This window comes from Benincasa hispida, chromosome 9 (assembly GCF_009727055.1).
Source record: "Benincasa hispida cultivar B227 chromosome 9, ASM972705v1, whole genome shotgun sequence".
Taxonomy (NCBI): domain Eukaryota; kingdom Viridiplantae; phylum Streptophyta; class Magnoliopsida; order Cucurbitales; family Cucurbitaceae; genus Benincasa; species Benincasa hispida.
Genome location: NC_052357.1, coordinates 6,738,569 through 6,810,657, shown reverse-complemented (window position 1 = coordinate 6,810,657; position 72,089 = coordinate 6,738,569). Strand labels below are relative to the sequence as shown.

The 72,089-nt window shown below is 31.7% G+C and overlaps 3 protein-coding genes across 4 annotated transcripts; 2 read left to right on the top strand and 1 right to left on the bottom strand.

Moving 5' to 3' along the window:
• The first annotated feature begins 26,819 nt into the window (after positions 1-26,819).
• LOC120086157 (exportin-T) lies at positions 26,820-34,145 on the top strand. 2 transcript variants are annotated; one of them, XM_039042634.1, is made up of 16 exons: positions 27,244-28,971; positions 29,075-29,164; positions 29,316-29,405; positions 29,508-29,612; positions 29,810-29,869; positions 30,139-30,201; positions 30,292-30,387; positions 30,562-30,726; positions 31,294-31,467; positions 31,593-31,658; positions 31,769-31,867; positions 31,981-32,127; positions 33,015-33,201; positions 33,286-33,330; positions 33,459-33,547; positions 33,819-34,145. In XM_039042634.1, exons 1-13 carry the CDS (start codon positions 27,244-27,246, stop codon positions 33,102-33,104), a joined length of 2,973 nt encoding a protein of 990 aa, XP_038898562.1. In that variant the 3' UTR covers positions 33,105-33,201; positions 33,286-33,330; positions 33,459-33,547; positions 33,819-34,145. The 2 variants fall into 2 exon arrangements, with proteins under 2 accessions (XP_038898563.1, XP_038898562.1); XM_039042635.1 differs by lacking the exon at positions 33,819-34,145 and having other exon boundaries at positions 26,820-28,971; positions 33,459-33,670.
• Positions 34,146-40,577: 6,432 nt separating this feature from the next.
• LOC120086644 (serine/threonine-protein kinase RIPK-like) lies at positions 40,578-42,570 on the top strand. The gene is made up of 5 exons (XM_039043380.1): positions 40,578-40,973; positions 41,085-41,220; positions 41,315-41,454; positions 41,568-41,691; positions 41,779-42,570. The coding sequence occupies exons 1-5, from the start codon at positions 40,578-40,580 to the stop codon at positions 42,261-42,263; spliced, it is 1,281 nt and encodes a 426-aa protein (XP_038899308.1). The 3' UTR covers positions 42,264-42,570.
• Positions 42,571-47,017: 4,447 nt separating this feature from the next.
• On the bottom strand, positions 47,018-51,600 carry LOC120085966 (linoleate 13S-lipoxygenase 3-1, chloroplastic-like). The gene is made up of 7 exons (XM_039042322.1): positions 50,997-51,600; positions 50,497-50,777; positions 49,710-49,947; positions 49,300-49,623; positions 48,804-48,997; positions 48,364-48,665; positions 47,018-48,280 (listed from the first exon to the last, which is right to left on the bottom strand). The coding sequence occupies exons 1-7, from the start codon at positions 51,364-51,366 to the stop codon at positions 47,257-47,259; spliced, it is 2,733 nt and encodes a 910-aa protein (XP_038898250.1). The 5' UTR covers positions 51,367-51,600; the 3' UTR covers positions 47,018-47,256.
• Positions 51,601-72,089: the final 20,489 nt, after the last annotated feature.

The window sequence follows — 72,089 nt, the reverse complement described above, 5'->3', positions numbered from 1 at the left end:
TCGATGTCTATCACCGATAGATGGTAACATTTTGATGTACTCTCAAATAATTTGTTCATTTTCTTATATTTGAAAACAACCCTAAATGAAAAATATTGTAACAAATGAAGAGGAAGTAAGCTTAATTTTAAAAAAAGAAAAACAAAAAAACTAAGACGTTGTTTGATAACCATTTTTTTTTTTTGAAAATTAAGTCTATTTCATCCACGCTTTTTAAATGATTTGCATATTTCTTATATATAATTATTGAATTCTTAGCCAAATTACCAAAAACAAAAACAACATTTTGAAAGCTACTTTCTAGTTCTCAAATTTTGGCTTTGTTTTTAAATAATTGGTAAAAATTAGATAACAAATAAAAGAATTTAGAGGTATAAGTAGTGTTTATGAGCTTAATTTTTTTTTTTTAAAAAAAAAACAAAATGGTTATCCAACGAGTATAAATGGTTAAACTTTAAAATTTTCAAATAGATCTCAAACTCTCACTTTTGATATAGTGTAATGGTCCCTAACATATTCAACATTTTAAAACAAAATTAATGAATTTGTTAGACATATTTAATTTTTAATTTTGCATCTAGTATGTTTGTAAATTTTTTGAAAAATGTTGATAGGTACGTAACTTGTTCAATAAAACATTTAGGGAGCATTTGTAGTAAAGAGTTGGTTATTATAGTACTAAGTTGTTATGGTTGAGTTACAATAGTTTATGTTTGGAGTGTAAATTATTTTAGTTTGAATTATAATAGTACATGGTTGAGGTGTAAACTATTTTAGTTTGAGAAATAAATAAATAAAAAAAATAATGAAGGTAAAATAGTGAATAGTGTAGCAAATGATAAACATGGTAACAATTAGGGGTTTTGAAATAATGTTGACCATAACTAATTGACAATTAGAGGTTTTGAAATAGTGTTGATCGTTACTAATTGAGGAATACAAAACAATATTTATTGTAGCTAGGGGTGATTATTGAAACCGCTAAAACCGAATTGAATACTAAAATGAAACCAAACCAAAACCGAATTAATGTGGTCCGGTTAGATTTTATATATTTTCAAACTGAATTATTGCGATTCGATTCAGTTTCAAATTTAAAAACTGATTTGAGGTCGAACCGAACCGCTTTTTCAATATATATATATATATATATTAGAGAATATGAAAAAGTAAAAAAAAAAAAAAAAAAGAAAAAAAAGAAAAAAAGAAAAGAAAACTGTGAAACCGAACTGAACATGCGGTTCGGTTCGGTTTCAAAAAATACATTTTCTTAAATTTTGCGGTTTGTTTCGGTTTGAGTCTCAAATCGAACTGAACCAAACCATAACCTCCCTAACTATAGCAATATGTGGTTATTATAGTTTTTGCTTCAAACACACATTTAAAGTTTATGAACTTATTAGATGTAAAATTGAAAAGTTCAATGATCTATTAGATACTCTATAAAAGACATCTTATACCCGAAATAAAAATTTTAGAGACTTATTAAAAATATTTAAATATTTAAATACATATTTAACGCAAAATTATGCATTATTAATTAACCAAACACAAGTGCCTGAATCAAGATACATATATATTTAATTTTATATTGACATTGTTACATGTGGATGTTGTGTTAACATATGAAGAACATTAGGGTAAGTTGTGAAGTCGATGAGTTCACAACTGAAGAAAGTAGTAAAGCATATTCAAAACTCAATCGTAAAAATATAATATTTTGAAACTTAGAGACCATATGAAAATTAAATTAAATGTTTAGGTTCTATTTGGTAACCATTTGATTTTGGATTTTTTGTTTTTGAAAATTAAGTCTGTAATCACTACATTCACCTCCAAATTTCTTTGTTTGTTATCTACTTTTCACTTATGGTTTAAAAAAAACCAAATCAAAATTTGAAAATTAAAAAAAGTTACTCGTAAGCCCCATTTGATAACTATTTTGTGTCTTGTTTTGAATTTTTGAAAATTAAGTCAATATCATCAATGTTTCTTACAATGATTCGCATCTTTATCGAATATGATGATTGAATTATTAGTCAAATTCCAAAAACAAAAATAACTTTTTAAATGCTACGGCCCGTTTGGCAACCATTTTGTTTTTATTTTCGTTTTTTAAAATTAAGCTTATAAACACCACTTCCACCTCCAAATTTATTTCTCTCTTATCTACTGAAAACCAAGCCAAATATTGAAAACTAAAAAGTAGCTTTCAAAAAGTTGTTTTTATTTTTTTAATTTGGCTAAGAATTCAACCAGTGTACTTAAGAAAGAGGTAAATCATAGTAAGAAATGTAGATGATATAGACTTAATTTTAAAAAACAAAAACAAAAAACAAAATGGTTACCAAATTGGCCTACTTTTTTTAGTTTTCGAATTTTGGCTTATTTTTTAGACCATTGATAAAAAGTAGATAACTCGTGAAGAAGTTAGAAATAAAAGTAATGTCTATGTGCTTAATTTTCATAAACAAAAAAAAAAAAAAAAAAAAACCAAATAGTTATGAAACGAGATCTAAAAAACTTATTTTTGTTTTTAGAATTTAGCTAAGAATTCAATTGTTGTATTTAAGAGAAGTATAAATCATTATAAGAAATATAGAAGAAATAGATTTTAATTTTTTAAAATAAAAAATAAAAATAATAAAATAGTTATCAAACGAAGTGTTATAAATAAAATATAACATTTTGATGAAATAAAATTAGACTGGGGTATTTTTCTCAACATTTTAAGTATAAAATATTAGAACTTAACATTTTGCCCATTCATATGGAAATTTTTGGCATACGGTCTTTTGTTGAAATTGCAATTGCAATTGCAAATATCTCCATCGCGTCGCGTGGAGTATTTGGATTCTTATTATTGACACACGTTGTTGGCATGGCATCCATGTTTGACTAATTTATCCTTTACTACAAATAAATCAAATAAACTTACTATCAATTTAACTATATTATATTTTCGATAAATTTTATCAAATGTCTAAATCGGGGAAGTATTTTTAAAAAATATCTATTTCTAATTTTTCTGAAAAATATCTAAAATTTTAAAAATGGGGTGCAGCCAATGGTGTTAGTGTAGGCGGTTGGATGTTTTACCAAAATCTAACTATTTGTATCCCTTATTTGCACGTTAGTTTTTTTCTGGTTTAAAATAGGGTTGGCAACGAAGTTGGGAGAGGGAAAGGAGGTTCCCCATTCTCGTCCTCGATGGGACAATTGTTGGGAATGTCCTAGAACTTGCAGTTCGTGTTAAACATTCTATTTTATCAATAAGAATAACTTGTTGATTTTGCATCTTACTATAAAAATCCAATAAAACGCATCCTTGGCTATAGTCTGAATGCTGTAACTTTATGTCAAGTTGACAGTATATAGCCTAAATGGTCTAATAAGTATATGGATGCAATTGGATATCTCATCCTAGTAACACTATTGGATGTGGCCCACTCTGTAGTTGTTACAAGAAGTTATAAGGTGCTATAAACGATGTGATCCACAAATCGTTCATGTTGAGACATGAGAGTGGGGACATTCTATGCAATGAGTTTGCATATAGACTGAACCACAAAAATAACGACTTTTCTTTATAACGACCGTTTACTGTTAAAACTGACTATTTCATTTATTATATAACCTAGATTAACTCGATCTTAATCCTGAGCTAGCTATGATCTCCTGTTTGTTTGAGATTATCCTTTGATATGCAAACGGTGAGAGTAGTCCAACAACACTGCTCAATAAGCTTACCATTTTGGGGATAAGGCCGGATGAATAGCTGAGGACATAGCCTTGCAAGATGGAATTCACTCCTACCCTATTTAGGGTTACCAGATAGGTTGTTCTCTTAAGTACTAACTCCAGGTCTTGAACAATCGGGGCCCCGTCTTCTCATGATAGAGAAAGGATTTGATTCATAGAGATTATGAATCAAAATTATTCATTAGAGGATCAGTAGAAACTTAAGGAACAAGGCTGGATGAATAGCTGGGGACATAGCCTTGCAAGATGGAATTCACTTCTACCCTATTTAGGGTTACCAGATAGGTTGTTCTCTTAAGTACTGACTCCAGGTCTTGAACAATCGGGGCCCCGTCTCCTCATGATAGAGAAAGGATTTGATTCATAGAGAATCAAAATTGTTCATTAGAGGATCAGTAGGAACTTAAGGAACAAGATATGGTCACAAGAGTAAAACGGTATTTTTGACCTAGCTGTGATTACGAACAACCTGTGAAGGATCGACTTACTGATTATGGTTATTAAGTGGACATAATATATCTACATTGACGGGAGTTCAACTATGGGCTATAGGGGAGTGTCTCATTAGTTAACGAATGGGGGTTAGATCAGACTAATGAGTTTAGCCGATTAATCTCGAATCGTTGGAGCTCGTGATCTGTAAGTCCACGAGGTCCCCCTACTAGCTTGTAAATGGATAAGCTTTAGGGCAGCTTGAGAAATTAATTTGAAACATTCAAATTAAACGGAACAAGAGAATAAATATTTAAATATGATTTAAATATATAAAGATGATTATTGCGTAAAAATTAATTAATGAAATTATTTAAGAAAATCAAATTTTGCATTAAAATGATTTAAAATCATTTTTTTGTTTTAAAAAGAAAATGGAAATTCGTTTGCATGTAGCACAAAAATGGAAAATAGTTTTTTTTCTATTATCATCTTCTTTATGCTCACACAAAATGCATTATCTTCTCTACTTTGATTCACCAAGCATGAGCTACAAGCCATGCACTTTATCTCTTTGCATGTTCATCTATTATATATAAAGAAGAGTGGAGTTGTTGGAGAAAAAGATAATACAGAATTTGAGAGAAAATTTTCTGAAGAAGAAGTTGTCTTCTTCAGTTGGGCTGCTGTGAGTATTTTCTGGTTTCTTCACATCTTCAAGCTGTTCTTGAGTCAACTCTGCCTAAAGCTCCAAGAGCATAGTAGAAAAGGCTTTGAGGTGGTTCACGTTGATAACAAGTGAAGACAGCAGCTGAACAGACGTTTTCTTGAAGAGTTCATCAAAGGTATGTTCTGAAAACCCACTTTTTTATAAGAGCATGCTAAGTTTTTGCTAAAATGAGTGAATTAGAAAGCTTATGGATCCTTGATACTTCCGTTGCATGTTGTTTAACTCTTTCAACAATTTATCCCAATCTCTACCATTTGAAGGCAAGGACGGGGGCAAGGATTCCTCGTCGGGGAAATGGGTCGATCCATCCTCCATTTCTCCTATTAATTATTTGTGGGGATTTCCCTGTTATAACAAACAGAAGTAGGATTATAATCAGGAAAAAGAATGCTTATAATATTCATGGTCTTATCTGCTACTAAACAGATCATTGCATAGCTTCCCCCTCCTCTCCCCCCCTCCCCCAAATTCCTTTGTATTTTTCTTCCTAAAATATTCCATTTTGCCTGAGTTTGAAGTGTCATTGTACCACATATATCAAATTTTAGTTCGAAAGTAAAGCAAAAATGCGACAATGTCAAAATACAAAAAAAAAAAAAAAAAAAAATGTAGGGATCGAAGACAACACATGCTACACGACAACACTAGCTGTAGCTTCTTCGACGACAAATGACAAAGATCAATGTCCAGCAGTGTAGCTTGTTCGACGGAAAACTCCAGTGTTGGGCTGTAAGAGGTGCTCGACGACTGAGATCAATGGTGAGTGTGAGGGGTGGCTTGCTGAACGTGAAAATGAAACAATTAGTGTTAGAACTTGTAGGATTGTATCAACAGCAGCAGAAGCACAAGGATCATCTAAGCAATCAAATTCACTAATTTTGGCAAAATATAAAGCATGCTTTTGCAGAAAAAGTGAGTTTCAAGACATACTTCTTGTAGAACTTCTTCAAAGCTCCTTCACCAGCTGCAATCTTCTCCAAATCTTGTTGCAGACCACCTCAAGATCTACTCCACTATTCTCTTTGTGCTCTAGATTGAGTTGTGGGACTCCAAACAAGCTTGAATAGGGAATGAAGGAGAAAAACTCACTGCTGCAACCTTGTTGAAGAACCTGCTCACTGCTGCAACCTTGTTGAAGAACCTTTCTTCAAACAAGTTTTTCTCTCAAAAACTCTATAGATTGTATGCCCAATTTTCTCTCCAATCTTTTCATTATATTGCAGATCAACATGTAAAGAGAAGAGTTGCATGAGTTGCAGCTCATGCTTAGAGAAGACAAGGCCAAAACATTGCTTCATGTGTGAGCTACTTACGTGATGGATAATGGAAAAATCATTTTTTCTATTTTGTGTGTTTTGTTTTCCAATTTTTTCAATTTTATCTAAAAATCAAATTTTGATTTTATAAATCTATTTTGATTTTAAAATGAAAATTTAATTAATTTCATAAATTAATTATTAAATAAAACTTAATTAATTTAATATCAAATATTAAACTAATTTTAACACATATCCATCTTTATATATTTAAATCATATTTAAATATATAAATTCTCTTATTCCGTTTAATTCTAAAATTAAACATATAATTATATCTCATATAATTACTAATTCCCTTAATTCTAATTTGAACGTTTCAAATTAACTTATCACGCTATTCTAGAGCTAGTCCGTTACGAACTAGTAGGGGGACCTCGCGGACTTACTGATCATAATTGGCTCCAACGATCCAAGATTAATTGGCTAAACTCATTAGACCAAATTAATCCCCATTCGTTAAATAATGGGTCATTCCATTAAAGCCCATAGTTGCACTCCCCTCACTATAGATATATTATGTCCACACAATTTAACCATAATCAGCAAGTCGACCCTTCACAGGTTGTTCGTAATAACGGCTGGGTCAAATATCTGTTTTACTCCTGAGATTACGTCTTATTCCTCAAGTCCCTACTGATCCTCTAATGAACAACTGGTTTGTGATCCAATCATCAAACCAAACTAAACTCTCTCAGCCCAGTGAGAGGGTGAGGCCCCTTGTTCAAGACCTGGATTCAGTACTTGAGAGAACAACCTTTCTCCTATCCCTAAATCGGGTAGGTGTGAACTTCTTCTTGCACCTCATGTTCCCAGCTATCTATTCGGCCTTACCTTTGAAATTGGAGTCTTATTGAGCCGGCGTTATTGAGTCAACCCTCAACTATGCAAATCTAAGGGCAATCCCGAATAAACAGGAGTTCATAGTTAGCTCAGGATTAAGATCGAGGTACCTAAGTCATCTAGGTGAAATAGTCAGTCTTAAACAGTAAACAACGTTATAAAGTAAGAGTGACTTATTTCTTGGTCCCGATCTTATGCAAACTCATTGCATAGGACGCCCCCACTCCTCATGTCATAACATGTACGAATTAAGATCACATCGTATGTAGCACTTTACAACTCTTTGTAACAACTACAGAGTAGGCCGCATCCAATGGTGTTACCAAAATAAGGTACCCAAACTCATTCATGTACCATAGATCATTTTGACTATTTACTCGAACCCGATCCACTCTTATGTCTCCACATAAAATTCAAGTACTCATACAAAAGTCATGGATATTTGTTTATTCGATTTAGACTTCATACAATTTATGAGATCAATAACAAGTATATTGATAATTGAAAATATTTTTAGGATATAAAACCCAACAATAACTTGGCACTGAAATTACTAATTAGTTATTAGGATTGGGTTTGGGCTTGGACACTTTAGTTGAACCTAGATTGGGATAAGTTAAAAACTGGATTAAATGTAAAAAGTTAAATACTTTATATATATAAATCTAATCAGGGTCAAGGCGGGGATACCCTCTCCGTCCTCGCCACATTCCCGGACGGGGACTCTAAAAAGGTCCCTGATTTGACTTCCATCTCCAATCAAATCGAGGATTCTGCCAACCCTAATCTAAAATCCTATTTCCACAATTTTTAATTTATGCAAACACTTTGAGATTTTCTTACCTTTAAAATTTTAAAATTTTAAATGTTTAAACAAATTTAAACAAATTTGTTTCATCCTATTCATCTTCCACATCCTCTTTCGTCAATGGTGTCAAATCACCCCTATATTTGAAGGTAAGTAAATATTATAATGTTTGATTTTCAATCCATAAATCATTGTTTCAACTCTAAAGAAAAAAGATGTTTATTTCTCTCGGTTACATATATTGAAGTAATTTCACGTAAACATGTCAAAATGATTTATTTGTAGATTTTTACATAAAATGCCTAAAGAATAGACACATATTACATTAATATCTTGAACATTTCATTTTGTACAAAAAAAAAAAAAAAAAATCTATTGACCTCCCTATTTTCACTAATATCAATGACTATTTACAGTTTAGCCCTCACCTATGTTTTATATATGTATATATATATATATATATATATATATATATTTATTTCTCTCTCCTCCATGTATATTCTCTCTCTTAGGCATATATTCTCTCTCACTTCTTCATCCTCCCTCTTTTTTCTCCTTTCATCTCCATCTTTTTTCTCCTCCCAATGGTGTGAGTTGTAGGGGATAAACGACGACGTAGGGAGAAAGAATCTTTGGTGTGGGCACGACTAGATGACAACGTGGTTGCAGATGGACGACATGAGACAATATGCTACGACGCGAAGCTTCCGGCCTCGGGCCCGAGCAAATTCGATGCAGACTCGAGTAGATCTAGTCGACGGCGTCACGGGGAGAAAACGAACAACGTGAGACGATGTGACGAAGCTTTCGGCACCGAATGCGAGCAGATCCGCGCGCTGACTCAGGCATATCCAGTTGACGGAGCTAAGCAAGAAAATCTAGTCGAGAGTGAGGGTTTAATATAAACGATGATGATGAATATATACAGTGATAGATATAATCGTTTATTTTATATAAACGATAATGATTTTTGTATTTAAATTTATTGTTTTGTGATATAGATACATTTACATATATATATGTTGAACATCAAGTCCATATGTGATTTATATACTATGGTAGATCTTTTTTTTGTTGATCTTTTACTACTTTGAATTTATGATATATGATATTGATGGCTCGAACACATGCGCAACGGAAAAAAAGCGGTCTAAAGTACTCTAATTAGATTAATTACAAAGATAAGCATGTATGTAATAAACACAAGTAAAAGAGGAAAATAATACAATAGTTATAGTCTTTGAATCTTCTCCAAATAAGCTCCAATCTTTTCACGAACGGTTCGTAGACCACGACACTCCCAACTATTCTCCGGCCTTAGAATGGGATGCTGAAATTCAGTGAGTGACTAATTTGGAGAGGAAAATGCTAAAGCTTTGAGAGAAAAAATGGATGAGATTATCACATAATCTCATCAAAATCCACTATGGCCAAGAGTTCTTCAAAAACATTAAACATTGCCTTTTAAAGAACATTACATGCAAACATGCAATTTTGAGTTTGATGAGAATTTGACACTAAAAAATCTACTAACTCAAGGTGGGATTAGGGTTGGCAAAAAAACCCGATGGGGTGGGGATTCCCCAGTTTGATCGGGGATAAGGGTCAAACGGGGCATTTATTCGAGGCCCCGTCCGGGGACGGGTGGGGATGGGAACAGTATCCCCGCCTCGACCCCAACCCCGATTAATCCCGACCGCGAATTTATATATAATATATATATATATATAATATATTTATTTATTTATCCATCCCAGTTCCCTTCACTCTCTGCAATCTGCAACAAAATATCCCTCCCTCTCGCTCGCGCTCGCCTCTCGCTCTCGCTCATCCTCCCCTCCATTGAAGTCTGCCACGAATGAGGCCCTGCGGAGACCCCGTTTCCCCGACGGGGAATCCACGCCCCAGTCCTCGCTCTTCAAATGGCGGGGACGTGGACAATTTCCCCTACGGGGCCGGAGACGGGGGACGCCCCCAGGCCCTATTGCCAACCCTAACTTAATGGGACAGGTGCCTTCAAATGAAGATAACACTTAGCCATGCAAAAGTTAGCATTTCCCACTTACAAATGTTGGATCTTTCCACTAACTTGGACAAAGTTTGACTATCAAAATCCAAAGTCAACAATTTGACTTCCATTGCATTTTTGACCTGGTTAACAATTTGACTTTTAATGCATTTTTGACCAATTCCATTTAATTTCAAATTAACTATAACAATTAATTTTAAAACTAAATTAATATTAAATAATTAATTTAGTTTAATATCAAATTCAACAATAATCTCAATGAATGTGAATCACTATTCATAATCTTGATATTTAAATCTTATTTAAATATCTCTTATTTTCTCTCTCTTTATGTTTAATTCAAAATTAAATATTAGGTTAGATATATTGTATATATTTAACACTTTGCTCCAAAAACCGAATTTGAATAATTCAAATCCATTCATTACATTGTTATAAGGTTTAATCCAGAGTTGTTTGTTTTCAAGTCAAGCTCCGTATCCCTCTCTCTTTTTAGGTTGGCATAACAAAGAAAGAGAGTGCCAAGAAACAAAACATACCCTTAACTTTTTGAAGGTTCGGGATCGTCAGGGAGCCCCTAATAGACTTGACTTCACTGAACCGTCACTATCACTACTCGAAGCAAGTCAAGCGGTAAGAAAACCCATATCCCTTTCGTGCGTGTTTTTTTGATGATATCGTTTTCTAAGATAGGACCTCACCCCCCTCTTGATAGTGAAAGAGGGGCCCTAATGGAAGATGGGCTTTTTTTTTCTGGTATGCCGCTCCGCGAGCAAGGAGTGCCACGCACGAGGGGAGCGAAAACAAAGCCAAAGCAGGGGGAATTCTTCGTTAAGGGAAATCCTTTGATTCTGTATTGAATATAGATGTCTTTCTTGTTCCACTAGCTAGGACCAAATTCTCACATGTCTCTTTCGTTATTGCAACCTTCTTTTTTGATGTCAAAGACCAGAAGCTATGCGACCTAGTTCTGCTGATGAAAACAAGAGGAAAAGTTCTGGGTAATTTGTCTAAGCCAGACTACAATCCATATTCCATTATTTAATTAGCGAGTTCTTTTTGTAGGAAAATCCTTCTATCCACCTATCTGCCATACTCGATAGGAGTGAACTATCTAAGTTGAGGATGGGATTCAACCCTTATACAAAGACTAAAAGGGCATAGCTCTCGTCGATTCTCATTCATTCACTATGCTCTTGGGCAATCCAGGCATTTGGATTGAATCTGTAAAGCCTGATTCCAGCGTTAGAATCCGTAATGGCAGGAGGAAGGTTTCTAGCACTATGAAACGACTCTCCTTTATTTCCTTTTGGTGTGAATGGTATTGGATGCATCGTTAGGTTGTGCCGAGTCAAATCAGCTCCGTTTTTTTCCTTTGCAGAAAAGAGATCCCTTCCCCTCGCTTTCTAAAATGATGAATATGAAGTCCGTGTGGGGCTGCAGGTAATATGGATCCTCTGACTCCCAATCGCCATATGAGCTAGTAGGGGGACCTTATGGACCTATAGATCATGGACTCCAACAATCCGTGATTAACCGACTAAACTCTTTAACCTAATTAACCACCATTTGTTAACTACCAGGTCACTCCACTAAAGCACAATAGTTGCACTCTTCTCACTGTAGATATATTATGTCCACTCGATATAACCATGATTAGTAAATTAACACTTCACGGGTTGTTTGTAATAATGGCTGGGTTAAAAGTTGTTTTACCGAGATTACATCTTGCTTCTTATGTCCCACTAATCCTCTAATGAACAATTGGTTTGTGATCTAATCACTAAATCGAGTCCTTTCGGGCCAATGAGAGGGTGGGGCCCCTTGTTCAAAACCCGGAGTCAACACTTAAGGGAACAACCTCTCTACTATCCCTAAAAGCGGGTAAGAGTGAATTCTGTCTTGCACCCTATGTCCTTAGTTATCTATCCGGTCTTACCCCTTAAATGGGAGGCTTATTGAGCCGGTGCTGTTGAGCCAACCCTCACCCATGAAAATCTAAGGATAATTTCGAATAAACAATAGTTCATAGTTAGCTCAGGATTAAGGTCAAGTTACCTAGGTCATCGCTTAGAAATAGTCAGCCTTAAACAGTAAACAATGTTATAAAATAAGAGTGGCTTGATTCTTGGTCCGATCTTATGCAAACTCTTCGCATAGGACGCTCTAACTCCTCATGTCAATACATGAACGAATCAGAATCACTTCGTTTATAGCACTTTACAACAAGTTGTAACAACTACAAAGTGGGCCGCATCTAATAGTGTTACCAAAATAAGGTACCCGACCTTATTCGTATACTATAGACCAAAACTATTTTTGACACCAAACTTTGATTAATCATATTAATCAAGTTTAAAAAATAATTTCATGCTAATGTTCAATAATACTCTAATTTAATTATAAATTATATCTCATATAAAATACAATTTTCCCCTAAGCCCGAATTTGAACATTTTAAATTCTCATTTCACCTAAAGATTATATACTAGTAGAGTTTGAGGTGAAAGACATGCAAGATAGGATTTTGCATGTAATTTGTCTTTAAATAGTTTGGATTTTCAATTGTGTAAAAAAACTAATGCTTATTTGACCATTGACCTAAACTCTTCTACCAAAATCTCTCTATTCTCCTTTTACTAAAGTGAAATTCCCTTGTTTTCACTAACAAAACGGTTTGTCTCACAACCGAGTTCTTCAACTAGAGAATAGCGAGGTTTTACCGTTGGTGGTGTCGATCGAGCTTGGGAGAGGAAGATTGCGGTGGATTATACAAAGGTTGTAATTTTTAACCCTTTATGCATGCTTATTCTTGTTTTTTTATGTAATTAGAATGTTATCGATCCTTGTTTCCGCTATTGCATGTTTTCTTTATGTTCCAATAGATAAATACATGCTTGTATATATGTATAAAAATTTATGTTCTAAGGTATGTTTAAAAATAACCACGAACATTTGAGTAGATATCATATGTTCTAAGTTATATTTAAAAATAACCATGAATATTTGAGTAGATATCAAATATATTTCATATATATTTTTAGAATGTTTCCAAATAAACGATAGAATATATTACATATACAAGTGAAAAACAATGGAACATTTCACACGATAACAAATATCAGCATGAAAAATGATATGAAAAATAAAATCATATTAAATGTCATTTTATCTCTCCAAATGAAAATGAAAAAAAATATATCAAATGCATTTTATCTCTACAATCGAAAAATGGAAAAAATCATAATAAATGCATTATATGGGGATTCATGTCAAACTTTGAATTTATATAATGTGATATAATTCATATATTGGTTAGAATATTTTCAAATGCCTAACAAAATATTATGAGCTATATTTTAAATAACTATGAATCGATAAAAAAAATAAAAAATAAAAAATAAAAAAACGTAAAACTAACGAAAATAGAAAAAAAAAATATCATTAAATGTATTTTCTCTCTCCAGTTAAACTAAATAACGGGAAAAATCTCAACAAATAAATATATTTTCTCTCTTCATTTGAAAATATGAAAAAAAATCATATTAAATAAATCTTCTCTCTCCATCTAATAGAAAGTTTTGGAAATAGGGAAACATTATAAAAATCGGGATTAAAAATAATAAAAATGGTAAATTTGTCAACAAAAAAAAAAATCAAAAGTCTTTCTTGAAAAAAATCAAATTTAAAGACATTTTTAAAATATAGAGCCTAGAAAAGGTTTTTTTTTTTTTTTAATGTAAAAATCCCTTTATTTTTTCTCTCAAAAGAAAATGTTTATTTTTAAGTTCAAAGACGGATAATATCTTTAAACAATGTCCATTATTCAAAAGTATATTTTTTTATTATTGTAAAAGCCCCAATATTTGACTTTTTTTTAAATGTTTCCAAACTATTATCGGAATAAAAAACTTTTTAAATTTTGAAACATAAAATAAAACCTTAAATGGTATGACAATGGCCTATTACGATTGCTGCACCCTCTAACCATCAAAACTTGTCACGAACAATCTCGAACCCTTTAACCGTCAATAAGGACAACACCACGAATGTTTCCTCTATATTATTTGGATGAGAATTCATGAGTTTTGTGGGCTCTGACTATTTTGAAAGAGACGATTTTGAGAGTATTGAGAGGAAAATATGATATTCCAATTTTCTTAAGGAACTTTTCTGTATATGCACTTTTTTTTTGTGAAAACCACACCAGGAAGAAGAAGAACAACTTTCTCTCTTTTTACTTCCCCACTACCACGTTTTTAGAGAGAAAATATGGGAAGGGAGTTACAACGGCCTCCCAAAATGATTTTTAAAAATAAAATAAAATAAAATAATTTATTTTCATAAATCGCTTTAATATATATATAAAATAATTCATTATTATATAATATATATTAAACTATATGTTATATCAAATATAACACATAATCTATATTTCTATTATCTTACCAATAACATTTAATATAAACCTCATTTATATTAAATTTAATTATGTGAATTAAATTCATATAATTAACATTTGAATCATATTCAAATATTTATTTTCTCTCAAATAAACTTTATATTATAATATATGAAAATACATAATAATAATTATATAATACATAATTAGATTAAATTAACTATATCACATACAATTAATTCCCTTGATTTAATTTGAACAATTCAAATTAATCCAAAAATGGATTCTCATTAATTCTCGTTAAGCTGCAGTGGGGATGTTATGGACCTGTAGCTTGAAGCTCAAACAGTACGTGAATAATTAATTAAACTCCTTTAATTAAATTATTTACCATCTGTTAATTGTCGGACACTCCACTAAAGACCGACAGCTACATTATTCGCATTACATATATATTTTTGTGTCTATTGGACATAATCCGTCAATAATACGATGAACCTTCACAAATTGGTCATAAGTACAACAAGTCAAAATTACCGTTTTGTCCCTATAGTTACATCTAACTCCTTAAGTACCGCTGATTCTTCTAATGAACAATAAATCCCTAAAATGATCAAACTCCTCTTGGGTCAGGAAAGGGTGTGACACCACATTGTTCAAACCCCGAAATAAGCTTTTAAGGGAGTAATTTATCTACTTACCTCGATGTTGGGGAAGGAGTAAATTTCTTCTTGTGTAGTTATGTTCCTAACTCCCCAATTAGACAAATCCCTAAAATGGTAGGCTTGTTAAGTTGGCGATCACTACAAGAAGTCACACTTCTCCCGATGCCTCAAATATTCGAAAAATGGTGGAAACTGTGTCGGGAGTTTGGTTGAGAAAAATCTGTCGGAGAGGATCTCCCGACGCATAAAACAGGGCGTCAGGAGTTGTCCTAGAACTCCCGACACATAGAATAGGGCATCGAGAGTTCCTAGAACTCCCAACACATGATATACGGCGTAGGAACTCCCAACACCCTATTTTATGCATCAGGGGTTCTGTTTTATTCGTCGGGAGTTACAGAAACTCCCGATGCACTATTTTATGCGTGGGGAGTCCCTGCATTGGTTGAATATTGACTTTTAATTTATTTTTTTTAATTTATAATTTGTAGTTTTTTAAAAATTTGATCTGAATAACCTGTAAAGCATCATTAACCAACTCAAATAGACTCACATAGTAAATAAAACAAAGAAAACGAAGTATATACTATAACAAATAAATGAAAAGTTACAAGATCCTATAATAAAACAAAGTCGATACTAAATAAAAGAAATTTATTTTCGGAAATACATGGAATAAATAAAATGAAAACAATGTCAATAAATACAGAAAAGAAAACGTCTAGAACACAGCATCTTGAACAATCGTCCAACCTCATCTCCGAACAACATCCTACAATAAAACAAAAACATTCAAATGGCATAATCTTTAAACATCCACAACACGTTCAAACTTCATAAACAAAAACATTCACAAATGTCATAGTCGTCCAACCAAACTTCATAAATAAACAATCTAAACCAAACTCATAAACAATAACATAAAACTCAAACTTTATCCCCAAAACAATCTAAACCAAACTCGACCTACCCCCACAACACATTCGAACTTCATAAACATTCATAAACACACAAAAACAATTTATCCCCAAAACAATTTAAACCAAATTTGACCCACCCCTCACAACACATTCAAACTTCATAAACATTTATAAACACACAAAAATTCCAAGGTCAATGACAAAGCGAGCAAAACGAGTATAATCGAGCTCTACCCACCCCCACAACATATTCAAACTTCATAAACAAGAACGAACACACATAAAACTCAAACTTTCTCCCCAAAACAATCTTAACCAAACTCGACCCACTCCCACAACACATTCGAACTTCATAAACATTCATAAACACACAAAAACTCCAAGTTCAATGACAAAACGAGTATAATCAAACTTTACCCACCCCCACGACATTCCCGACGCTCATAAACATAAAAAAAAAACACGAAAACCTACAAGTTCAACTCCAAAACGAGTATAATCGAACACTACTCACCCCCACAACATATTCAAACTTCATAAAGAATAACGAACATACATAAAACTCAATATTTCTCCCCCAAAACAATATAAACCAAACTCGACCCACCCCCCACAACACATTCGAACTTCATAAACATTCATACACACACAAAAACATCATAAACAAGAACGAGCACACATAAAACTCAAAATTTCCCCCCAAAAAAATCTAAACCAAACTCGATCCACCCCCCACAACACATTCGAACTTCATAAACATTCATAAACACACAAAAATTCCAAGTTCAACAACAAAACGAGCAAAACGAGTATAATCAAACTCTACCCACCCTCATAACATATTCAAACTTCATAAACAATAATGAACACACATACAACTCAAACTTTCTCCCCAAAACAATCTAAACCAAACTCGACCCACCCTCCACAATACATTCGAACTTCATAAATATTCATAAACATACAAAAACTTCAAGTTCAACGACAAAACGAGCAAAACGAGTATGATCAAACTCTACCCACCCCCTACGACATTCCTGACGCTCATAACTGCAGGATAAAACGTCATAAACACACACAAACTACAAAACGACAAAAAACACATCAAAATCCAGTTGTTTGGCTACCATAACTGCATGATAGCCAACATTTTTTTTTTTTTTTTATCATAAAGCTATTAAGACATGACTACTTTGCTACCATAACTGTAAGATAGCAACATATTAGATACTAAAATAATAGTAATCATACCTAATTCGATGGGCCTTCTCTCTGTGATCGTATCATGTCTTCAATCATTTTTTTCATGTCTTCCATTTGTCTTGCATGATCCTCTTTCATTTTTTTCTGAACGTCTTTAAGTTCCTTAATCCTCGACTGATACTGTTTGAAATTGGATCTCAATTCCCTCACCTACCTCTCCGTTCCTTGAGTAGATGACGAACTCGATGAGCTGCTACCCCTTATTGACTTGGGTTTAGGGCTCCAACCTAGGCCTTTTGAATATCCAGATCGTCTACTCAAAACCGTCTCATAGATTTCATCCCCTATTAGTGATTGAGAACCTTCTGGAGTGGGGTTGGATTATAATTCTAACATTTGATTTTAGGCATATTAATTATATGTTTAAGTACGAGCGACTGAAGTTAGAAATGAAAAACAACACGAAAGTAAAACAAAAAAGGTTACATGTGCATTTTCAGTTGCCTCATTCACGAACTTGCCACCATTAGAGTGTGTTTCCTTAAATAGGTCAACACGTCCTATTTCTCGACCTTCCTTTGCCTGAAACTCTGTTAGAATTTGCAGGAACGACTTTGATCCGCCTACGTGGTCGAACGGTAATTTCTCTCAATTCTTCCTATTCGTCTCCGACATTTCCTACATTTCAACAAAAAAAAAAAAAACGAATATTCTATAATAGTAAATGTAGTAAATGATACACACCCTAAATTATTTTAACCTGAAACACTTCACTCTTGAAGCGGTAAAAAAAAAAAAAATACCAATCTTCCGGTCTATTTTTAAGCCAGCTAGGCAAGTTGGCACGTGCTTGCTGAGGATCTCCACATTTCCTATAATGTCTGAGCAAATCTGCTCTAAATTCTTTGAAGGAGTTTTGCATTTTATGTTCTATAAAATGGTTAAGTCGTTGACTGGATAGATCAAGCATGAAATGAGGCTACAAAAGAATAAAGGAAGAACTAACATATATGATGTTCATGACTCTTAGTCTACAATTGACTATAAAAGAATAAACTTATAACTTACCAACAGTTGACTCTTAACCAATTTTATAAACTTGTTTGGAACCTCAGCAAAAGTACGACATCGTATTGGAAATGCAGATCTCACGACGACACCAATCACATTACTAAATCATACCGAATGTTGAGAAATCGGTTTCGTCTCCCCCTCATTTATCACGATTATAATTCTGCCATGTTTTTGGACGTATTTTTCCAACTTAATGTTTCGTGAATGCTCGTGTTTTCTCCGAATGGATGCTGAGCTACTATCTGAGGAATAAAAATTTTAAAACTGTTTAGGATGTATTTTGGTTAACAAAATATATTTCAAAATATACTAACTTGAAGTGTCACCCACAGAAGATCCTGTGTTATCTAAATATATCTCTTGCTCCTAGAATTCTTCATCAACCTCTTGTTGCCTATTAGAGGTTGACATCATATCTATACAAACATAAAATAGTATTAAATTAATATGAAATACGTGTAAACAGAGAAAGATAATTGAGTAGATACATGATTACTCATCACCGTCATCTAAATCAATTTATTCATCAGCACTTGAACTGTTATGGGAGACAATTGTTCTTTATCATCGTTTATGAAGTCATCATCGCCACGTTGAATAATTGGTCTTTCCACAACTATAGGATCAACGTCAACTCTGCATAAAGTAATATCCTCAATGGTTTCATCCATTTGGACTCCACCAATAATTTCTAGTAAATCTAGTTATGCATTTTCAACATCATCTACTTCTAGTACATCCCATATTCGCTTATTTTGGACTACTTGAACAACTTTCCAATTGCTACCATATTTTATGTCATCAATGTAAAAGACTTATTGTGCTTGGATAACAAAGATGAAAGGCTCATTGACATACCAAAAGCGTGATGTATTAATCGATTTGTGTCATAAATCCACATGTGTCCTATTACTTTTATTGTTATTTGTGTCAAACCATCTACACTTGAATAAAAAAACACGTCTTCTGTTTGCATATTGGAAATCTAATACTTTGTCTACAACATCGTAGAAATTGTTATCCACACTTCCCTTCTCACTGATCTCCCCAGCCACTAAGACTCCACTATTTTGTGTAGCTCGATGATATTCCATGCTCTACAGTGTGAAATCATACCCCATTAACAATGCATCCATTATAAGAGCGTACTTCAGACGAAGGTCCCATTACAAGTGAAAAAGAAATCATCGGAGATATCCTCTCTCTCATGTCATTATAGAACCTGATAATTAATTATACATTAAAATGACTACAAAAAATGAATCATCTCTCAACTTCCAATACTATGTATACCTGAGATCTGAACCAATCGGAAAATTTGTGTTGATGTCTTATATATAAGTCAGAGGCGCTTTGGGCTTCACGAAGAATTAACCTTAAGTGTTGCCTAGAAAATTGATTATTTGAAAGTTATATCAAAGGATTTATCCTTGAACTTAGAAATTTATAAAGTTTGAAACATACTTGCGATAGTGTTATTTCTTTACAATTGTTGAAAATGTACCAATGGGTGATATGCTTTTCCTTCGCTGATAGTGTCCGTAAAGTTGCCGTCCCTAATAATCGTACCCTCTGCCTAAACAATTCAAATTCCCCAAATATTTAGTGATCAGGAATGTTATCATCATTTTGTTCATCTCTATTGAATCTCGTTTCAATCCCACTTATATATTGCGAGTAGAAGTTCCATGATTCATTCATTGTACATGCTTCCGCTATAGACCCCTCAAGACATGCTTTGTACCGTACAAATTGTTTTAATGTTCGTAAACTTCTTTCAATAAGATACATTCAACTGTAACTAACTGGACCCACCACTTTGTTTTCATATGCTAGATGAACAGCAAGGTGTGCCATTACATCGAAGAAGGCATACGGGAATATTTTCTCTAACTTACAAATTATGACTATGATGTCTACTTGTAGTTTGTTCAAATCACTTACACGTATTTTTTTTGCACATAAGTCGTGAAAGAATGTACACAATTCAACAATAGTAGAGGCCACGTTCTTTGGTAGGTATGCTCGAATACCAATAGGGAGTAGTCTGTGAAGTAACACACGACAGTCGTGTGTTTTTAGCCCTGATATTTTTCCATCTTTGTCATTCACACATCGTGATATGTTAAAGACGAATCCATCAGGAAATTTCATTGATTTCAAATACTTACATAACGAAATCCGTTCATTATTAGTTAATGTGTACGTTGCATGTGGTTTTACAAATTTGTTATCGACCTATACCAAGTGTAGGTCATTTCTTATCTTCAAATCTTGTAAGTCTAATTGAGCGTTCGTTGTATCATTTGTGTTTCCTTCAGTATTTAACAATGTGCCCACTAAATTGTCGCAGATATTTTTTCCATAATGCATTATATCCAATTTATGTCGTAACAATAGTCTGGACCAATATGAAAGTTGGAAAAAAATATTTTTCTTAGTCCAGTTTAGAATTTGTTATTTTATTTTATTTTATTTTATTTTATCTTGCTTCGATAGATGTTTGCTAAACACATAAAAGTTCAACATATTTATTTGTTGTAAGATCTCTTATCCATTCATTACGACTGGAGGAGGTCTACGTTCAACTTTTCCTACACGTTACCTACTTTGGCGCCAACTATGATTCTCTGGAAGATAACGTCAATGTCCCATAAATGATATTTTCTCTCTTATCCCAAAGGACAAATTATCTTTTTTGCATATTGGACATGCTTGATAACCTTTTGTACTCAACCCAGATAGGTCACTGTACGTAGGGAAGTCATTAATAATCCATAATAAGGTGGCATATAGTTGAAAAAACTCACCAGTAACAGAATCATAAGTTCGTACACCAATATTCCATAACTCTTTCAACTCTTCAATCAACGACAGTAAGTAAACATCAATTTCCTTTCTAGGAGATTTTGGACTAGGTATGAGCAAAGACATGAAGAAGTTTGTTTCCTTCATGCATTTTCAAGGGGCAAATTATAAGGAATTATCACCACAGGCCACATATTATAAAAAGTACTCATATTTCCAAATGGATTGAACCCATCTGAAGTTGAAAACGAACATTTCAGGGATCTAAAGTGAAATGAGAAAATTCATGATCAAAATGTTTCCACCCATCTGCATCAGTTGGATGTCGCAATACATCCTCTATTTCAACTCGCTTATCTTTATGCCATCTCATGTCAGAAGCACCTTCTTTTGATGCAAACAATTGTTTTAATCTCAGTATCAATGAAAGATGATGCAATACCTTATTTGGTGTTTTCTTACCCTTGCCATCATTAACTCTGTACCGAGACTCACCACAAACGGGCATTGTTGCAAATCTGCAAATTCTTTCCAATACAATATACAATCATATTTGCACGCACGAATATACTCATAACCTAGGCCTAAATCACGCAATTTTCACTTAGCTTCATAAAAGGAAGTAAGTATAGCAGGGCCAGTTGGAAACATTGCTTTTAACAATTCCAGCAATATGTTAAATGATTTGTTACTCCAGCCGTTGAGAACTTTGATATGCATAAACTTCATTAAAAAGTTCAATGACGAAAATTGCGAACAACCAGAGTATAGTTCATTACGTGCTTCGGTCAATAAATCCTTGTATAAGTTCGTGGTATCTCTTTCTTGACCATTAGTGGACATTTCATTCTCAATCCCTTATTCATTTGCATCTTCGTTGTCAATGGGAACTTGTAGATTGTTTATAAGATTCAACATCTCATTTTCTTCGACAACATTACCATCTATACTATCTACTTCAACATTCTGTATTGAATGAGTTGTATGACTTTCAAAACCTCTAGATATGTTTACTGGCTCTCCATGATATATTCATTCACAGTATGAGGGAAATATTCTATATGTTAATACATGTTGTTCCACGATATCTAATTTTTCCCGAATTGAATTCATACAATTCTTGTATAGACATCTTATTCGTTCGGAATCATTAACATGAAACTTCGCCATATCTAGAAACTAGAATACTTCTTCTTTATACTCCACTGATAACTTATTCCTTAGTTTAGTCTATTTTTTATTCATCCTTAAAAACAAATCTTTTCTGACCAACTTGTAATCCAAAACAATAACATGGATTAGAGGACAAAGTAAAAAGTCTTTATTAAGCATGAATTTTGATTAATTTAATAAACAATTCCAAGTTTATTTGGAGAATTTGAAATTTTTAATAATCTCTAATAGGTGATTTGACTTTTTTTTGCCCCTAATGTTATTGATTTGGTTTGAAAAGCAAAGTGTTTTTAGGGGTATAAAGTTCAATTTTCCTTCATTAAGTTAGCTGAATTGACAGAGGTGAACACTAGGTGATGTATCATTTTACTTATACATGTGTCAACATCTCACAAATATCATAGTAAATTTGAAATATATTTTTAATTAGTTCTAGTCAAGCAAGTCATTAAATCCCTAACCTTTAGAATTAAAAGGGAAAAAAAACACTCATTCCACCAAATTGCAGAAATTGTAACGTAATGAAATGGTCAATCTCAATTAGTGCAACAAGGAAGAAAAAAAACATATGCTAGAAACATTATATTTAATTTAAAGAACAACAAATGAGATAGATGCTAAATGACAATAAATCAAAGCAATAGTAATCGAATTTTAAATTCATGAGAAATGAAACAATGGCTTGGATTCACAAAATAAGAGAAATGAAATGAAAGGGATGTGGGCAAACCTGTTGAAAGCTTGCGAATGACACCGGAGCGGCGGACGGCAGGCAATAAAATGGCGATGGCAAAGAAATGAATGGTGAAAGAAATAGAGAAGAGACGCGTAGAAAATGGGTTTTTAGTTTGGGTTAATGGGGAAGAAGGGGACGGGAAGGGGGAAAGGATCTGGTCTATACCAGATAGGATCTCCCGACGCTGCCCAACGGACATCGAGAGATCCATCGGGAGTTCCTAAGGTGTGTTGGGAGATAGGAGGCATCTCCCAATGTCGTTCTTTACTCGTAGGGAGTTCCTTAGGAACTCTTGATGGTCCATTACGTCGTCAGGAGAGACCGTATCTCCCAACAATCGAGCTCCCGACGGCCAATTTAGGCGTCGGGGGAGCTCATTTTTCTTGTAGTAGATATGGTCACTTTCACCTATACAAATCAAATGACTGCCTTCATAGGCAGGAGTTCATAACTCACTCAAAATTACCGATGGTCATCCTGGTTAAATATAAGTCTCTATTATGAATGACGTTATGTAATGAGACTAAGCATTCCGTGGTCCGGTTTTATACATACTCCTTTGTATAGAATATCCCCGCTCACATGTTTCCACATGAATGATCAAGATCAGATCATTTGTAGCACTTTACAACAATTGTAATATCTACAAAGCAAACCATACTCGTAGTGTCACCAGGATAAGATATCTAGCTTTATCCATCTACTACAGACCATTTAGGTTATTACTTAAATACGATCCACCTGTATGTCTCTACATACATGTTTAAGCTACAAAAATAACCTTGAATGTTATTTTATTGGTTTGTGGTTAATGCAACTAATTTTAAAATAAAAAATCAAAATTACATAAATAAAATGTTTGTACATTACAATTACAAACTATGAGACCTTACGAAATTTAGGTCATCAACCCAACAACTACACCATTTCAGGTTTTTATTTTCATCGTAAATTATAAAGAATTTATACTTTAAAAATAAATTTGAAATTTTAATGATAGATCAATGGTAATATTACAACTTTTAAGAGAGATATTGAGTTTTCAAAGCGTAAAGATCAAGGTTGTAATTCTTGTTAAAAAAAAATTGAACATGAAACTGTTTTCTAACGTCGAACATTTGAATGCTTGTGGACGAAGGTAACTATTAATCGTATCTTTGTATGAACTAAATCGGTTTAACATCCAATTTTGACTTATAGTATCTTTCTATTGGTAAAATTAATTTACAATTAGTTTTGATAAAGCTATCCAACTGGCCCAAATGATATAGAACATTAAAGAAACTACAAAAAAAAAAAAAAGAGCAAAAAGTTCGCCCATATGTGTAAGTTAAATTGTCGTCAAAGTTATGCATGCCATATAAAATATGAATACATTGGCCATTATAATAAGAGGGAATGAGTGAACGCCAAGTATAGTATATCTTTTAGGTTAAATTATAGACGTTTCATCATATCCTTAGACTTTAAAGTCTATTTTCCCCTAAACTTTGAAATTTATTAAAAAAAAAATGTTCATGGACTTTAAAATTGTTTTGAACAATAATTTTTTTACTACACGATGAGAATAAAAGATTTAGAAGCATGTAGACTAAAATGAACCAAATTTGAAAATATAGAAAAGTAAAATCAACCAACATCAAAAATACATAGGAACAAAGTATTATTTATCTATTTACTATTTTATTTTTTAGTTTGATTAGTTTGAATTCATGAGCTTGTTGAATCAAAATACAAGAGATTGCACAGATTGTCCAGTCGGGTTATTGGAACATTGAGCGGTTATTGAGGTTTGACACATTAATCCATTATCCAATCTCCTTCCTTTGCTTTAACGGTAGATTTTGATTCTTGGGAGGTGGTTAATATGATTAACAACTGCTCAACATACTTTACTTAGATAAATAATATGAAATTGTTGTTTTAGTAAGACAGATAGAAATTGTCTCTTTTTCTTTTTTGTCTTTGTGGTGTAGCTCGTTATGTTGTCGAGTTTTTTACCATTTAAGTTTATCTATTCTTCCGATTCGGAAGTTTGAATCATGTTTCTATAATTGGGTTTTGTATGTTATACATACAATTTTAAATTAAGAAAAGAAGAAGAATAAGAAGAAAAATAAAAGAAAATTTCAAGAGCTTGTACGATGTGTTTCTATTAGGCCCATATAAGCTAAAGTCACCCCAAGCTAAGCTCAGATGGTCACAGATATTGGGCCAACTGCTGTCGGAAATGGGCTAAAATAATTGGGCCTAAAACCTCCACTAATGGGCTTTCTTGAAAAAGCCCATCGATTTGGCGTACATAGTAAAAATGGAATTTACAGGAATTTTCCTATAGCTGACGAATGGTATTTTGGTCAACGTCGGTCTTCCTCGGAGTCCGAGCAGTTTACCAACTAATTTGGCGCGTGACAAAACGCTTTGACGATCGCGTCAGGATCAATTCAGTTATATTTCCGAGAAAAGGGTACACGTCGGAGGTATTCTTTTTTATTGTCAACTTTACCCTCTTTTTTAAAAAAAATTAATTAACGCCAATACCATTTTCCAACCATTATTATCCCACTTTCTTTCCTTAAAAAATCAAATCAAATTAGATTAAAATTAAAAAGATGAAAATAAAAACATTACTTTCTTTTTTCCTACTTAATAATTAATTAAATAATTATTTCTCTAAAAAAATATATTAATATCATGAGAATATGGGTACTACTCACATTAATTGATTGTCATGTCAACATTTTTAATGATGTGAAGTCTAACGATATAAAATAATTATATATGAGAAAAAAATTGAGAAAATTCTCTATTCTCTTTTACTTTTGAAACAAAATTAATTTCTTTTTATTATATGTATTAAAAGTTTCCATTGTTAAATATTATATTCTTCCAGAGGTTAAAAGTGTGAATAAATAAGGATTTTCTTTTAACAAATATTTATGAATAAATTAAATTTATACCATTTGATTACGCCAGTTTGATTCATAATCTATCTAATTATTCAACTTGAAAATATATATTATTGTAGTAAAAAAATAAGAATATATATTATTTTCTTTCGATAGAAATGTATAATCTAATTATATTTTGATGATTTTTTTTAAGAAGGCACGATGCTTAAACAATCTTCTATTATTATTTTTAAAAATAATCGATTAATCCCTAATATGATTTGTAACTAAAATGAGCATACTATTATGTATTGTATTAATTTTGAAGATATTCGTCCTTCAATTCCAATTTGTCAAAAAAAAAAAAAAAAAAAAACTCATTCATAAGTTTATTCTAGTACTGTTAGGGTGAAAATTCAAATCACATGCCTTAGAGTCACTAACATATTTCGTATGTCAAGTAGAATCATGCTCGGTTTGACTTAACTTATTCTACATTTTTTATATATATTAAATTATATCAAATGGAAGATGTAAATTTTGCCACAAAAAAATAGCATGAGTTAAATCAATTTTATATAAATATTCAACACAAATTGCAAAAACCAATATGGTGATATTTTTTATTATACTCTTGAACTTCCAATCATAAAAATTGAGCACTCAAATTTATACGACTATTAAAATTGGATCCTCAAATTTATACCGTTATAAAATCTATAATAACTCATAGGGAGCTTAATTTTGATAATAATTACACATTTATGTTTTTTTCCTCTACACTTAATTCACGAGATCATACGAAATTGGATGAAATCCAACGATCAAACATACACGAATAGCAATTATTATTATTATATTATATAAATATATTTTTTTGAATGTTCGCGAATGCAATTATATTCCTTCACATCTCTATTTATTAATTTATTATTGTTTTAAAATCTGTATTTATTATTTATTTAATTTACGCAGGCGCGATAATTACCAATTACCAATTGCTATATAAACTGGAAACCACCTCCAAATCACAAACCCTAGAGAGTCGAAACAGAACAGAAAAAGAGAGGGAAAAAAAAGGAAAAGGAGAAGGAAAAGAAAAAAGAAAAAAGAAAAAAAAAACGAAAACGGCCAGCAAATAAATTCCATTAGAACGCCTCCTAAAACACTTCGCATTATAAAGATCCGTGAATTGATCTGAATCCCATAATAAAAAGGTAAGCTTTCTGAGAACTCAATCTCGATCTCACTCTCTCAAATCGTTTCCCTTCCATTGCTCTGTGTTGTTCTTCGCTTCGTATCACAAACCCCACAAAAACCCTTGAAGAATTTTGTTCCCAATCTACCTTTTTCTTTATGTAATCACTGGCTTCCAGTGATTCTGCAAAAGTTGTTGATAAATATCTTTCTTGTTTGATTTTGGGTTGTGGGTTTGTGGGTTTTTAAGCGCCATGGATGACTTGGAGAAAGCAATACTTATCATGTTTGATGAAACGAGCAATGTGGACTCCAACTTAAAATTAAAGGCTAATGAGTATTGTGATAAGGCCAAAGAGGAATCGGCAATATGTAGTGTGTGTGTTGAGAAGCTTTGTTTTTCGAACATTGTTCAGGTTCAGTTTTGGTGTTTGCAAACACTTCATGAGACTATTCGGGTTCGTTATTCGTGGATGAGTCTAGATGAGAAGTACTTCATTCGGAAGTCGGTGTTTTCCATCGTGTGTTTGGAGGGTATTGATGAGAATCACGCACTTAGAATCTTACGGGGTCCTGCTTTCATTAAGAACAAACTTGCTCAAGTTATGGTAACACTAATTTACCTTGATTACCCGATGAATTGGCCTTCTGTTTTTGTTGATTTCTTATCTCATTTGAGAAAAGGGCCTGTGGTGATTGATATGTTCTGTCGGGTTCTTAATACATTGGATGACGAGTCAATTAGCATGGATTACCCTAGGACGCCTGAGGAAGTGACAGCCGCAGGGCGGATTAAGGATGCTATGAGACAGCAGTGTGTATCTCTTATAGTTGGAGCCTGGTATGACATTTTGTCCATGTATAAGAATTCCGATCAAGAATTATGTGCAAGTGTGTTGGATGCAATGAGAAGATACATATCTTGGATTGACATTGGGTTAATAGTAAACGATATGATTTTGCCATTGTTATTTGAGTTAACTTTAGTAGATGGGCTGCTGGAACAACTTCGTGGAGCTGCAGCAGGGTGTTTACTGGCAGTTGTTTCGAAGCGGATGGATCATCAGGCAAAACTAACCCTGTTGCAGAGTCTTCAAATAAGTCGGGTTTTTGGTCTGGTTGCTGCCGAAGACAGTGACTCCGAGTTGGTCTCCAAGGTGGCTAGCTTACTTACAGGTTATGCAGTTGAGGTTTTGGAGTGTTTTAAACGGTTGAATTCTGAAGATTCTAAGAGCAATTCTTTGGAGCTGCTAAATGAAGTTTTGCCGTCTGTTTTCTATGTATTACAAAAATGTGAGTTGGACTCTGCTTTTAGCATTGTGCAATTCCTTTCTGGTTATGTTGCCACCATGAAGAGCCTTTCTCCACTGACGGAGAAACAACTACTTCACGTGAGTCAAATATTAGAAGTGATCCAGGCACAAATCTGTTATGATTCTGTATACCGGGACAATCTTGATATCTTAGATAAGATTGGGAGAGAAGAAGAGGATAGAATGGTGGAGTTTAGGAAGGATTTATTGGTACTTTTGCGTAGTGTGGGTCGTGTGGCACCTGATGTTACTCAATTGTTTATTAGAAGTTCAATCGTAAGTGCTGCTTCTTCTTCATCAGATCGGAATGTTGAAGAGGTAGAGGCTTCACTTACACTTTTCTTTGCATATGGGGAGTCAATTAGTGATGAGGTATTGAGAAATGGAAGTGGACTTATCGGGGAGTTGGTAACAATGCTTTTATCCACACGGTTTTCTTGCCATTCTAACAGGCTAGTTGCACTTATGTATTTGGAAACAATTTTCCGATATATAAAGGTAGTTCAGGAGAATTCTCAATTTATTCCCGTTGTTTTGGCTGCCTTTCTTGATGAAAGAGGCATACACCATCCCAACATCAACGTTAGTAGAAGGGCAAGTTATCTATTCATGAGGGCTGTGAAACTTCTAAAAGTGAACCTCGTTCCTTACATTGAGACAATTTTAACGGTATAAATCACTTCATTAATTCAAGCATGTTTCACATTTTAAAACTCTGTATTCCCTTGTAAAATTTCTCATAACGTTGGGTATCCCTATGGTGAAATTTCAGAGTCTACAAGATACCGTTGCACGATTTACAAGCTCAAATTTTGCATCAAATGAACTTTCAGGGTCTGAAGATGGAAGCCACATATTTGAGGTTCTCCTTTTGCTCTGAGTACATATACTATACATACATTTATCTTCTTTCTATGGTTTTATGTTCATTCTGTTTGCATGCATCTGCATATAGTGGTGTTTCGTTCTGTTCTTTGTTTACATATCTAATGTAATTGTTTACTACTTTACAGGCAATTGGCTTACTGATTGGGATGGAAGATGTTCCATTGGAAAAGCAATCTGATTATTTGTCATCTTTGCTCAAGCCACTTTGTCAACAGGTTGCCACTAAATTGCCAATAGATTTTTTTTAATGGTTTGGATCCCTTATTTTGTGTTTAATTCTTATATAATTCGAGTAAACTTATCCTGCTTTAATCTAGGTTGAGGGGGTGCTAATGAATGCTAAGTCATTAACTCCAGAAGAGGCTACTGCAAAGATTGCTACCATTCAGCAAATAATTATGGCCATTAATGCACTCAGCAAGGTCTCTTTCTTTAATGACCTCTCTCTTGGGAACATGTTTATTTCCCCATTGCACTTTTTTCATTATTGGGTTATAGTTTTTTTCTGTAAGACTCCCCCCAGCATAGTTGTTTCTTTCAACGAGTTAAAGTTTTCTTAACTCAACTTTACCTTCTTTTTCGTCAATCAGAAATAGTGACACCTTCTTTTTCCATCCAGGGGTTCAACGAGCGCCTAGTCACAACAAGTCGGCCTGCAATTGGTTTGATGTTCAAACAGGTTAACTCCACGACCTTCTTCTTCTTCTTTTTGTTTTTTGTTTTTGCAAATTTTAAACTTGGAATAAAGAAATGATGTGAAAGCACCTATTAATAGGGTCTTCCTAGCTGGTGTTTTGTGTTCAATTAGATTAAGAGGCTGGTGGCTAAGCGACTCATTTTGCTAGCATTTTCTATCATTAAATAGAGCAAAATATGAATTAAACGGCCTTTCATTGAATTATTATTACTAATCATATACTAACTGGTGTACGTTCTTCTTCAATTCAGACATTGGATGTTCTTCTCCAAGTTCTTGTTGCATTTCCTAAAATAGAACCTCTACGGACTAAGGTACTGGGTTAATATAGATCCTTAGAGGTACTTCCTTTTCTATATTTTATAAATTGCATCAGCACTGATGTTGGTTTCTGTTGAATTAAGGTCCTCTCTTTTATACATCGAATGGTGGAAACTTTAGGCGCATCTGTATTTCCCTATCTTCCAAAGGCTTTGGAGCAGTTGCTTGCAGAAAGTGAGGTACTGATGAACTCAAATTGAATTGGCATTGGATTCATTAAATAAATCTGATTAAAGGAACAATCTGAGACACCTTTGTTTTGAGTTTTATTTATTTCTTGTATGAGTGAAGCTTGTTCATTTATATCTCGCAATTGTTTTAGAGCTTCACTCTGATTGCATGTTTTCTTGCAGCCGAAGGAGTTGGTTGGTTTCCTTGTGTTACTTAATCAACTAATCTGCAAGTTCAGCACTTCGGTCCATGGGATTTTGGAGGATGTATTTCCAACAATTGCTAGTCGGATATTTAACATTATACCAAGAGATTCACTTCCTTCAGGACCAGGAACCAATATTGAGGTACTCTTAATGTGTTCTTTAATTCTGATTTTATTTATGTTTATTATATTATTAAATGGCATCTTCAAGATGACACTGGGTTTGGCATCAGTGGGCATTTCAAATGTGGTAAGTTATTTAGTTTATGTCCTCATGTCATTGTTTTGCAGTGATGTACTAGAAAATAAACTTTAGAAATCTTGGGATTGTCTTTTTCGTAAAAGAAAAACCTTTCAATAGTTAAAAAATGGGGTAACAGCTTTTATAGGAATGATTCATTACATTGTTTGAAGTGGAGCCCAACTTGTACTACTATGTAACAGTTTCCATGTGTTAAATAAGATTTCCATGTTGAAATCAATATTTGAAACTGGGTGGCAGTTATGATATGGCTTGCATTCTTTCTATTTTACTCAGTAGTTAATGCTGAATTTACACCGTAAGGAATGGAATTTGTGAGCATATGTTATATGATGAAGTATTGAACTGCTTCGAGCATGAAACTTAATTCTTGACTTGGGCCTTCAATTTAACCAGGAGATAATTTGGCATCCTTTATCTAATGGAAGGCCCTTGTGTTTATTGTAGGAAATTCGTGAACTACAAGAGCTTCAGCGAATAGTCTATACATTTCTTCATGTGATCACCACACATGATCTCTCTTCTGTCTTTCTATCCCCTAAAAGCAGAAGCTACCTGGAACCAATGATGCAGTTGCTTTTAAATACATCGTGTAATCATAAAGATATTCTTGTTAGAAAGGTATAATATTGCTTGCCGTATAAACAATTAACAGCTGTTATATGTTTTAGATTTTTTTCTTTCCATGTATAAACATCTAGTTCACTTTAGTTGTCTGAACCTGATAATTGTTTTCTGTGATCAAGGCATGTGTACAGATATTCATTAAATTAATCAAGGACTGGTGTGCCCGGCCTTCTGGAGAAGAAAAGGTAAGTGTGCCCCTTTTGCTTTCCTTGTTGATTATGTGTCTGTTCTCTTCCCTGAAAAAATGAACACTCTTTTTCATAATATATTTTACTACTTTGATCTTTTGAATCAGGTGCCTGGCTTCCAAAGTTTTATAATCGAGGGCTTTGCAACAAACTGTTGCTTGTACAGCGTACTTGACAAATCATTTGAATTACATGATGCAAATACTGTGAGGACACTATTCAAAATTCTGTTTCATTTATTATTGAACCGCAATGATAGAGTCGCAGAATATTCTATTTGTATATATATTTTATGCATGTTCTTTTATTTTGGATGCAGCTAATTTTGCTTGGAGAAATAGTAGTGGCCCAAAAGGTTATGTATGAGAAATTCGGGCAGGATTTTCTTTTCCATTTTGTATCAAAGGGTTTTTTAACTGCACACTGCCCTCAAGATTTGGCCGAGCAGTATTGCCAAAAGTTGCAGGTACCTACTAGCATCAATTAAAACTTCTATTGACACACATCAGAAAGGTTATGTAGTTGAAATTGTGACCACGTATATTTGCATTTTCAAATGTAGATTGAGATTCTATATTTATTATTAAATCTGAGCGATTCAAGCAACTCATTTCTATAACTGTAGGATTGGATAGATTTATAGGTTCTGTCTATTCATAAAGAAAAAAAATGGATTTAGCCACAAGAGCAATGAACTCTGATTGCCTTTATGGCCCATACGTTCTGGTTACCACATGCTTAGATATTACATTTCTTTTGGAATTGCTGACCTCAAATGTTTCAAATTTTTGGTGTGTTAATGTGGATGTGGTTGATTAATATGTAAGCTTTCATGGAAAAGAAAACTCGAAAGTAGATAACTTTTGTGAGGATATCTCATGGTTGGGGGAGGGTGAACAAAATTTCACTTTAAGCACCTGTTTATATGACGTTTATTGGGTTGAGTATCTGTTCCCCCATTTTAAACTAAAATTGTTACTTACAGTTTAGGTAGAGTTGTCAAATCCAACCTAAAGAGGTTGGAGAAAGCAAAAAATTCCCCAATTATGTATTTATTTACTTTTTAAAATGTGAGGCGCACTAAAAATGCAATAGCCTCGTAGCCTTCTAGGGTATAGAGTATTTATGCATTAGTGAAGTGCGTGATATTTGAACATATTATATTAAAAATCAGCTTGACGTATGAGATAGAGAAACTAAAGAATTGGCTATCAAAGGCAGAAAGTTCATGAACAAGAGAACAAAATTCCTGTAAATAATGTTCATCATTTTAGACTAAAATGATGAATAGTTTTTGTATATGCAGTATTTGTATTTAGTTTGATCCTCTTATGGGTTCTCTCTCATTTGCAGGGTAGCGACATTAAGGCGTTAAAGTCATTTTACCAGTCACTTATAGAAAGTTTAAGAGTTCAACAGAATGGAAGTCTCGTTTTCAGATAGCATTGCCACTTGGATGAAATAAGTTAATAATATTTCCTGAGAACTCCATTTTGTGGTGTTTGTTCTGAAATATGACTAGCAATTTTGATCACCAAGGGTGAGGATGGATCTCATAGTAATCTACTGACTGGATTCATATTAAGATTATTTCTCCATTGACTTTATTTGGATAATCTTGCAGGATCTATGTTGTATATACCTTTTTGGCGGCTATTTAATGAATGAGGTAGTTTTGTTATCTTTATGTTCTTTTCAGCTTCCTAATTTTGAATTCTTTATATCTTGAATGGATATTACTATTAGAGTTGGCTCATTCTTTTCTTTATATCTATTTTTTTTTCTTTTTGTTTACAGTTGTACATTGCCTGAAAAGACCTTATCAACCACAGAAAGTTCAGTAAAGTTTGGTCGAAGTGGAGATCTACTTATTTTACGAGATCATGGTATTTTTCTTTTGTCTATACCATTTGCTTAGGTTTTGTATTTTCTTACATCTTTTCGTCCGTTACGTTACATTATGACGATTATTTAAGACTCAATAAATTTTGTTCTTTGGTTTCTGGCTATGCATCACTGGATAAAGCTTATCAATTCAGATTTGTATATTTTGGTCAAATATGAGTTTATGTCATCATGAAATAAAATCTCAAGTTTGAATTTCAAGCTCTAAATAGGGTTAACATGAAGAGAACCGACTTCTTTTTTTAATTGCAGACATGGAGGTCTTGTTTAAACATCGTTTTTATATTTCGTCGGTGGCTCTCTTCAGCCCTGGGATGTTTATCGACATGCACACGTGATATAAACGCACACACATACACAAATTCAATGGTTGAACTGCAGAGTTTCTTATGTGGAATTCTATGAATGTACGCTGTTTTAATGGGTTGGTATGGTTAGATTTGGTCTATAAGGATTTGAAAAATGTGAACTGAGACCAGGTTGGTTTGTACATTAAAATAATAGGGATTATGTATGTTTGATGATGTCAGTTAGAAGAAGTCAGCTAAAGGTACAGTCTTAAAGGTGAGCCAAGACTTTGATTTTGCAATCACTTTCTAATGACTGACTAGTCCTCTTCTCATTTTTTCATATATTTTTTTAAAATTATCTCATGAATCTTCAAAGCAAGAGTGTTGGACACTTTTTGATCAAAGCCATGATTGAGGGTGAAAATTTTTCACCTCAAAAGTACTTTTTAAGATGATCAATCACCATATCATGTTTAGAATTGATCTAAAAGTGTTTTATAGAACGAAGTGAGTCACTTGAAAAGATGCTTTGTGAGAAAGTGTAGTTGGATCTTTTGTCTGAGTGCTAGGGAGTTTGTTTGTTTTTTTTAATCCTTTTGTTTATTGTAGGGTTAAAATAAACGAAATTTCTCGTGGAGCGGATTTTTAGGTTAATTATAAGTTTAGTATCTAAGCTTTAAAGTTTGTGTTGAGTTGATATGATGAAAATTTGTAAGTATCTAATAATCTTCAAACACTTCCAAAAAGTCCAATCGATCTTTAAAATTATATTTAGTACATTTGTGAATTTTTTTTTAAAAGAATATTAGATAATTCAAGAACATGTTATGTTAAAAATTCAGAGATTTATTGGATTAAAAAAGGTTGAATAACATGTTAAATATTTTTTAAAATAAAAGATCTATTTGATATAAAATTGAAAGTTTTATCATCTATTAACACTTTTGAAAGATAAGGACTAAGCGTGCGATTGTGATTGCTTTTTGAAGAGAGAAGTGATTATAAAAAATTCATTTTTGCGTTTGGTAGAACATATTCGAATAAAATCAAAATCATTTTCAAAATTACGTTAATTTTATGTCTATTGTAAAGTAGTATCCTAGTACCTATTAGATTTTAGGAGTTTTTAATGAATATTCAGTTTTCAATTTTATACTTTAAAGATAAAATTTATTTGAAACATCTATCTATTTCTCACCTAATCAAATCTATTTTTTAATTTTCATTAATTTGAATGCATGAATTTTTCGAAAAAGTATACCATATTGTTTTTTTAAAAATAAAAAATTTCCTTTAATATTGAAAAATTAATTTATAACAAAAAAATATATATCATTCTAAACAATTATTTTAAATCTTAAATTATAAAAACAAAATAAAAAGATTATTTTTAAGTCTATTTTAGTTATTATATATAAAATAAGATGTTTTTGTATTTATTTACCAAACATTATAACTTATTTTTTCAAGTATAAGTTGAAATTTACCAAACATCAATTTACTTAATTTAACACCTGATTTTTCTAGAAACATAGATGTCAATAATTATTTTAAAAACTATAACCCCAAACTAAATCTAAATAAATAAAAACTTCAAAGTGTAGGAAAAATAAATATGCAAGGTAACATAACCTTAATTAATTAATTAATTAATTTGATGGTGCCTTTAGCTTATTTTCTCTTAGAATACATTTGGGTAAGCAACATTGGTCTTGGAGGTTTGATATTTGTGTCAAATTAATTTTTAAGTTTCAAAATTGAACAATCAAGTCTTTAATATTTAATAAAGGCTCGATTTTGGTCTCTTAATTGGTGGAACAACTCGAATTCTATTTATCGAAATCTAAGCATTTCTTCTCTCTTTACACAGCCTTCTCTTTTCCCCCCACCAATTCTTCCTTTTGGCTTTTCTTCCTATTTTGCTGTGATTTTTCATAATTACTTAAAATCTTTTTCACATCCATTAATCAAATTTACAAGGTTGATATAGAAATTTAAGCATTTTTCAAAAATCAAACGATTTTTAGGCTATTAATATAATTTCGAGCATCTATTGTAGTATATATACTATTTTATTTCTGAATCATACGAGCTTTCTGTTTGATTCTTCTAAGTTTCTAATTCTATATTTCTATTCAATGGAAACAATAAAGAAGTTACATATTAAGAAATCTATTATAATTATTGACTTATAAGGATAAAACTAAATAAAAGTTATAAAATTAATAATTAAATCGTAGAATTAATTAATATATATATAAATTGAGGTTTTCATTATCATTGAAAGGTAGTCATTATGTTCAGACTTTGAAGTGGACTTGCCTTTACAATTCCATAAACTACACGAAACTATTATATTATCACTGTTTCAATATAGGCTAAAAACGCAAATCCAAATTTCTGAATTCTGAGTGGAGAACACGCGTAATTTATTTATTCGTACCTATTTAAAATACAAAATGCAAACCTCAAAACCATAAATTTAAAATAATGAAAATTCTCATCCATTCAAAATTTGTCAAACTATTTACAGAAGTAGTAAAAAAGACACTTATAGATTTTTATTAGCATCCATCATTGATAAATTTATGTAAATTTTGTATACTGATTGACTTCTATCAATATCTATCTATTTCTATAAAAAAAAGATTAAAATTTTGTACTATTTTGCTATATTTGTAAATAAGTTTGTCATTTTCTATATATGAAAACATTCCTTTATAAAAAATGTAAGATGTATAGTTAAAATAATATATATGGAAAAATTCATTTTCGGTGTCTAGATTTTTTGGTCTAGTTTCTATTTAGTTTTTAGGTTTCAAAATGTTATACATTTAGCCCTTACGTTTGAGTTTGATTTCAATTTAGTTTCTAGGTTTTAAAATATCATTTTGTTTTTTGTTTTTGTTTTTGAAAATTAAACTTATAGACACTACTTTCACCTCCATATTTCTTCATTTGTTATTTACTTTTCACTAATGGTTTAAAAAATCAAGGCAAATTTTGAGAACTGAAAAAAAAACTTTCAAAAAGTTATTTTTATTTTTTGAATTTGGCTAAAAATTTAACCGTTGTAGTTAAGAAAAATGCAAATCATTATAAGAAACCCAACGAGATCAAAATGTTACAATTTTACCCTTGATATTTGAATTTTACTTCAATTTGGTCCCTATATTTCAACATTTATACTTTTAACCTCTATTATTCACTAAATACTCATTTTCGCCTTTAGTGTTAATTTATGTTGATAAATTATCGTTAAAAGAATTATAATTGATTAAGTTTTACTATTTTTATCACTTTTAAAATTAAATTTAAATTTTACTTCATAATTATTTTTAATTAATTAATAGAAATGGACATCAATGATTTAAAGTGAGTATTTAATGAAAAATTGAGGTTAAAAATATAAAATCTTAAAACCTAGGAACCAAATTGATAGAAAATTCAAACCTTAAGAGTAAAATTGCAATATTTTATAATTTAAGGACTAGATTAAAATAAAACTCAAAACTTAAGACTAAATATGTAACATTCTAAAACATATGAATCATATAGAAACTATATAAAAAATCTAGGGATAAAAAAATATTTTTTTCTAATACAAAAATATACATATTAAGATTATAAAAAATTTAAAATCAAGAAATGCGAATAGTAATCAAATAAGTATGTTATCTTTTTTCAAAAGAAAAGAAACATGAACGTCATCAAATAGGCTCTATAAAATTAGTTTTTTTTTAAAAGGAACATGAAGATAAAAATAAAAATAAAACACGATAGTTTCTCAAATTTGACCTATTTTAAAATTTTAAAAATAAAAAATGAGAATAGTTATAAAAAACAAATAGGTTAAATATGAACATTATCAAATAGATTTCAAGTTTTCAAATTGTATTTTTTTAATTTATTTATTTTTAAGGTTATGTTTTAAACGTCTTTTAAGTAACTTTTCATTATTATCTTAAATGTTAGACATGACATTTTAAATTAAAAATGATTATTATCGAAGAAGAGGAGAGAGAGAAAAAGTTAAATATTTTTCCCCATAATTATTATTCGGTGACCTTTTAAATTGGAATTAAAAATGTAGCTCTTAAAACTTAAAAAACAAAATTCACCTAATATTGAAAACTCAGGAAATAAAATATACCATTTTTCCATTTTTCGTTTTAAACTCAAATTTGGCTTTCTTGCTTTTTAATTTAATAATTTAAACTGTGCGTGATATAACTTCTTCAATGATTTTTTTTATAATAGAAGTTTGTTTACTGGAAAAGAAAAAAATCTTAATAAATGAAAAATATTTTAAATAATTTAGATTAAGTTAAAAGCTATTTTAAAAGAAACTCTCGAGAGATAGATGATCTAAAAATAACTTTTAAATTAACCAAAAAAAATTTTTTGGAACTTTTTGTTTACTAATTTTTTTTAATTATTAAAATATGTTGAGTAAATCAATTGATATAAAATTAAAAATTCAAAGATCTATTAAACACAAGATCGAAATTTTAGGAGTCACTCATAATCAATAGTTAAACTAAAAATAGAAATAACAAAGATATTTTTTACGTTTCTTTTAGTATAACAATTGTGGGGTGGAGGATTGAACAGTAGATCGGAGCATATGCTAATACCATTGAGCCAAACTCACTTTTGACGAAATTTTTTAAGTTTAATGTATACTATAATCCTTAAATTTAAATCCTTATATATATAGTCAATCATTGATATATTTAATTATTTTTGAAACACTTATTTATTGTTAGAAAACACTAAACACATCGATAAAATAATGTTTTACTATCAAAATACATTTTATTAATTGAAAATATTATAGACCGATTTGATAATCATTTTATGTTTTACTTTTGATTTTTGAAAATAAGCCTATCTTCTCCCAATATCTTACAATCTTTTGCATGTTTCTTTAGGTACAATAGTTGAATTCTTAGCTAAATTCCAAAATACAAAAACAAGATTTTCAGAAGTTACTTTTTTTAATTTTCAAAATTTTCTTGACTTTTTAAATAAATAATAAAGAAAGAAATTTGAAGGTAAAAGTAGTATCTATAGTTTTAATTTTCAAAAACCAAAAATAAAAAACAAAATAATTACCAAACGGAGTCTATATGTTTAAGGATTATTTTTAAATTTAGAAAAATGAGTCAACTTATTTACAAATATAGCAAAATGTTAAGACATTAACATTTTATTATATTTACAAATATTTTCAATAATTTTGTCATTTAAAATAATTACCATAATGGAATAGATTCACACTAAATCTTGAAATAATATTTATTTGTATCGTAAAACAAATCAAAACATCAAGTATGAAACTAAATGTTGTAAAACTAATTGGAAAAGAAAAAAAAAAAGGAACAAACCACATTTTCCGTTAATTTATCAACTATATAGACACAATTAAAATTTTTCATACGGATAACTCAAAATTTGTACACAAAATAAAATCTAACTAACTTTTTAAAATCTACGTTTTTTAACTTTTGTTTATATCATATCAATGTACAATTACCTGAATAGACCATTGTGCAAATATTTCTTCTCATATCAATGTGCAATTACCCGAATAGATTTTCAAAAGTTACTTTTTTTACTTGCTCTCGCTACTTTCACTCCTCTCGCTTCCTTGGACTTAGGTTTTTCAGCTAATATTTCTTCTCTCATTCTTAATCCTCTTACTTCTCTCGCTATTTTGGGTTTGGATTTTTTCGCTCCCCACTCTCTTCATTTTCAGTCTAGAGCCGAACGCACATGCACAATAGAGATGTTTGGGGGTAATTTTCTTAATATAACACAAGCAAAAGAATAATAATAAAAAAAAAAAAAAAGATAAGTTTTAAAAAGTGTGTCATATTCCATTTTGGACCCAAAATTTGAGTTAACTATACAATTATCTCATATAAGAATCAAAATTTAGAGTTAACACAAACATGATTGGATAAAACAATCACAACATTTTTATTTCTCTACACTTTTGTTGAACTGAAAATAAATTTGGTAAAATGAGCATAACTCAATTAATATAAATTTTTTAATATCGATCTCAAGATCAGAAGTTTGATTCCCTCATCTTACGTATTTTAAAAAAACAAATGGACGAGAATTAAATTCAACACTAAACTCGTAATTTAACCGACTTAAAAAGTGTCTAAAAATCATTGAATTTTAGTCCATAATTTGTGTGTAATTCACACGGCGCCCACACATACAATACAACAATGGAGGCCTCTTCACATTCATACTCTCTTCCTCAAACAAAATTCAACAACATATGAATTTGCTAAGAAATTGCAAAATTAGCATATGTCCAAACAAAAATCAACACCCAAAAAATAGAATTAATTTGGAAATAAAATTAAAAAAACAACAACCAACTTTTAGAAGAATTAAGACCCTCCCACTAAAATCCCTCCTTTTTCCCAATATTCAAAGTCAAGAAAATCCAAATCCCATCTCTCATTCCCCACAAAAACTGGATTTTAAGCCCATATTTGAAAACTGACCCACACATAATAATAAAATTTAAAATTTAAAAAAAAAAAAAAAAAAAAAAAAAAAAAAAAAAAAACCAAGTTGTTTAGTCATCATTAGCTTAAAAAACCTGACTTGACTTTAATTGTCTAGACCCCAATTCTTCAGACACTATATAAACTCCAAGGATTTGTCCCAAAATTTATGAGCAAAAAACCAAAATATGGCTTTCAAAAAGCTATTTTCTCTAAAATATTTGATACCCAAATGTTTAAAGCCAAAGAAACTGCTAAAAAGGCCTTCTGCTGAAATTCAAACTTCAAAAAAAATGTCTCTTAGAAGAATCTTATCATTATCTGATATGAGTGTTAGATCATCTTTATCAGTTATTAGTGATCTTTCAAATTCTTGTAATGGTTCAAATCTTCAAATTTTCACCTTTAAAGAACTTGAAGAAGTTACTGAAAACTTCAACAAAATCAATTATTTGGGTGAGGGAGGATTTGGGCCTGTGTTTAAAGGGTTCATTGGTGAGAATTTCAAGGCTGGTTTGAAATCACAACAAGTGGCTGTCAAGATTTTGGATTTGGATGGCTCTCAAGGCCATAGAGAGTGGCTGGTGAATATTATTCTGTTTTGTTTTTGTTTTCTTTTTGAAGATTTTGAGTGTAATTTTTGGTTGATGATTGAGTTTTTGCTCTGTTTTTTTTTTTTTTTTTTTTTTTTGTAGACTGAAGTGTTTTTTCTTGGGCAATTGAGACATCCAAATCTTGTTAATTTGATTGGATATTGCCTTGAAGATGAACAGAGGCTTCTTGTGTATGAATATATGGAAGGAGGAAACTTGGAGGATCTGTTGTTTAAAGGTAACTCAATTGAGAAAATCTACGGCTTCTTTGTTTTTTTTTTTTGTTCTTATGCTCATTTTGAGTGTTTTAATGGATGTTCTTTTGGGTTTAGGTTGTTATGTTTCAAATTTGACATGGTTACAAAGGATCAAGATTGCATTAGGATCAGCAAAAGGCCTTGCTTTCCTTCACGAAACCGAAAAACCGATCATTTTTCGTGATTTCAAGGCTTCGAACATCTTACTCGACTCGGTAACCTCGTCTCTACCTACTTAATCAATCTCCTCTTCATAGAGCTAACCATAATTCAAAACAACACCGTGACTAATATTGTTGTCGTTGTCTTCGTCATCTTCTTCTTTTAGGATTACAATCCGAAGCTTTCAGATTTTGGGTTGGCCATAAATGGTCCCGACGAAGACGATACACACGTAACGACTCGAATCATGGGGACAGAAGGTTATGCAGCTCCAGAATACATCATGACAGGTTAGCTAGTAGTTGTGTTAAAAAAAAAAAAAAAAAAAAAGACTTGCACAACCATTTCTTAACATTTTTTTTTAAAAAAAAATTCAGGGCATTTGTCAACAATGAGTGATGTGTTCAGCTTTGGGGTACTTCTATTAGAGTTGCTAACTGGTCGACGAGCGGTCGACAAGAGTCGGCCGAGTCGAGAACAGAACTTGGTGGCTTGGGGAAGGCATCTCTTGAAAGATCACCACAAACTTGAGAAGATCATTGATCCAAGGCTTGAGGGGCATTATTCAAATGAAGGGTCTAAAAAATTGGCTACAATAGCTCACCAATGCCTTAGCCACCACCCAAAATGTAGGCCTACAATGAGCTTAGTGGTGAAAGATTTGGAGGTTGTTCTTAATATGAAAGAATTTTTAACTGAGCCATTTGTATATATTGTCCCAAATGAAGAGATCAAAGAGGTGGAGAGACCTAAAAATCGTTATCGGGATCGAAAAGGTCGAAGTTATAGGCTTCGGGTACCGTTGTCGAGATCAAGATCTGGTGCAGTTCATTCTGATATAACCTTAGTAGAAAATAGATAGATTGACTTCATGTTTGTCATTATAGTTTGGCCTAAAATCTATATTGGACATAGGAAATTTAGAGAGCAAAGAGTACATGTTAGTTAGTTTGGTGTCTTGGTTTGTTTGTTTGTTTTTGGTAGTTTTCCATATTTTCTTTTGGTTTCCAAGAAGTTGAGATCATGAAAATCTCTCTTGGAAATGGAAACCTAAAGAACTTTGTTTTTTTTAATCTATGGAGAACTTGATGTTGTTGGTCATAAATTTCCCAATCAAGTTTTCCCAGCTATGATTTTATTCCAAAGGAAAAAAGACTTTACTTTGTAAATATTTTGATTTCTATAGTTCATATGGAAGCAAGAAAAATAGTGTTTGATAAATTTCATTTTTAAAGTTATAATCTTGATAAATTAATATTAAATAGGTGTAATTTAGTTATATGTACCTAAGTAGATTTACTATTACAATTATTTTTATATTGATATTTTAATTTATAATTTATTATAATATAATTATTTAAAGGATTATGTTCAAATTTAAGAAAATGAGCAAACTTGTTTACAAATATAGCAAAAATATAATTGTCTATCAGTGAAAAATACCTTTTCAACGTCTATCACTAATATTAATAGATGTCTATCAGTTTCTGTCGTTGTCTATCATTGATAGAGTAACATTTTGCTTTATTTGAAAATATTTCCAACAGTTTTGTATTTAAAACAATTATCCTTATTTAAAAATTTATACGATTTAAATTGCAACTAATTTAATTTAAATTAAATTATTTGATAAAAGATTAAAAAAATAGTTGATTAAAAAATTGAATCAATCAAAATTTTATGAAATAATAGATGTGAGAATTGAGAAGATATATTAATATGTAATGATAAATTTGAGATTTGTGAACTAAGACGAACAAATTCTTAGGAAAGCTAAATCTAAAAGATGGTATATATCAACTTTTTGCACGTTAGAATAAATTAAAAAAAAAATCAGGATGGATTAATGAATAACTTGTTTTTACCAAACATCATAGATTAATGAATAAATTGAGTAGAGACCTAAATACTATTTACTAGAGGTTGAAAAATCTATCGATAGGTCGATATATTCACAAATTGCAGGGTACAATGTGGATTTTAAGAACTAATCAATATCTTCAACATCTTTTATAAATATACATAATACTTTAAGAAAATATAATCTATAAATCCCAACTAATAACAAGATGTAGGTCATGAGTTCAATCTATGGTGGTTATCTATCTAAAATTTAATATCCCACATATTTCTTTGGCACCCAAATGTTGTAGGTGTGCGTAAGCTGGCCTGTGAGATTAGTCAAGATGCATGTAAGCTGGCCCAAGTACTCACGGATAAAAAAAAAGAAAAAAAACCAGATGTATAACATAGTTTTAGAAGTGAAATAACGTTGTTATTAATTTAATTTTTTCAAAATTTTTTATTTTTAGAAATCTTCGATGTTTTGTTGACAGATCTATCTGTCATTAAAAGTGAGATCTCGATATTGTGGATATCTTTGCTATTTAAATCATGTTTTCGCATTTGGTAATATTTAGTTCATCACATGAATCTCATTTTCTTTTTTTCAAACTTCTATCATTGGACTTTTGTTGAAGAAAGTTGTCATGGCATTAGTGATGCTTTTGGTGAGTATAATAATAAATACTTGTAAAAATTAAAGTCCCTAAACTGTTCTTTCTTGAACCTTTGAATAAAGAGTAGAAAATATTTAGAGCAAACACCATTAAGAAATTCAATGGTTAGTGGTTGATAAATTTCTATGATTTATTATTTTAGAGTAAAATTTTAACTTTTCATTGTTGACCTTTTTTTTTTTTGGTTTTTTTGTTTTTTTTTTTTTTAATAAACAATAGAGATGTATGATTCAACCTTTTACATTTATCAAAACAAGAGATTGAAATAAAAATATTAAGATTTTTTTTGGATCATATGTGAGAAGTTAAAATATAAAGATGGAATATATTTAACTCAAGAAATATGAAAATAATAAAAAGGAATAAAGATCAATAAAATGATAGTAATAAAAGGAAAAAAATTCAATTCAAACAATGATTATTAGAAGAAAAAAAAGTGCATCTAGCTCAAGCCAATTTTGTATGCATCTTATCTAATTGTTCGATCCTAATATTTCACACGATAAATTTCTCTTATATCTTTATTAAAATTTTCTTTTTGTGTATATGCCAATAGTGGAATGCATAAAGATAAGTGCATTTTTAGATGCATTCAAATATTGTTAAAAAAAAAAAAGTATTTTTATTTTAAGTGCATTCGGAGGAGCTGCACTCATCTTTGTGCAATTCACCATAGTGTCTAATCATAAGTTGTCAGGTGTCGGTTTTTCTTCAAAAAAGATATTTTTTTTAATGTTTTTTTTTTCTCAATGTGATTGAAGGAGATGAGTCCAGTATGAACTGGACCTAAGTATTGCTTTTTTCTTAGAAAAAAAACAAAAACAAAAAAGAAAGAGAAGCTGCCACCCAATCAAAATGGTCATATTTGAAAGTTTTATTGTGTAGCCTATTGATTTTCCTCATGTGGTAATAATTATGGAAATGTTCAAATTCATAGGATAAATTTCAAAGTTGAAAATGAAAGAAATTGAAAGGTCTAAATTAATAGTGCATCATTCTTCAATGGTAGCCCATTTCATATCTTACCAACCCACTCAAATTTAAGGGTTGTAGTCCACTCAACTTGTGGTTTTCTACAATTTTCATGTGTTTCTTTAGGCTTAATTTATGATTCTAATTTTTCAAATGATGGAAACCATTTGAATGAGTTTAGCAATTTTTCATTATGTTTCATCATTGTTGTTTACTGTTTTTTCCTTTTGAATATAAACTTCTTTAATCTTAAATTCTTTGACAAGATTTATCAAATTCTAATAAATCAAAATATATTACTTTCAAAAGTTGTTTATAAATCCAAAAAAAAAAATTATTAATTATTTTTTTGATTAAACAAAAACAATGGAAGGTGTTTAACTTATAGGTTAGATTAGTAAAATATCAAACTCATATTACAATAATAGTTTTTTTTAATTGAATAATTACAAGAGCGAGGAATCAAATCATCGACCTTTAGTGTACGATAATTGAGGTTGCTTTATCTTTTTATTTATGCTTGATAGAAAGTTTATATAAAACTTAAACATTATTTTTAGTCTTTACAAAATGATTGATATTTGATAGATAGAAAAGTTTTTTTTTTCTAAATTTGATAATGATTATTCACTAGCTCTATTGAATTATTTCATAGTTTAGTTTGTATAAATTCTTAGATTAACATCATCATCTAGAATAAGAAATTTATTAAAGTCTTTCTTTCCTATAGCTTCAATACCATTAAAGTTTCCCTTATTATATGTTATTCATTTGATATAATGTCAGGTGAAACTTGTTTTAATTCAACATATAGGCTGAAAATTTTGAATCTTTGAATTTTTCTGTGAGAGATATATACTTAGCAATTGAGCTATGCTTAGGTTTGCATGAAATGAAGTTATATGTATTCACCATATATAGATTTCTTGAATATATACCTATCAATTTTGGGTCATTAAAAAATAATTTAACATATCAATCATATCTCTATGTATTAATATTTTGTTTTCACATATCAATAAATAATTCTACAAACAAACCAATCACTTCAATTGTTCAACAAAAAAATTTTAATATGAAAATTAGGCCTTGATTAGTTTGTGATACGAAATTTTTGTTTTAAAAAATAAAGAATTTAATAGAAAATAAAAACGTTTTTTTTTTCTTTTTCACTCTATGTGAAAACTCTTTTGGTTCATCAACATGAGTGTAGCTTAACTGACATAGTGCTTGTACTATCGACTTTGAGATCAGAGGTTCAATTCCCTCTAAAAAAAATATTTTGGTTCCAATTTAAAAACTTGAAATTTAAATTTCAATATTTGGTTTGGTTGTGAAAGAAAAAATAGTGGAGAGAGATTACCAATGGAGATTTTTTTTTTTTTTTTTTAATTTATCAAAATACAAATAGTAATGTATAAGAGAATAACAAATTCTTTTTGACAAGAAAAAAGAAATAAATAATATCCAACGAGATAAAAGAAAAGAAATCCTTTTAACATATGACAAATTTGTAGGATGAATGTTTATAAAATGTTACACTAATTAAATTAGTAGTATATTCATGATATGTTATGTTACTTTGGTTCCTTTGTTATTTTTTATTTTTATAATAAAAAAATCTTCATTAAAGATAAAAGATACAACTTGTGGATAGAAGCATATTTTTCATATTTAATAGGAAAAAATCTATAGATTCAATTTAACGTGTTTCCAAATAGCGCATCTCATGTAGATGTATTCATATTTTTCTAAAAACAAAGAAAATACCAATTTTTTTTTTTGAAAATGAGCTATTTTAAGGGATTGTTTTTTAAAATAAGTATACAAAATAGGTTTTTAATTATTTTTCTTGTATTTTTCATTTTGAGTACCAAAAAAAAAACATTTACTATTCACATACGTTTTTTTTTTTTTAATACATGGAGTGAGAGATTCAAACATTTCATCTTACGATCGATATTACAAACTTTATATTAGTTGAATTATGCTATTTTGACATTTTAACTTGAAAGCTTTATTTTCTTACCATTCATATTTCATATAATAATGTATTTCACTACATATTTACAATATCAAAAACCATATTATAAATTAAAAATTGCTCTAATGTAAGCTCAATGCATTTTATACATCGTATAGAACAAACTTTATTGTTTATTTTCATCTAAATAATCATTATCAAAGCTACAAGCTTTACAGCATGTACAATATCCCTAAATTTACCACTGCCCGTTACATCAAAATCTAATATCGTATTTTCTCCCCTCTCAATATTTAAATAAATACATAGAAATAAATATTCCTCTTTCACGTTTCTTTTGAAACAGTGACCTCTTAGCCTCAACAATGGCGGGAAAGCTATCAAATTGACACACTGTTCGGAACTCCACGGCAAGTAACTCCCGGTTCCGAGCTCGGCGCTAGCAGTTCATACGGCAAAACTCCGGCGCCGCACCGGTTCTTTAGCCGTCCATCTGAATTTCTTCTCTCAATCTCCTTCTCAATCTTTCTTATCTCCGCCGCGAATCCGTAAAATGCCTCCACCATCTCGGCATCCCCCGTCCAAATCGACGGCTGCTGCCTCTCTCCGAGGTACTCCTCGTCAGGCGAGTGAGTTGACAATGTATCCACCACCGCCATGAACTTTGTCGCCTGCAGCACGCTAGGCAACGCCGATAGGAAATACTTCTGAGGATCGTTCAGGAAGATCGCGTACTCCGGATCGTTCTCGTCGGGGATCAGCCGACGCATCAATGGAGGCCGGTTAGGTACGTAGCCTCCGTATGGATACTGGCCGAAGTTTAGCGCTGCGTGTTGTGCCGACGAGAGCCAGATGAGCGTGGTGAGAATCGAGACGAGATCGTCGCAGTTGTTCAATTGCGGCCACCAAGTTTCATGTCGGAGATCGCCGTGCCCCACATTGACGGACTCCCAGTACCAGGACTGCAACTCTTCATCTTCGCGGATCATGTTCGGGTTTGGATAGTAATGAGCCACATAGGTTTTCACCCAATTCTCGATTGCGGCCCAAATTAGAAGCCCATCGCTAGCGTACGGATAATCCTCCATCAAAAGCTTGAGTCCATGAGGCTTTGAAGGATCCGGTTCAGCCATTCCCCTGCGTATGAGATCGGCGGGAAGGCCTTCCATGTCGAAGCGCCAAGAGTTCTTGTACGCTGCGGCACTCATCTCCATGCAGTAGCGGCCTGGAGTGAAGCAAGACTCGATCACTCCGTCGCCGCTGATCAGGCTTTGGCGCGCCAATGCGTTGATCTCCAATGTGTAACGCATGTGTGGGTCTAAGAGCTTGAAGATTGGGTGCATGGCGCTTAGTTGCCTGTGTGCTGCCAATATGAATGGCTCTAAGGTCGCATGCGTTCTCAACCTGTGATCAACAGTAAGCCATTCTTAGTAATGAGAAAGTTCAATCCCTCTCTTATTTTCGAGTTATAAAGTTTGCTCAATTACCAGTGGTTAACAAGTTGATGAACTCCAGCGTCGTTGGAGCAGACGTGGGCCTTGGCGAGCTGCCATATCCAGTTGCTTGTAGCGTCGACTGGTGGAGTTACGACGCGCTTCGATCGAGAACTTGGTGCGGTTGATGGAAGGCTGAGCTCAATGGCGATAGGTTTGAGAGCTCCAAGTGGAGTCAAGAAGAAGATTGTGCGAGTTGCATATGTTTTCCGGCCGTCGAGAGCATTGATCCGATCAATGAATGGAAGGTAAACATCATGGTAATCCACTATAAACAATTTGTTTTCATCCAATGCCTGTAACAATCAAAAAGCAATTTGAGGCTAGATAATATCAGGATTTGAAAATGCGGTAGTCAATTCTTGTTTTAGTGAAAAAAAAAAAAAAAAGAAAAAATCTTAGTGATGGGTTAACATCTTGAAGTGATAATTCACCTGCTGCACGGTCATGCCATTAATTTGGCCAAGAATGTGTTCTTCTTTAAGGGCAGATTCCTGTGGACCATAAACGTCAGGATCAAGGTTGCTCACTGGAGGAAAAACCTTGAGCCTCTCAATGTTGACTGGGTTAACTCCTGCTATTGCTTGGCGGGCGAATTCATCGTCTCGCAGCCAGGCAAACTTGTCCTCTGCAAGTTGGACATGACGCACAAAATTAATTATGATGAAATTTATGAATCATTGGGGTTTGTCAATTTTGCATTCAAGCAAAAATTGATGTGCTATAGCAATGCCCATCTATTAAGGTAACTTCTGAGGTTACCAAAGTTGAAAAGACTTTTCTATTTCATTAATTTGGATTGTTCTAGTTCTGTAAAACAGTTGATTTGAATCTTTATTAGAAAAGTAATTTTGCAAACTACAGGTACGTATGTTAGTCAATTACATGCTTAAATGAATAATACTCTTGAAGGCTGATGATGTCACTTACTGGAAAGGATTTTGGGTGTGTTGTATCTTAGCAGTCCCTGGCTGGATTCACTCACAACTCTTGGCAGCGGGAGCTTCTTCAGGAGTTCATCTTGCAAGCCTAATTTAAGGAGCACCCCTTCACTATAAAGGCTGTCAATGTCTGAAAACCCATGGAAATCATTTTTGTTTGACAGAATGCTGGCTTTGAGAGAGGGAATTAAATTGTGAAGAACTGCCTTCAGCCTCCCAAGAGAGAAAGTGGTTTGCTTAGACTCCTCAAATTGTTCATCTCTTGGCACGTACATGGGTAACGGTTTCTCAACTCGACTCTCTGCAGTTATATCTTTAGCATATACCATTATTAGATATGGTTTTGTATAGCCTTTGCTAATTATTATTATAATTGAAAATGCTGGTGTCGAATTTTACCAGTATCGGAAGGGGCACGTCCAGTGCGACATCTTCTAGGATATGGAATTTTCTCACCACCAAGCCTTGGGCGAGCAAATTCTATTCCTTTGTCTGGATTTCCCAAGTCGTTGTACACATCGAAGTCATATACTCGATCAGACAGTTTTCTTTCTCCTTTCCCATCACCTCTAATGTCTTTAAGCTCATGCTCTCTTAATTTTTTAATCCCTGCAGGTGTCTCATCTGGTAGATAAGGCTGCAGAATTGTATAACACATTAGATAACCCTTCAAAAATCCACGGAGCAAGATCTAAAGAGAATATGCTGTTTCATGGGAAGGTTCGTTTACAATCTTTAGCTCTTCTCGTTTTGAAATTGTTTTTCCTCATTTATGATTGGCATGCTCATAATAGCAAAAGTAGCAAACTTGATGATTTAACTAGAGTTTTGTAGGCTGAATTCTGGGTCCACAGGCAATCTTATCAATTAGTTTAGCAGATTCAGAACTGTAGGAATGAAACAAATAAATAAAGAAGAGTTTCAAACGGAAAAAAAGAAGGCTTGCAAATTTCCCCTCCCCTTTTCTTTTCACCTCCCAATAGTCTATGATAAGAGAATTGTATTTGTCATTCATTACAATGACAAGAGGACGTGGAGGCATTTAAAAGCAGAAATATGAAAGAATACATCACATCAGCTTTAACTCGCATTATCTCATAATGGTCTTTATTATTTAGTTGAAGACAAATTACAAAAGCTGAACTAGGAAAAAACGTTTTTAAGAAAAGTTGATAAAAAAAGTTACCTTATTAGAAAAAAATATCCTCTTTGCAGGGTGATCTTTTCTGGACTGAACCCATGAATTGCAGGGAAAATGAATAGGATCACTTGCAAATTGCTCGATTGTGATAGTCTCCAAGAAGAATTCCTGCTGATGCTTGTTGGTAATTGTGATGGCTCCAGGTTCTCCAAAGTCCGAGGTCAGTAAAAATTCTGCTATGTAATTTACCCTCTCGGCTTTTAAATTAGTTTTCTTTGACCAATCTTTCAAAACAGCCTCGTTGCTTTTCTTTGGAGCGTTTGTTTCTTCAATGTTCCAAATCAAAATCAATTCAGTACAACTCTTTTAGGTTCAGACAAAATCAGATAAAACTACTCTAGTCGGGGAAGAAGACAAAAGGTTTCTCACAAGAACCACAACGAAAACATGAAAACAAAAAGAGACCCGGAAGAGGAAAACTTGATTATAGAACATCTAGAAATTGAGAAAGCCAAAAAACAAACAGAAGGGGAAAAATGACTCACTTGGGTCGATTTCAGTGCTGATAAGTTGGAGAACAACGTTCTGGCCAATCCTATCAGTGAAAGCATCCAAATGCTTAACAATCGTTTCTTTAATGTCTTCCTTGTTCTTGTTTCTGATAGTTACAACGGCTCTGACCTTGCACTTAACCGGCTTCTCAGCCAAGGGCACAGGCTTGACTAAATCCTCACTTATTGCAGCCACAGGGCTGTTCACAGCCTTCCTTAACTGCGCAACCACCTTCCTTTTCTCTACTGGAACAACCCAAATTGGCCTGAAGAACTGCTTGTCAAGACCATCATTTTGAAACTGAGAAACCAAGGATGTTTTGTGAAGAAACGATGATGTCATAATTTCATTTGCTAGTGCCATCCAGTTTTCTTTCTCCTACTCCTTGAGAAATGGGAAGTTGGTCTCTTTTGCTGAGATGGGAAAAATGGAGGTTGGAAGAGAAATTGTCAAGAGGTAAAATGAATTGTTATGAAAGCAGGTTCTATTGATTGGCCTCGCCACTGGGTTCTCTTTTTATACAGTTTAGAGAGGGAAACGCCAAAAGGTGGAAAGAGAGCGACAGAGAGAGAGAGAGAGCAGCTTTTTCTTCCATAGATCTCACCGTCCACACGTCTTACGAAATCTTTTTTGTAATCTTTTTTTATCCTTTTTTTTTTTCCAAATTATAAATGACTACAACAGTCAGTAATGAAGATTTGAACCAAAGTGAGTTCACCAATGGAAATTGGAATGACATCTATTCCTATGAGGTTGATATTGAGAAAAACCTTCCACTACTAACACAAAAATAAACAGAAAAACAGAATAAAAAGAAAGTAATGAAATTGGAAAGACAAAGACTCAACGTGGAAAAGCTTCAAACCAGAGAAAAAACTACGAATTAGAAAAATTCTACTATATGGAAAATTATTACAACCACGTAGATATCTCTCTGATCCGAATTACAAGAGTAATATCTTAAAGCATTATACTATTCACACAATTTATCAGTGTACTAAAGGCATATTTGGGAGTGATTGTAAAATGATTAAAATCACTTTTGTCATTTTTGAAATCATTATGGAACATATATTTAATGATTCAAAACCAATTTTGATGAAACGAAAGTTGCATTTAAAAGTACAAAATTAAATATTAAATTAAGTTTGAGTGATTAAAAGTGTGTTTCGAAATGATTTTGAGGATGACAATATTGATTTTAACAATTTTAAAATCACACCGAAGCATGCACTAAGTTTAACTTTAAGGGCAACTATTTACACAACTGAGTCAATATACTAAGTAACTGTTTTCTAATATTTTGCCAAAATCCAATAATTAAAGGTTGAATTTCCCATTTCTAGGGTAGTTAATAAGAGATTCATCGGAAACCTTTGAACTATGTTAAGGTTTGAAATTTTACCAAAATTATGCTGATAGTTTATGTTTCACAGATTTATTTTAAGAATAGCATTAACTATTAGTAGGTGGGGAGGATTAATTCTATTTGCAGGAGAATATTCGATTATGGAAGATAATTAGGTGATAGATTAATATTTTAAAGTGTATTGTGGGATTATTTAAGAATTTAGTATCTTAAAGAGAATGATTAAAGAACTTTGGTAAATAAAATATTAAAAAAAATATGGGAAGTACTTTTTTCAAAATTACGCATTTGTGGTCTCATTTTTAAAATGTTGAAAAGAAAACATGTTCATTTGGACATTTCAAACGAGTGGGCTGCTGGCCCCAGTCCAGTCAAAACGAGTTTCAGATTTTCCGAGTAAAAAGAAGCAGACCTTAGGAAACCAGATCGAACGTGGCTTGGTTTCTTTTTTTCTCTTCCCATCTCAAAATTCTCCCTCTACTTTTTCCATAATCCCCACTCTGTCCCTCCTCCCTTTTTTCTTTACTCTAATTTCTTTATTGCTTCCCTAAACAAATCCTACCTCACTAATGTTTAAAAATTATATTAGATTTACTAAATTAATATTCTTGATTCTTTTCTACATTTAATTAAACTAGAACTGCTTGTCCCTTCCTTACACTCTCTATCACACTTTTAGGATGTGTTTTTCTTTTCGATTACTTCGGTTAAAATACCATTTTTCTCCTTTCAAATATTTAATTTTAGTTTTTGTATTTTTTCTAAAAAAATATTTAATTTACTACCTACTTTAGTTTATTGTTGATTTAAAAAGTTATATATTAGTATTTTGTCTATAAATTTTGGAAACATATTCACAATTTTAAACTGCATGAAACTTTGAGAAACTAAATTTAAGATTTATTTGAAAATACAAAAACTAAAATTAGACGTTTGAAAGTACGAACAATAAAACTGAACGAACGATAAAGTATAAAGCCTAAAATGATATTTTAACCGAACTATAATATTAAAGATTATTGTGGTTGCATAGAAGGTCATTAGTCTAACATAGTAGAGTCAGATAGTTGTCTTGTAAAATCAATTAGAGGTTGTTTTAGAGGCTGGAATGTGATCAGAACTATTGAGAATCAGGAGAGTATTGGAATGTATAAGAAATCGAAGGCGGAGCTAATATGGGATTGTGAAATGTAAAAATGATGGAAAAGAGAGTTGGGTTAAAAATTGTTGAGGAATAAAATATGTTAAATATTACAAACCGGTCCAAAACACTCAATACAAACATGAGTTTTGAATTACATTACAATCCAAACACATTTCATTATGAACTTCAAATAGCCCCCTGAAGTTTGTGTACTTTTTGCTTCAACTTTCACCCAATATATAACAAAAATAAAATTAGAAATATAGGATTAGGGATTTAATTTTGGCCTCAATAGAACAAATTCTATATTAATTAAGTTCTACTTATTTTAGCTTAAAGAAAATTATTGTTAGTATCTCATTCACTCTCCGTCACATCTTTAGGAAGCATTGAATTATTGTGTAATGGTAGGTTTTATTATATATGGTCACTACTAAATTCAAATGAAACAAGAGGATGTGTTTAGAATTTAAACATTTGTATGCACCAAATTAATATTGTTAGATTTGTTAGATTCTATGTTAGAATTTTAGGCCCACCAAGTGGCAAAAGTCTAAAATTACTTTTGAAATAACTACAATTACTTTTTTGATGTTTGAAATTGATTTTAAATTATTAAAAGTATTTTACGAGTAATTTTGAAAATAATAATAATAAAAAAATCATTTTAAAATCATTCAATCAATCTATGAGATGTGTAGTGTATAGTGTAGTAAGTAGAATTTTAATTTTTTTATTTTGAAAAAAAATCTTTAAAAGAATAAATAAATGTTTGAGTTTATATGGTTTCTCAAACTAGAAAATCCATATTGAATATTAAATATAGAGCCAAATTCAAACTTAGAATAAACGCTTTGAAACAATAAGTCAAATATTTCTTAAATAAATATTTGCCAAAAAGTTAGAAAGAGATAACAGGCTACCCAAGTTTTAAATATCAATATGAATTTTTCATATAAGCTGCCGCCTGTTTGGCAGCCTAATTAGGTGTCCAATTTGAAGGCACAACCGGCCACCTTATGAACCGATTCATATTTTATCTACACCTCCAAAAAATAATATTTAATATAGTAATTGACATTTTATTTTAACCTTTTAAAACATTTTCCTTTAAAACATCAATTTTGCTCCAAAAAAGTTTTTAAACTTCTACTTCGTCGGATCTCAGAAATATTCATTTGATTATAGAAAATTTGCTTATTGAAAAATCATGTTAAATTCTCTTTCAGTATTCTAAAAGGTATTTCTACCTCATAGTATTTATGTTGGATTTTATCAAACAAGTACTTTTTTTTTTTTTTAAAAAAAAAAAAAAAGAAAAAAAAAAAGCTTACCAATACTAGTATCGTCATTGAAATTTTCAAATAAAATAATTTTGAATTTGTCAATTGATAATTATCCCTTATGAATTCATGATTATTTGTTTATTTGGTGGAACCTATACACACATAAAAATTTTAATTTTTGTTATAAATTAAGCCACAAGATTTTTTTTTTTAAGGTATTGTAATTAAAGTATGAGTGGGAGAATCGGACCTCAGACCTTGGGATCGATAGTACAAGCACTATGCCAGTTGAGTTAACGCTCTTGTTGACATAAGCAATAAGATTTTGTTGTCATGTGGGGCTCGTCTAATAATGTTGTTTTCGATTTCCTATTTTTTGTTTTTAGATTTTAAGAAATAGAAGCATTTAGTAACTTTTTTTTGTTCCTTATTTTTTTTTCTTTTTTTAGAAACATGAACAATGTTAAGTTATAGTCCCTTGTATCATTTTTTTTTAACGAAACATTGATTAAAGTATTATTGACCAAACAAGTCTTGATATTCAACCCAAAAATAAAGATTTAAAACTAAAAGATTTAGATTTCGTTTGGTAACCATTTGGTTTTTTGGTTTTAGTTTTTAAAAAATCAGCCTACACCTCTAAATTAAAGATTTGTTTTGTTATCTACTTTATATCTACATTTTTTAAAACCAATCCAAAATTTGAAAATTAAAAAAAAAAAGTAATTTTTAAAAACTTGTTTTTGTTTATAGAATTTGGCTAAGATTTCTTTCATGTGTTTAAGAAGTTGCAAACCATTGTAGGAAAATGGGAGGAAATAGGCTTATTTTTAAAAAATCAAAGATAGAAAACGAAATGGTTAACGAAAGAGGCTTAGTTTTTAGTTTGTAGTTTTTATAAATTAAGTATACAAACATCCTCTTCTACTTTTAAATCTTTTTTTTTTTTTTTAAATTTTTACCAATATTTTAAAAAATCAAATCAGATTTTGAAATTTGAAAAAATAGTTGTTTGTTTTAAAAAAATTTATTTTTATTTTTAGAATTTGCTAAAATTCAATACTTTTATAAAGATGCAAACTGTTATTTTCATAAACTAAAAACCTTAGAATTTTGAATGTGATAAAAAATTCAAGGATGGCAAAATGACCATGAATATTTGACCATCCAATGCGTACACATTGAGTGCCAATTCTAATTCTTAATGTTGACCACTCCCCCATTGAATAATTTTAACCAATAAATTGAAATATCCATCTTTTCACGTAATAACATTATTCAAAAGAGTTTAAAAGAAGAATAACAAATCTTGATTTCCATACCAAACACAACGCAATATATTCAATAATTCAAACCCTTCCCAAACTTTTTATCTAGTTCAAGTATATATTTTTTTCTTCTCAACTCGGTCAATATAAACAATATTGTATTGGGATCTAAATTTTAATAAATTCTTAGTTTTTTATGCATTAAATTTTGTCACTAGATCATATGAATTCTTTCATATTTTTAATTTTTAATTCTTAATAATATAGTTAGATTAAAAGTTTGTTGAGTATACAAAAGTTAGCAAGTATGCTTGAATTTAAGATATACAAAAAATTGTTTTGATTTTAAGGCATTTCCTTTAATTTGATTGGAATATTGAAATGATGATCATTGAAATTTACCTTAAATTCAATGTGAAAAAATTTCTAAAAAAAATCAATGTGGAAATTAAAGGTTGAAATCTCTTATGAGACTTGGATTTTGGAGTCGTGGACTATAAAATAAGGAATGCTCTTGCAAAAAAAAATAAAATAAAATAAAATAAAATATAGACAGAGAGAGTACAATTAATATTATGAAGGATTGTTTATAAAATTATGAAGGCCAAAACCATTATTTTAATAGAGAGATTACAATTAATATTACAAGCAATGAGAATAAAACACAATATTAACGATGACAAAGTACAAATGTGATGGCTTAATCTAATAAACATGGGCTACAAATGATCCAAATAAATACATAAATAAATAAACATATTAAGTTTTTTTAATTAAAAAAATGCATGAATAAACATTAAAATAATAAAGAGGATTTGGTGGTAATAATCCATTGAAAAACCAATAGGCTTTTGAGTTGGTACATCCGTGGTCAGGAATGGATTTTGTAGGTTTCTTTGAAAGTCCCATATTAACTTATGTAGTTTTGTTAAAAATGTCCAAAATTAATTAATTAACAAATCAAAATGCAACCAGCTATCCGTACAGCCGCAACAACAGCAGTCAACGGTCCAGCGAACTGACCACCGGCCGCGGACCATTTAAGTGACCGTCCATGAACCGGCTACGGGTCCGGTCCGAACCGCCCATGGCCTCCAAATTACCACCACGCCCTTTCCGCTTCTCTTTCTCTTCTGGCCATAAAATTTATAATTCTTTTTTCCCAAAGGCAAAATTTCCCATTTTTTATACATTTACTTGACTAGGTGTTATGAATTAGGATTTAAAGTTTTGATTTCATGAATCTAAAAGACTAAGGGCCCATTTTTTTGTTTTTATAAACCCTTCTTCTACCTCCAAATTTTTTGCTAAATTGTATACTAAAATAAGTAAAGTTTTGAAAACTAAAAAGATGGTTTATAAACACTTCTTCTACCTCTAAGTTAACCTACTTGCACTAGCACTAGTGTGGTATTGAGCTGATCACATTCCAATTTTTAAGTTATTATAGATAATATATATAGTTCGTGTGAGCTTGCTTACTTCTTATCCTTGAGAGTTGTCAATTGAGACTATTTATAATAATATTCTTCCTCTGACACTTACATGTTGTTACGTGTAACACCAACAATGTCAAGAGAATTGCAACCCTTGAGGTTACAAAGCGCTACGATAGAGCTCAACTCGATCAGTATATTTCTTTTCGCTTGGCTCATTGGCTCAAAATCTGAGGGTCTGACTTTTCATTTTGGGACTCACATACCACTCTTTTACACCAGAAAAATGAAAATCATTGTCAAAAAAATTGTGAGAATGTTTAATGTTAAAAAAACAAATAGTTAGGGGGCTAAAAAAGTTGGTTTGATTGATTTATTATTATTATTTGTTTTGTTAATTGAGTTTTTACCCCTAAAATTTCATTGCTACTTGCGGAGGTTCTCGTTGGTGAATGAAACTATATTGTGGGTATTAGTTATTTTAATCATGCTTTTTTTTTTAAAAAAATAAAAGTAATATTTGGATGCATTTTAGGTTGAATTGCTTTTTCGGTCCACCATAAGTATAAAGCAAAAAAAATTTAGAAATATATTTTATAAAAAGACAACAAAGAGTGACACGTGGTAAACTGTAGTTAGATAATTTAATGAGATACAAAAGGATGAATACAACTTAAGATGTAGTTAAATATTTCTTTTTCTATAAAAATAGGTTTCAACATTGGAGATGAAATGGAATGTCTTTTCTACATACTTTATTTTGGTGGCAAATGCATTCATATAACTTGATTTTATTTTTTTGGGAGAATTCTTAGTTGAATTAAGAGGAAGAAGAACCATTAAAACTTTAATAATGTCAAGCAACTGACTTTGGTTAGTATTGCACTAGTATTAATAATAAATGAATATTAATTGGATTCTGTATAATTGATAGGGAAACCCTTAAAATGGTTCATTTATTTTATAAACTAGAAAGTGAATGTTTAGAAAAGTCAAAAATTGACAAATCCAATCATATTTATTTATTTAAAAATGTGTATGGTAAATACACTACTATATATAATGTGACATTTTTTTTTCCCATAAAACTTCCCATGCAATGTGGAATATTTTATATTTTTCTATGTCGGTCTTATTTTGTGTGTAACAAGCAACCACATAACATTTATATAATAAATGCTCTTTAATTCATTTTATTCCTATTCCTAGTTTATTTTTCAACCATCTACTACCAAATACTGTGGATTCATGTTTCATTGAACTCTTCAATCATGATTTAATTGTTTAACTATATATATATATATAATTGTTAGAGTTCCATTAAAGAAAAAGAAGAAATGGTCTTCCTTTATTATTGAAATTCTATACCATATTCCATTATGATAAATCTTTTTAATGTTTATAAATTTGATATTTAAATTTATATCCCTCTTTACTAATAGAATTTTATATTACATTCAACAACAATCTTATATAATGTCATAGACAAGTATGTTAAATACGTGTATTATATTTTTTAGACAATTTTACATTTTAAATATGGAAAAACTTGGTCATATATATATTAATATATATTTTTTTTTTCCCGAGTCCAAATTATGGGAGTGGAGATTTGAGAGAATGTATATCTCTTGATTTATACTAAATATTTAGTGAGTAAAATTTGAAGGGAAAAATAAAATACTAAGGACATTTTGTGAATAAAATTTGTGTTTGTGTTTAATTTATGAAATTAAGCATGAAAATCTTATTATAGTTGTAATAGTTTAACAATTTAAAGAATAAATAATATTCAATATATCAATAAAAAATTAATTAATTATGAATCAATACTAATTTAATTATAAATATTTGAAGATTATAATTATAATGATAAATATTCGATATTTTAATTATAACTATAAATATTTTAATAATTTTTATAATTAAAATTAACCAGTTAATGCATTGAATGAACGTCATATTAATTATAATCTAACACTTAATAATTTTTATTATTAATTAAGTTCAACATTAGTAATTTTACTTTTAATTAAATAATATAAGAAAATATATTTAAATGAACATTATATTATATAAAATGTGAAGAAAATGAGATAAAAATATGATATATTAATAATGAATACTAAAAAGTATTTTGTAAATATGATAGGTTAATAATGAACAGAGTAATAAAAAATAATCACAATAAATAATTAACTTCTTATAAATAATTATATTCATAATGAATTATCAAATTAAAATTAATCTCCATAAGTTACTTGATTATTAAAAAAAAATAAAGTAATAAATTATTATTATTGAAAATGAAGTATAAACTAAATTTAATTACATAGTTTACTAATTAAATATATTTAAGATATTATTAGTTAATAAATTAATAATTTATGTAAAAAGATAATTCCATTCATTTAATAAATTTTTATTATACAAATAAGTTAAGTAAATATTTTAATATATAATTATTGATTTATTAAAATAAATATTTATATCATTTTTATTAAATTAATATTAATTAATTAACTGTATTTAAAGTAAAATTATATGTAAAATAAAAAATCGATAGAGAGGGGAAAATATACTGCCCATAATTTTAAAAGAGAATAGAAAACCTACATGGGAAATGAAAATGTCTGGGAAATGAAAACTGTTAAACAAACACGAGAATTCATAAAATCTGTCCAACAAACGGCCCCACAGAAATGTATTTCCCACTTTATTTGATTTCCCACATTTATTGTATTGGGTGGAATGACGAAAATGACCTTAGAACAAGGCGCACAACGTTAGCACCGACCAAGGGAAAGTCAGTACGTATCCGTTCTGATTGTCTGCCGCTCGATTGATCGAACGGATGTCACGAGAAGGTCCCCACCGTTGGATTTATTAATAATCAATGGTAGTGATTCATGTTCTCTCCTGGGCCCCACCTGAGTGCATTACTAAACTAACAAGTTGTCTTCCACTCTGATTCCGCATCTTCGATTCTATCTTCCATCTTTTTCTCATTTTCTTTTGCTTTTTTTCCCTCCAATTTTTTTTTAAGTATTTTCAAAAATAGAAAAATATGAAAAATTATTTACATAAAATAGTAAAATTTTAATATTCTTGAATAGAAATGGATAGAATTCTATCACTAATACACACTGACACTGATAAAAGTTAGTAGAAGTCTATCAGTATTTTTTTGCTATTTCTATAAATAATTTGCCATTTTTTCTATTTGTGAAAATTTCTCCTTTGTTAAGAAAAAAAACCCATTACTTTGAACTTTGACATTTATTTCATAAATACCTCGTTACTTCCAAAAGTTTCAATGCCATCCCTAAATTTTACCATTTGAGTAGAAACTTTTTCGAATTTCAAATAGAAATCGAGACTCAAAACAATGTGGCAGTGACCTGAAATGGTATGAACGATCGAAATTTTCGATCTAAGTCATCCTCGCACTATTTTATGACATAGTTATTGTTTGAAGTTCTAAAGAATTACTACTCTAAGAGTAGTTTTGAAACGTTAGGATATTATTCAAACTTTTGAAAATTTACGAGCATCTTTTAAATATATATATATGTATGTGTTTGTATGTATATATGTGTGCCGGTGTATATACATATATATATTATATAAATTTATGGAAATTTAATTTTAATTAATGTATAACCATATAAGCACGCAAATATTTGTAATTCTAGTTACATTTTTCTTGGTATAACCAATGTGGAAAAATGAAAGAAGAAACTTTCCACATCTTATGAAGAAGAGTATTATATAATAATTGTCTTTGAACTAGGTTAGCCCTATCACATTTTTCTTATAAATGTAAATAATAAAATAGTATTTAACTCTTAATAGTAAGTAGATAAATGATAATTGACCTCTAATATTTTTTCTTGAAATCAAAGATTCAAATCTTTATACTTCTATCTATACCATCTAAAAAGGACTATGAGGGAAAAACATTCGATTTCTCCAATTGGCCCCTATAGTAATTGGTTACAAGGATATCTTAGGTAATTTCACATTAGATAAAATTTTTTGGTCTATTTTTTTCCACTTTGAAGTTAAATTTTTTTAAATATATATATATATATTCCTATTTTTTTGGACACTACACGTTAATTAAAAAATATTCTTATTTTTTGGCGTGTTAAATGATAGTAGTTTTTTCTTTCTTTTTTTCTCTTTTGAAAAAACATATTTTATCTTTATATATATTTTATACTATATCCAAAGTTCGAAATATCGATGTCAATGAAAATATCGAGGTCCTGATTTTGTGGAAAGAATCGTTGGTGAAAAACATTATGAAACTGCGCAAAGAGTTAAACAAACCTTACAACGTTACAAAGAACTGCAGGACATTATAGCTATCCTTGGGTTGGACGAATTATCCGAAGAGGATCGCTTAACCGTAGCACGAGCACGCAAAATTGAGCGTTTCTTATCACAACCTTTTTTCGTAGCAGAAGTATTTACTGGTTCCCCCGGGAAATACGTTGGCCTAGCAGAAACAATTAGAGGGCTCTCGCGTGTCCGGGGTCCGATCAGATCAACCAGCGACTGGTTTACAGAACAAGGAGTTAAGCAAGGGCCAGGAGATTGATAGAAGAACCTGGGCGTGACTAAAAAGGGCTTGTGTTCAACTCCGCGGGTTGGCTGGCTGGCTGGAAGAACTCTTTTGCTTGAAAAGTATTTCATTCCTGATAAACAAAGAACCTAAAGCCTGAAGGAAGGAGGCTTTTGACCGCTTGGCCACTCTCCCCTTCCCGGGCTTTTTTTTAACATTTCAAGTACCAACTAATCCATTCGGAAAAGGGGCAGGTGAAGGTGCATTTCCAAAGAAGGAATTTGACATCGATGCTACATAGTGGGTTCTCATCCTTCAGAGACTACGAGTGTAATAGCGTTGGTTATTAAGGGCATCCCGAAAACGTGATCAAAATTTTAGGAAAAAAATAAAAATTGATAGAAATTGATGAAAATTGTTATAATTAGTTAATGAAACTTTAATGTGGTTTAATTAGAGTATATTTGACCATTTTCAATCACATTTTTTATAAAGTAAGACAACATTTAGTTGTTTATTGCATATGATATGACATATAATTATATATACATATGATAAGGTAGTTATTATATATATATGATAAGGTTGTTATTATATATATATATAACTTAAATTAAATTTATTTTAATTTATTTTTTAAATTTCAAAATTAAAGGGAGGGAAATAACTTCCTTCACTTAATTCTCTCAATCACTAACGTTTGGTGGTTTTGCAGGAAGTTCCTTTTCTCTCTCCTTCTTCTCTTTAGGGTGGATATAGAAAATAAAACTCTTTGTAATTTTCAAAAAAAGAGACCACAATAATTCGTCTCTCTAAAAAATCTTCCATTCTCTTCCAAAATCTCAAAACCTACGGTAATTCTTGTGGTGGTACCTCTTGGATTTACCATTCGCTGGATCGTGATTGTTCATTATCGAAGAAGAGTAAATTTGTGAAGAAGGTCTCGGTATCTTCAAGGGTAAGATCTTCTCCTCCTTTTTCCTTGCATGTTGTAAATTAAATATTAGTTGCATAAATTGTGTTTTATAATTTTATTGTTATGTAAAAATTAAAATTGGATCGATCCCTACTTCTATTACAAAACTTCACAGTTCCTTCAATTTGTAACAGAGCAGAGGTTTTTTGTCCCAATTTTTATTGTTCCAGAATTGGTTTTACACATCTATTGGTGGATTGCATTCTATATGTTTTCATATGATGAATGATTATGAATGCTTGCAATTTTTGGATGTTTACGAGATTGGACCTTAGATTAGTCGCTTTATTTTTATAAATTTTGGTTTGTAAAGGCCTTTTTTTTGGGCATTAATTGTGATAGAGTATGTAATTCTTTAGTCTTGAGTCATTCGTGAGTTTTCCGGTGGATTTCTAGAGAAAACGAGGCCAAAATCAGAGGAAAATTGAAGGACTTCGCAATTGTACAGTGGCTATCAACGAGGCCATCAACATTCAGCCACAAACATTTATCATATAAACGCAATGCAGATTCTAAAACCCATCAGAACTGTAAGCGAATTCAATACAAGAATGGAAATTGGAATTAGAAACCACAAACCTGACTCTGATACCAATTGAAGGAAATCCGATATGAGGAGATCCTTGAGCGGAAGCGGATCGTCCAAATTCCATTAATTATTGAAAACAAAATTTCCAATAAAGATACAATGATATATGTATTTAACATTAAATTACAACATGCTTTTAAACAAGAAACAAGTTCAAGAGATATCACCTTTTAAGAACCTTTCTTCACGAATCCCTCGGACAATCACGAACGGAACTCCTTCGTTGTGGATCTCCTTCTTCTTCACGCACGAACACTACCAGTCGAGAACCTTCTGTATTCTCTTTTGAGACTAAAGAATTCAAACAGGAGTAGTGGGTTTTGCTTGAATTCTTGGTAGAGGGAACTAGAAGGAGAGGATAGAGGAAGTTTTTTCATAAAGAACTTTTCTTGGTAATTGTGAACTGTATGAAGAAGATGATCTCTCAACTTCTTTTATTACTTGTTAGATATTCTTTGAGAGAATGTGGGGAGGGAGTTATAACTCCTTCCCTTTTATTAATTTCAAATAAATTAATAATATATAATAACTACTTTATTATATATACACTATATGTTATATCATATATAACATATAGTCTACAGTTTTATATTGCATCAAATACAACATAAACTATAGATTTTATTCTCTCTTAACTATACGTGACATTTATTATAAATCATATTTATATTAAATCCATTTATATGAATCTTATCCATACAAATGATATTTGGATCATATCCAAATATTTAATCCTCTCAATATAAATCATGTTTATATTTAATTACATGAATCTCATTCATATAATTGGTATTTGAATCATATTCAAATTTCTCTCATAATGTATCAAATACGTTATAATTAATTATACCATATATAATTAATTCCTTAAATTAATTTGAACACTTCAAATTAATCCAAAGATTAAATCCTATTGAGCTACAGTTGAGACCTTATGGATCTGTAGATTGAAGCTCCAACGTTACTCGGATAAATAATTAAACTCTTTAATTAACTTACCCAACATCCATTAACTGTCGGTCACCCCACTAAAGAACGACATCTGCACTCTTCGCACTACAGGTATCTGTGTCCATTGGATATAAACAATCAACAGTGCGATGACCCTTCACAAATTGCTCGCAAATATAGCCGTGTCAAAATACCGTTTTGCCCCTGTAGTTACATCTAACTCAAGTATCACTGATTCCTCTAATGAACAATAAGTCATAGTCCCACTATGACCAAGTCCTCTTAGCCCAGGAAAGGGTGTGGCTACTATATTCAAGACCCAGAATCAGCCCTTATGGGAGCAATTTATCTACTTGCCCTTGCATCAGGGAAGAAATGAATTCCGTCTTGTGTAGCTGAGTTCCCAGCTCCCTAATCAGATGAATCTCCAAAATGGTAAGCTTGTTGAGTTAGCAATCTGACCACCCTCATCCATACAAATCAAAGAATCTTCTTCATGAGCAGGAGTTCACAACTCACTCAGGATTCAGGTCATGTCACTTATGGCCATCCTAGTGAAATATAAGTCTCTATTATTAACGGTGTTATATAAAGAGACTAATCATTTTGTGGTTAGTTCTTATAGGAACTCTTTGTATAGGATACCCCGCTCACATATCTCCACATGAATGATTAAGATCAAATCATTTGTAGCACTTTACAACACTTGTAATACCTACAAATCGAGCTATATCTGTAGTGTCACCAGGATAAGGTACCCAATCTTATCCATCTACTACAGACCATTTAGGTTATTATTTAAACAAGATCCACTTGTATGTCTCTACATACTTGTTTAAATTATATGAAATAACCTCAGATCTTAGTTTATTGAAATGAGTATATACTTATAAAATAACACTTATTTTATTAACAACAATATGTTTATATAGAGTTTACAAACTACGAGATTACAAGGAGATTTACCTGTTAGAGTTAGAAAATATGCAACGGAAGAAAAACAGATCATTAAGCATTCTAATTCATTAATTTTGGCTTTGAATCAAGCATGCTCATAAACTATGAAGAGGGTTTCATGACATACCTTTGAAGAAACACTTGAATCTCGAATTCCAACTACAATTTCTCATCAATTTAGCTTGTGAACCACCATAAGACCTTCCCTACTATCCTCTTGGTACCTTGAATTGAGTCGTGTGACTCAAAATAAGCTTGAATTAAGGGAAAAGAGAGAAGAGGTTTCTGGTTTTCCAATTGGAAACCTATCTTCAACCTTTGAAGATTTTCAGCTTAATCTACCCAAATGCATGCTCAATTCCACTCAAATTCTTTAGTATATATTGCATGACAATCATGCAAGAACCATTGCTACCTGAATTGCAGCTCATGCTAGGATTTATGACTGAATTTGGAAGTGGAAAATGTGTAAGCTAGTTGGAATTAGTGGAAAAATCCAACTTTTCGGATTTTTTCAATTTTCAAATTTTCTTTTCTTTTTAATTCAATTTTAATTTTCAAAATAAATTTCTAAAATAAATTTTATTTTGGAAATCATAAAACTATTATTAATTTTACAAAATTAATTCAATAATTAATTTATCTAATAAAATTAATAATAATTAATTAATTAAAAATTTTAATTGATTTTAATTAATTCAATATCAAATATTAAATTAATTTAACACTAATTCCACCATCATGAATCCCTATTCATGAATTTAATATTTAAATCATATTTAAATATTAATTAATTCTCCAATTTCGTTTAATTCCAAAATTAAACTAATTATATCACATATAATTACTAATTCCCTTAATTCTAATTCGAAAGTTTCAAATTAACTTATCATGCTACTCTAAGACTAATCCATTTGTGAGCTAGTAGGGAGATTTCATGGACCTACAGATCATGGGCTCGAACGATCCGAGATTAATTGGCTAAACTCTTTACACAAATTAACCCTCATTCGTTAACTATTGGGTCATTCCACTAAAGCCCAGAGTTGCACTCCCCTCACTGTAGATATATTATGTCCATTCGATATAACCATGATTAATGACTTAACCCTTCACAGGTTGTTCGTAATAACGACTAGGTCAAATGGCTGTTTTATCCCTGAGATTACCTCTTATTCCTTAAGTCCCACTGATCCTCTAATGAACAATTTGTTTGTGATCTGATCATCAAACCAAGTCTCTCTCGAGCCAATGAGAGGACGGGCCCCTTGTTCAAAACCCGAAGTCAGCACTTAGGGGAACAACCTCTCTACTATCCCTGAAAGTGGGTAAGAGTGAATTCCATCTTGTACCTTATGTCCCCAGCTATCTACCCGGTCTTACCCCTGAATGGGAGGTTTATTGAGCCGGTGCTGTTGAGCCAACCTTTACCTATGTAAATCTAAGAATAATCCCGAATAAACAGGAGTTCATAGTTAGCTCAGGATTAAGGTCAAGTTACCTAGGTCATCACTTTGACATAGTCAGTCTTAAGCAGTAAAAAAACGTTATAAAGTAAGAGTGACTTATTTCGTGGTCCGATCTTGTGCAAACTTATTGCACAGGATGCCCCCACTTCTCATGTCATTACATGTACGAATCAGGATCACTTCGTTTGTAGCACTTTACAACTCGTTGTAACAAGTACAAAGTGGGTCACATCCAATAGTGTTACCAGAATAAGGCATCCAACCTTATTCATATACTATAGATCATTTTGACTACTTACTCGAACCTGTTCCACTTTTATGTCTCCACATAAAGTTCATGTATTCATGTAATAGTCATGGATCTTTTAGTTTATTGGATTTATTTCTAAAATGAAATAAGCAATTCATATATTCAACAACAACTTATTGAATTTTAAGAATAAGTTTAGTGTTTACTAGCCACGAGTTTTAGGACATAAAGCCCAACATTCCCAACACTAGGCTCTTCAGCAACTCTTGTTGAAGATTCAATAGTTTCCTTGGAAATCTCATTCAACACAATTTTACTTCTGGGTTTGTGCTCCCTTATGTTGTCTTCCTTAAGAAAAGTAGCATTTGTCGATACAACTTTAGGATCAAAGAAATAACCACCTCTCGTTCCCTTGGGGTAGCCTACAAATAGACATAACCTTGAACGTGGTTCCAGTTTCTTAGGATTGACCTCAAGCACATGTGTTGGGCAACCCTAGATTCTGAAATGACGTAAACTAGCTTTACGACCATTCCATAACTCTAGATGTATTTTGGAAACACTCGTGGAAGGAACGCAATTCAGGGTATATGTTGTAGTCTCCACTGCATAACCCTAAAACGAGTCAGGTAAGGAAGCGTAACTCATTATAGACCGAACCATATCCAATAAGGCTCGATTTCTCCTCTCTGATACACCATTTAGTCAAGGTGTACCAGGTGGTGAGAGTTGGGATACTATTCCATGTTCTATCAAATAGTTCTAGAAAGTTAAATCCATAAAATCTCCACCTCGATCAGATCGAAGTGTTTTAATTGTTCTATTTAATGCATTTTCAACTTCAGCCTTGAATTCTTTGAACTTTCCAAAAGACTCAGACTTATGTTGCATTAAATAAACGTACCCATACCTTGAATAGTCATTAGTGAAAGTGATGAAATATTCATAACCTCCCTTAGCTCTTACATTCATCAGACCACAAAGGTCTGAATGCACTAGTTCTAGAGGTTCTTTGGCCCTATGACATTTTCATTTTCCAGTAAACGATCTTTTAGTCATCTTGCCTTCAAGGCATGATTCACACACAAGTAAAGAATTTTCTTCTAACTCGCTTAGAAGTCCATTGTTCATCAACCTCTCAATTCTATTGAGATTAATGTGTCCTAGTCTTAGGTACCAAAGTTGGACATTTTCTTGAAGAAATTCTAAGTCGTTTATTTTGAGTTACGACAGTTTTAAACATCTCTATGTTATGGAGGGCACTTGTTGCTAACGACCTTAACACATACAAATTGTTTTTCAGTTTACCAGAACATATATCAACACGATTCTTAGTAATAAACACTTTATTATAAGAAAAGTTAATTTGATAATAATGTTCCAAAAGACACTTTACAGAAACTAAGTTCCTTTCTAAATCAGGAACAACAAATACATTATTCAGAATGAGAAATTTATTTTGTAAAGATAACCAGAGATCTCCCACTGCCACAGCTGAGACAACGTGCCTGGTTCTAACTCGCATTGTCATCTCACCAGCATCAAGTTGCCGCTAGGAACTAACTTCCTGAAATGAAGAACAAAAATGGTTAGTAGCCTCAGAGTCAATAATCCAGGTAGAATCATCATTCTCCACTAAACAAGTTTCCAAGAGAAGTAAATCACATTTACCTTGTTTGGTCTTCTTCTTTTCTGCCAAATATCTGGGGCAATTCCTCTTCTAGTGTTTATCCTGGTTGCAATGCAAACATTTTCCCTTGTCAACCCTCACTTGTTGTCTATCCCTTGGAGTAGCAACTCCTGGGTTAGCAGCAGCTTTCCCGTTTCCACCCTTATTCTTCTTCCATTTTTTAGCGCCGGAGGAAGAAGGTGCAGACTTAGTTCTAGAGTTCGAACCTTTGGGGAACTTTTTAGATGATAAAGCAATATTTACTTCACCTTTATTCTTCTTGTTTTTCAACAAGATTGGAAAGTCTGCAGCTCATTGAGCAAAGTAGTTAGGTTGTAGTCAATCCTGTTCAAAACAACATTGCTACGAAAGTGAAGGAAACTTTCTAGTAAAGATTCCAAAATGATGCTAACCTGGCTACCTTATCGATGCTTGACCCGTTCATCTCAACCACATTGAAGTGGATTATCATGTTGAAAATGTGTTCCCAAACAAATGCCCTCTCTTGCATACGTGAATTGAAGATATATTTGAGAGCGTCGTGCCTGAGCTGTGCGGATGGTTGTCTGAACATTCCCCTCAGGGACTCCATGATCTCATTTGCAGTGACCATGAGCTCATGCTTCTTGGCCAAGACTTCGTTAAGGCTTTCCAAGATATACACTCGAGCCTTCGCGTTTTCCCTTATCTAGCGTTTATATGCTTCCCGAACATTTCGAGCAGTAGGAGGGAGTGGAATAGAAGGACACTCCTCCATTAGAACAAAACGTAAGTCATCGATGATTAAAATCGTGTTTATAGTGTTTTTCCAACTAGCGTAATTTTTTGCCAGTTAATTTATCAGCAGCAAGCAAACTAAGAGTCGCGGTAGCCATATTAAATTGTTGAAATAAGAACAAACTTAATTAAGTATACTTGCATTAAACCACTTTTAGAAAACCAAACAAGTTTTAGCAAAATAGTCTAATATACCCTAAGTGACATCTATTTTGCAATGATGCTTCAGTGAGACAGGACAAAAGTCACTGTAGGGTGATCAAGTGCCCCTTCACTGAAATGAGACATTCTCAACCATCAGATAGAAACAACTCCTTGTAACTGTAACTAATAGTCACCATTGTTCGGTCCAGAATTTGTTAACATCCTTAACAATTCTGTGTAAGTGTAACTCTTCATTTTAGGTTCTAGAGTCTCTCCCTAATGAATCAACCTTGGGGAAAAGCTGATTAGAACAAGAGACTAAAGCAACCCTATCCATTTCTGGAGATTAAATAAATGATGCAAAACTTGCAAATCCTTTAGAGGACACTCACGATGCCACGAGGCGATGCATAAAACTTTATCCAACTTAATGAGAGAGGCTAGGGATATGTTGTCACACGTCCCGCTCCCACTTACTATAAACACTCTCTCCATTCACCTTGGTATTGACCTACCTAAACGCTACCCGTAGGAGGACACCCATGGTGCCTCGAGGCCGAGAGTAGATCTCATGCTGGGAACTTTTAGGGAGAAACATGTAGAGGTTAAAGTGAAGTATCATATACCCCATTTTCTTCCCACTGAGTGTTCTACCTAGGGTTCATTGACTTAGAAAATTCAACTACTAATTTTATCTAAGTATTTGTTTGATTTGCTAAAAAAACAATTCATGTCTTTGATGATTAAACAACATTAATTCAAGTCTTATTAAACTATTTAATAGACTTTCATCAAATTTGCGTGCATGTAAAAAATCTATCTAATTCATCTTTCTAGGTAGGTTTCCAGGTAAGGGTGCGATGTTTCATCGACTTAAGTACCTTAGCCTAGCCAAAATCGGTCTTAGATAAAAGGTCCCTTATAGATATATTTGTTACATATTTAATCTTTTATTAGGAATCAATTTAATCCTATTAAACCGATTTAAAATATTGAACTTAGATTTCTAATCTCATTGGAAAAGTGATCTTAGGTCTATCTCAATCAAATTTTAAAAAACAAACAGTTTGATGATTTATAATATGAGATATTTTATTCACCTCAGTCTATGAAATATGAGATATTTTAGTTACATTAACCACAAACCAATAAACTAAGATCCCTGGTTATCGTTGTAACTTAAGCATGTATGTGGAGACATACAAGTGGATCGTGTTTTAAGTGATAACCTAAATGGTCTGTAGTATATGGATAAAGGAGGGAAACCTTATCCTGGTAACGCTACGAGTGTGACTCGCTTTGTAAATGTTACAAGTGTTGTAAAGTGCTACAAATGGGTTGATCCTGACCATTCATGTATTAGACATGAGAGTGGGAATGCTCTATACAAAGGAGTTTATATAAGACTGGATCACTAAATGTTTAGTCTTATTATATAACGTTGTTCATGATAGAGACTTTCATTTCACTAGGATGACCCTAGGTAACATGACCTTAATATTGAGTGAGTTGTGGACTCCTACCTATGAGGGGCGGTTCTTTGATTTGTATGGGTGTGAGTGGCCAGATCGCCGACTCAAACCTACCACTTTGAGGATTCATCTGATTGGGGAGCTGGGAACCCAGCTACACAAGACGAAATTCACTTATTCCCTGAAGTAGGGATAAGTAGATAAATTGCTCCTTTAAGGGATGATTTCAGGACTTGAACAATGTGGCGCCCCACCTTCTCTTGGCCCGAGAAGTGTTTACTCATAGTGGGACTATGATGTATTTTTCATTAAAGGAATTAGTGGTACTTAAGGAGTTAGATGTAACTACAGGGGCAAAACGGTAAATTGGCTCAGCTGTACTTACGAGCGATTTGTGAAGGATCATCGTCGGTTGATTGGTTATATCCAGTGGACACATAAATATATCTGTAGTGCGAAGAATGTGAAGGTTCTCTTACCGAAGAGTTCCATGAGCGCGTTTGGATCGCTCCAATTTCACAATGACCAAAATACAACAATATACATTCAAACGTATAGTTATGCAAATAACCAATAATTATCGGCATGCTATGAACAAGATATAACATGGGAGAGAGTGTAATACCAGTTGAAGATGTTCTTCAAGCTTCGGAACTATAGCAACATGAGCACGAACGTCGCGGGGACGACACCACCAGAAAAGAGCCTCGGGTATTCTCGGAGTGAGAACCCAAAGCGTGGTCTTTGGTGAATTTGGTA

What these genes read in the sequence shown, in the direction of transcription:
- LOC120085966 (XM_039042322.1), bottom strand. Translation starts at nt 51,366, where the DNA reads ATGGCACTAGCAAATGAAATTATGACATCATCGTTTCTTCACAAAACA. An exon ending in CAGCACTGAAATCGACCCAA is followed by an intron (nt 50,778 to 50,996) that starts GTGAGTCATTTT and finishes GGAACATTGAAG; the next exon opens with AAACAAACGCTCCAAAGAAA. An exon ending in GGATATTTTTTTCTAATAAG is followed by an intron (nt 49,948 to 50,496) that starts GTAACTTTTTTT and finishes ACAATTCTGCAG; the next exon opens with CCTTATCTACCAGATGAGAC.
- LOC120086644 (XM_039043380.1), top strand. Translation starts at nt 40,578, where the DNA reads ATGGCTTTCAAAAAGCTATTTTCTCTAAAATATTTGATACCCAAATGT. An exon ending in CGAACATCTTACTCGACTCG is followed by an intron (nt 41,455 to 41,567) that starts GTAACCTCGTCT and finishes TTCTTCTTTTAG; the next exon opens with GATTACAATCCGAAGCTTTC. An exon ending in TCCAGAATACATCATGACAG is followed by an intron (nt 41,692 to 41,778) that starts GTTAGCTAGTAG and finishes AAAAAAATTCAG; the next exon opens with GGCATTTGTCAACAATGAGT.
- LOC120086157 (XM_039042634.1), top strand. Translation starts at nt 27,244, where the DNA reads ATGGATGACTTGGAGAAAGCAATACTTATCATGTTTGATGAAACGAGC. An exon ending in TCAAGCCACTTTGTCAACAG is followed by an intron (nt 29,406 to 29,507) that starts GTTGCCACTAAA and finishes GCTTTAATCTAG; the next exon opens with GTTGAGGGGGTGCTAATGAA. An exon ending in TTGGTTTGATGTTCAAACAG is followed by an intron (nt 29,870 to 30,138) that starts GTTAACTCCACG and finishes TCTTCAATTCAG; the next exon opens with ACATTGGATGTTCTTCTCCA.